Consider the following 64,182-nt stretch of genomic DNA (forward strand, 5'->3'; position numbering starts at 1 on the left):
GAGCCATCTGTGACAAAAGAGTAAACCAATATTTATTTTAATTTCTGCTCTTTCTGACACAGTTCGAATACTACTGTGACATCACAAAAGCCAGCTGGCTACTTAAAGAAAAAAAATTGACAAGCCCTTCAATATGTCCCAACCATACTTCCTGTTTCAATAGGAAATACATCAACACAGAAAAGAACACTCCTCTTGCTCAGCCATTTCATGGGGTCTTTAAACACCTAAGGATGCGTTTAACAGTCAGCCTTTAAACCTGGGGCTGTCAGGTTCAGTAACTTAAAGGACCTCTGCATTTGCAAAGATTATGCTATCTGCAATAATAATAAAAATGATCTTTAATTACATTAGCAGAATATTGCTTCATAGAAAATTATTTAGAATTCTTGTTTTTTGTCATTTTACAGAAGATGTACATAAACAAAGAGGAATTTTAATTATGGCTCCATTATGGCTCCATGTCAGTGATTGATTAAAGGGAATGCAATTAGCTTATCTGCTACTGTTTCAGTTTTCTCACCCAAGATGAACATTAGACATTAAAACATGCTGAAACCTCACTTCCTCCAATGGCCACCTTGAGATAGAAGCCCACAATGCCTCTCAAATCTAAGCACCTTTAGTGCCTGATGTCTTTACTGAATAGTGGTTTGCCCATGTCACAATGTCTTGAATTAAATGTAGGCCTACATTTGCTGAGCACAGACATACCAGACAATTTAATTTGACACTGCCTTTATAGAAGGGGTTAGGGATAATGAGTTGCTCTGTCCTTAGTGCATGTCCCACTGCTTCCAGATCAGCTCTTTTACTTGAGCCAAACAGATGAGGTCATCACTTTCTGCCCCCGTTGCCATGGAGAAATAATACTGGCTGCTAATGATATCCACCTTTAGACTCGTCTTATTTTTTTCTGTAGACTATTTGGTCCTATTTGCCATTTCCCCTGGCTCTAAACATTTACAGCATTTCCCTTATCTGGAGTCAGGTCATTATCTGAAGAAATCTTTTAGACAAATGATTATTGTTTTATACTGTGTGTGTGTGTGTATATATATATATATATATATATATATATATATATATATATATATATATATATATATATATATATATATATAAACATTTTTGATACTATAATTTTAATGAGTTTATTCTTCACATTCTCTACTTTTCTCATACCTTCACACAAGACATGTAAAATAAAGACTGGCTTTATTGATATGAATCACATTGCAAATACAACACAGATGCAAGCGTAACTAACAGTTTTAGATGACACCATCTATTTCTTCTAACTAAGACAAAAGACACATGAAGCTGTCTTGAAATACAGACAGAGAATACTACCTTATAAATAAATTATTCACATTGTTGTTTGACACATTTTTTTTCGTTTTTTTTGCTGACAACTTGTATATAATTTTGGATTCCTTTGCTTACCATCCCTACTATTTGTGATTCACTTTATTAACACAAATTTTAAAGATAACCCAACACAAAAGATACAGCAAAAATAAATAAAATAAACATGGCAGGAAGGATAGCAAACCCATCACTAATGTAATCTCTTTTTCACATACAAGATTCATACTGTATTACTGCAAAAAACATACAATCATGTGAGACTTTCTGCTAAAAATGCCCATGCAAATATTTGAGAATTTCAGAAACGACATAAAATCACAACAACAGACTGAAGTTCTTTAACAGATTACCTCCAACAGTCAGTGCCTTCTGTTCTTTAGTAGATGTTAAGTTGTCTTGATTGCTCTAAATACAAGTACATACAGTGGCCCCCCAAAAGTATTTAGACACTAAAAGGAATAGTTTACCCAAAAATTATAATCTATAAAATTATAAAGTATAATCTCTCATCATTTAGTCATCCTTATGCCATCTCAAACTCGCCAAGCACGGGGGAAGTGTAATCGAGCTTCAAATAATGATCGTGCCCAGGAGACTACAAATGTCAAGATTTAAGATAAAAAATTTAATTTAATTAAACTTAATTGATCAATTGTCACACATTTCTGCATATACATGGTGAAATTATTTCTTTTTCACATATCCCAGCTAAGCTGGGGTCAGAGTGCAGGGTCAGCCATGATGCAGCACCTGGAGCAGATAGGTTCAAGGGCCTTGCTCAAGGGCCCAACAGTGGTGTCTTGGTGGTGTTGGGGCTTGAACCCCTGACCTTCTGGTCAGTAACCCAGAGCCTTAACCACTGAGCCACCACTGCCCATTTATTCCATTTTGGTCTGTTTCCCACCCAAAACCAATTGCATTGCTTCAGAGCATGTGGATTAAACCATATAAATTGTATGGATTCCTCTATGCTGTCTTTATGTCCTTTTTGGAGCTTGAAAATGTTGGACCCCATTGACTTGTATTGGGTGGACATAAGCACTTCATATCTCCATCAATATATCTTCCTTTATGTTCTGCAGAAGATCAAAGGTCATATGAGTTTGAGATGGTATATGGTGAGTAAATGATGAGATAATGAAATTTTTTTAGAGGACTGCTCCATAACCACATGGAGTGTAGGGTGTTGGTGTACTTTTCTGCATATTGCAGCCCTCTTTAGCCAGTCGCGGTCCATTTGGTATAACGCGGCGGCCAGCTCAGATAATCGTCACCAGCTAATCGTCACCAGTTTTCCCACCCGGGATAAGTCCTGGTTCTCCCTATGGCCAGTCTGCCCCTGACCACAGGTGTACAGTTTATTACATTAAATAACTCTCTTTGGTAATGTTGCACAAGTTTTAAATAGGGGAAGTGTTCACATTTTGTTACTTCATTATAAACAATATATCTATTGTTGTAGAATTGGAAATCAAACAAGCTTCTGTTTCACTTATTTGTCAGAAAAGTGTGCTTGTGCTGCATTTATTTAGCAAATGGCCCTTGGTTTGATATATAAAAAAAGAAATCAACAACATTCATTACATTTTAAGAGAGGCTTAAATGTCTAAATACTTTTGAGGTCACTGTAACTGGGTAACTAAATAACATCTTTCTTGCGTCACACATTTTTACCCCTATTAACAGGGTGTTTTGAGTAATGTTCATACATAAAGCTGTACAAGTACTCGTTATAAGAAAAATTCCAACACAATCATCTAAAGAAAGCCTGAACTAAGCATTCTTAGTCTTAAAAAAAGAAGAAAAATACCTTTTGGCAGCTGTTTATTATGTTGCCTCTAACTATTACTTTTGATACATTTTGATGTCCTTTATTGAACAATCATCGGGCAATACTCTATTTTTCAATTATAAATTCCATCAGTGCTACTGTAGATCTCAAATGGATGAAGAATGTCACTGTGTGGATATTTAAAGCTCCTCAGAGCGAATGACGTGGAACAATGTGACATTGTACAGCACCTGGTGCCCATTATTCCATGCATAAAGAGCTCTGTCTCTGGGGTTATAATCCAGCATGGAGATATGGGAATACTTATTCTGCAAGGGAATGTCAATGTACTCGTAAGTAGAGGAGTTGGTATGGAAAGCATAGTAGACCTTTGTCCCTCCTGAGTAGCCATTGGTGACATAAAGTGTTCCACAGATCATAAAGGCCTCACCTGCGCTCCTCTTTGGGTGGTTGGTGGTATAGCTCTTGATGACCTGCAGAGTTGATGGATTGAGCTTGCTGATGACGATGTTCCCTGCGTTTTGATTGGTGGCGTACACAACCCAAAGCCCGCCTTCATCCACCATTAGATCAATGTCTGAGTGACCACCCCAGGAGTAGTGGTAGCGATTGTTGTAGCCAGCGTTATCCAGCTGATTTGACTTGCTGATGGTAGCCGTCTTAAAATCGAATTTGATGATGGTGTTGCTTTGGAACTTGTTGAAGTAGATTGAGCCATTGTAGACAACCTGTCCTGTGCCTGACCAGGGGTGAGGAAGCCGATGCGACGTGAAGTTGTCAGAATACATGAAGTCAGCCATGGACATGTATTCCCGGACAAAGCGGTTATTGTGGTAGCCATCCATGTACCAGACCTTTTGGTGTGAAAATGAATATGTATCAGTGCTTTCTTTATGGTTACAAAGACCAGGAACTATCTGAAAATTAGGACCCATTATAAAACTTACTTAAACTTGTCAATTTAGGTTGTCTACAAAATTGACAAGAGGTGCAACAAATAAATATAAAGGTGACCCACTTTATATTAGGTGGCTTTAACTACTATGTACTTAACCATTTGATACAATGTACTTATTATTGACATACATGTTATTGCATTATAATTACATTTAAATTACTTGCATTTAATTACATTTGTAGTTACACTGTTAACTTTACCCCTAACACAATCCTTACCCCAAAACCTAACTCTAACCTCTAATCCTAATCCTAACCCTAACCCAACCCAACCCTTACTCCTAAACCTACCCGTACCTCAACCTCAGTAGCAGCAAATGTGGGAATTTTGCAGAACAACATTTAGTTACACAGTAAATACATAGTCTTGTATGTATTTAATGTTAGTACATAGTAGTTAAGGCCACCATATATAAAGTGTGACCTATAAATGAAACAGCACTGTGTTTATTGCAAAGAGCATACCTGGCTAAAGTACTTTCCATTTTTTAAACTAAAGGGCATTAAATAAAAAATAAAAAGATTTAACCAGTTCGTATTCTCACGTACCGGCCCACTTCAAGCACTGGCAACAGGATGCTAGATTGAGCACAATATAATGCAACAGAACTTGGGGGTCTCAAGAAGCGATTTACTAAATTGAACTACTTTCCTGACACAGCGTTATAAAATGCATTGCTTATGCAGCAAGACACTGATAAGAGAGCAAGGCCAAAGACCTCCACCTTAGTCATCATCAGTGCATGGAACACATCTAAAATTCTAATTAAACAACAGAATGTAAATTTGTATCTTAAATTAAAAAAATATTTGAATTTCACAGTCTGAATGAATATTATTAATGAATATTAATTTTGTGACATGACATTCTCCCATTAGTTTGACCTGATATGCTGATGACCTGAAAAAAAAAAGGATACATTTACTTGAGAAGCAAAAATGTGGATAAAAAAAGACTGGATTTCAGAGAATATATCTTATAATAAATCTTAATAAGCATAATTTAGTGGCCTATGCTGCTGAAAAACTAAAAATGATTCAAACTTAATTTAAAGTTTATATTCTTCAAAGTTGTATAAAAGTTATAAATAAGTCTTATTATCTTATACAGTGTTGCTTCTCAAGTAAATGTATGTTGTTTTAAGGATATTTGTACTGGAACACATGATAAAAATACCAAAAATAATCAGTTTGAAGCAATCACTTGGCTTCTAGTTGGCCAATTTTTTGGCACTTTTAAAATGAAACCATTAACATAATATGATTAGTTCCCAGAATGTGGGGAAATATTCTCTATTATAATGGTTGTTCCGCCCTTGGCAAAGACCTCGCCTCTCTAGTCTTGGTGAAGCCTTGCTTTTAACAAAGTACTTAATTCACATTATATTATACATTATATAGACCTGAGTCATAGGGACTGTCAAATAAAAGTTGTTTCCTAACTTGCCTATAATAAGACATTCATACTTCAAACCCATTTCCTAAAACCCATTCCTTGGCATGCAAATTAGAAAGTCTTAGACCCTGTTTACACCTGTTATTAAGATGCTTGGGTGATTCGATCACAAGTGGTCAGATGAGACACACCACTGTTTACGTCTGGTTGTTTAAATACATCTCCTGTGACAACTTGTGATTGTATTTGTAGGGGAGGGACAAATACAATCATAATTTCCAGCTAAATGTTCCATTATTTTAGTGGATTACTGTATTAAACTGAGCTGCAGATGTTCATGCTTTCATGAGTGTCTATGCATGTTTATTTCAGACACACTGAAGAAGATCCATGAAGTTCTCACACTTGTGGATATATCTGCTTATTGAATTTTTCAGATCATATAGTTATTCCTTTTAAACTGCTTGAATCCTGCAAAGTTTAAACTCTTGTTTTAGTGCAGCAGTTGATTGGCAGGTGAGGGGTGATGCTTCGCTGCTGCCGGGAAGCATACAGGACAGATTAGCATTTACACATAAAATGTGATGCAGTTACATGCGTTTTTGACCACATATGTATGTGTTTTTTGTGATACGATCACAAAATGTTTTAGACCCCAATTAGACCTGACCACATGTAATCTGATCACCAAAAATGCATCTGAATACCAGGTGGAAACAGGGTCTTAATGTCTGATCCTGTAAAGTGTGTTCTCACTGCCGAGAGAGAGAGTTGAACTCAGACTATCAGAGGCTTCACGCAAGGGCAACTCTCTGACCCTGCATCAATCATTCAGAGCTCTGACAGAACTGCAGGCCAGAAGCCCTTCTGTTTCTGAGTTTTTCTACTGGATCGATCCATTTCCAAGGAGCTAAAAACTCCACAGCCTCACCTTCAGCCATTCCCTTTGAAGTTGTTGCATTAATATATGAGGGGATCATGGATTAGTTGTCAGGCAGCTTACTTGCTACTGACATCTAACAAAGATGGATGTGTTAGACAATGTTAGACAAATTGGAAGAAGACGGAAAAGCTTGTACAAAGACAGGAAACCAAAATAGTCTTTTAAGACTGTGTTTGCACAGAATACTAAAGTATGTGCGAAAAAGCTATGAAAATTACAGCAATGTACCAACATTTGTGTAAAATAGGGATTCATTCATCCCTTACTGGGAATGACTTTGCTGTCATGCTAATTAAGTTTGCAAGATTTACACGTATCATTTGCATCTTAAAGTGTGGTGGAAATTTATTCTTGGCCTGTTTTCAAGAAAATACACTGCGGGTACAAAAAGAGTGCTGATGAGATGAAGTGAAATACATTTTACCCCCAAAACCCCCACAGAATTGTGACTAAAGTCTAGGGCATGCAGTGATTAAAGCCATTTCTCTTACACTGAACAGTGCACTTGTCATTTATTTTAGTAGAATAAAAAATTATAAAATGAAACAGGAATTCATCTATGACAGTTAGGATTCTATGAACTCACCCTTGTATCACCATCAGGGGCAAGTGGGTCAGTCATCCAGGATCCATACCTTGATCCAGATGTTTTTACGGTTATGGAATCACTTATTCCAGTCAGCTTCCCACATGCTGGTAATAACAGTAAAAATTGCAGAAGGGTCATTACAATAGAACTTTAAGGTGTGTTTCTATGCTTTCCAACAAGTCAGCAATATGCTGTAAAACTTAAAGAGAGGTTCACACAAAATTGGCTCATGTAGAGAAATTCCAAACCTGTATGAATTTCTTTCTTGTGAAACACAGAAGGACATATTAGGCAGAATGTTAGCCACAGTTAAAATTCACTTTCATGGAAAAAAGAAGCAATGAAAGGGAATGGTAACTGAATCGTAATCTAACGTCTCCTTCTGTGTACCATAGAAAAAAGAAGGTCAACCAGGTTGAGAACAATATGTGGGAGAATAAAAGACAACATTTTCAATATGAACTATCATTTTAAAGCTAAATTGTGTAATCTCTGTGCCACTAGCATCACCAAACGTAAAAAAAAGATTGTTTTCAAACAGATTTTCAGATTACTCAGCCTGTCTTTCATTTGTCAAACATGGGTGTGTCATGGGTGCGTTTCCCGTCCCATAACATAACATAATGCTTAACCACCACATGGCGCATCATTGGAGAAATTAATAATGAAAAAAGTCTTGACAGAATGCAAGATAAGGAATAGAAGACATATAAGCCACAGCAAAGTCAAAAACAAGTAAAGAGTTGTAGTTACAACCACACTACTTTGAGATGCTGTTTGTGAATGTTCATAGGAACTGTGGTTTTGCTGAACTATGTTGGTAACAATGGAACTTGCAATTGTAGATCTTACTCACAATAGCGCCATATTTGATATTTGATGTGAATAAAAATGCTGTGAGGGATAGACTTACAGGCTCTGTATAAAGCTGAATAAAGCTCCTCGACCACAGCTAATTTTCCATAACATGTCTAATTCACATCCCATTTTTCAGGAGTTTTTGTCCACTGATATTTTTTTTCTTCTTTTTTTTCTTCAATGTGTCATCAGTGGAACAATTCAAAACACTAAACAACAGTACAATCCTTTGAAGAAACTTAAGTCTATCCCTCACAGCCTCGGTTTACTCTGCATATTAAGCTCAGATAGGAACAAGTATTTTAGCAACTAAATGACAAATTTAGTTTAATTTTTAGAATGTAAGTGTTCTACACTGATAAATGGCTGTATGGGGAGGTGTAGGTTTTTCTGTCATATTCTGGCATGTGTTAAGCACTTAGGCAGTTTGCAGGCATCAGTGAACCTCTCATTGTTTCTGTTTTGAAACAGAGTCAGACAAATGCACTGAAGCATAACTTGTGTGGACGTCTGCAGTGTTGAAGAATACGGATTCACAAGGATGTGCATCTCTCATACTTATTTCTTTCTGGTACAAATTTTTCTCTCTTTCTCTGTCGGATACTTGATTCAGCAACCCCCCTCTCTCTCACTCTATCTCTTCTGTCTTTTCTTTCTCCTGTTGTGCTGTTCTGACACCCTACTGAGGCAAAGCAACTGCCTTTTTTTTATGAAATGTCCATTTATAGTTACTCCTCTGTTTCCCATTGAATTCCCATTCAATTTCACAGACTGAAAATCTTGTTATTTTATATTGTCAGTTACTCTTATTTTTCACATTTCAAATTTCAGATGGTCAGTGAACTATATGGGATCTCTGAGCACTGAAATGTATGTTTTGGCATACAATTATTTTAACAGAGTAATACTGATTTACTCTACATTAAATTCACTAAAAAACTCTTTAACAGACAGCAGAATTGACCTCTTTATGATTACTCATAATCTGCTAATATTGGCCTGTGTAATTCCATAATCCCTCTTGGATTGAATGAGTTGTGATTTATTCACCCAGTTCTCTGTACTAGGTGTACTGCCGCAAACATAACCTATATTCAAGGCTATTCTATGGTACATGATGGTCAATAAATACCAGCACAGGTGGTCAATCTTTACAACAGACCTGATGGCCAAATATTAATTGAATAGACTGTGGCAGGCAATAGATTGTAATTATATTAGTGTATATATGATGACAGTATGATGTAGCAAAGAACCATTTCTAAGTTTGCAATGATATGCAATAGTACTGAATACAGCATGAACTCAAAGCCAGGATGTATAGTGTTAATGAAGTAGACTGTTGATGAAATTATCTTGAAATACATACAAACAACACTGAGTTTACAGCCCCATCTCGCTACTGTGTGACTGCTGCTTTACATAGCATACATAGGCCTATAGTATATACTGTATTTTCCTCAAATATATTTCTTATAAAATTCTGGCATTAAATATCACCAACCCATCTTTAAAGGAATGTCTGAGGTTTCATAAAAAAATAAAAATAAATAAAAACTCATATTGTCACTGTAACGCTTGAGTAACGAGGCAGACGAGGCGATGCGGATCCAAACGCAGTCTAAACTTTATTTAGTTAACAAACAGGTAAACACAAAGGAACAACCCACAATGGGGAAATCAAACATAAAAACTGTAAACTAAACACGATGTAAACAAACAGAGGACTCGGGAAGGAAACACACACCAGGCTAACATCAAACAACGATAGACAAGGACTGAACAAAGAAACAGGGTATAAATACATTAACATGGGAAAAAAGGGTCCAATGAACGAACAGAACTCAAACAAGATAACAAGGTGATTAACAGAAGCAAAAGGCAAACTAATGAGGGCAGGTGAAAACAATGACAGAAAACACGAACGCTAACAAGGGGACTATGGAGTTACATAAGGGACTAAAGTGAAAACTAAGAAATGCAAAAGTGACAAAAATGGCAAACAAAAGGGCAACAGTGAAACAAGACAGGGTATACATAACAGAGTCCCCCCTCAAAGGATCGGCGTCCAGACGATCCTAGAAGACAAAGACAAAAGACAAAAAACCCACAGAGAACAAAATGATGGCACCGGGGCAGACAGGCAGACCAGGGGGGGCACAAGAACAAGGAGGCAGTCCAAGGGGCACATGGGCAGACAGACAGACCAGGGGGGCACAATGGGCAGGCAGGAAGTCCGGGGGGCACAGAGGGCAAGACAGGCAGGTCATGGAGGTGCAAGGGGCAGACAGGAAGTCCAGGGGGTTGAAATGAGACAGTCCACGATGGCACAAATGGAGATGAGACAGTCCACGGGGCCCATTAGGCAGTCCCTGGGGGCACAAAGGGACAGGGTTAGGGGGCCAGGGAGGTATCGACCGGGCAGGGACAGGTTTCGATGGTCTGGGAGCTGGCCACAGGGCAAGGACAGGTTTGGGGGATCTGGGAGGAGGCCACTGGACAGGGACTGGGTCAGGAGGCCAGGGGGGAGACCTCAGGACGGGAACAGGGTCAGGAGGCCTGGGTGGAGGCCACAGGACAGGGACTGGGTCAGGGGGCCTGGGAAGAGGCCACGGGACTGGGACTGGGTCAGGAGGTCTGGGAAGAGGCCACAGGACAGGGACTGGGTCAGAGGGCCTGGGAAGAGGCCACAGGACGGGAACAGGGTCAGAAGCCCTGGGAGGAGGCCACAGGACAGGGACCGGGTCAGGAGGCCTGGGAGGAGGCCACAGGATAGAGGCCGGCTTTGGTGACCTGAGAGGTGGTCGTGGGCCAAGGGCCGGTTCAGGGGACCTGGGAGGTGACCACAGGACAGAGGCCGGTTTTGGTGGCCTAGGAGATGGAGTGGACACAGGGGAGGCCAGCGGAGCCGCGTGAGGCGGAGCCAAGGAGGACCTCTGAGGCGGAGCCGAGGGAAGTGATGGCTCAGAAGGCCCAGAAGGCGGAGCTGAGGGAGGCTCAGGAGGTGGAGCTGAAGGAGGCTCAGGAGGCGGAGCCGAGGGAGGCAGCGCCGTGGGAGGCTTTAGGTACGGAGACCAGGAAGGCTCTGGAGTCTCTGGGGGCAGAGACGTAGGAGGCTCTGAGGGTGGAGCCGTCGAAGGCTTGAGTGGCTCGAGAGGCGGAGCTGTAGGAGGCTTGGGAGGTGGAGCCGTAGGAGGCTCGGGAGGCTCTGAGGGTGGAGCCGTCGAAGGCTTGAGTGGCTCGAGAGGCGGAGCCATAGGAGGCTCTGGAAGCGGAGCCGTAGGAGGCCCCGGAGGCGGAGCCGCAGGAGGCTCGAGAGGCTCTGGGGGCGGAGCCGTAGGAGGCTCAAGAGGCTCTGGGGGCGGAGCCGTAGGAGACTCGGGGGGTGGAGCCCTGGAAGGCTTGAGAGGCGGAGCCCTGGGTGGCTCGAGAGGCCTGGAAGGCGGAGCCCTGGAAGGCTCGAGAGGTTCGAGAGGCGGAGCCCTGGGAGGCTCGAGAGGCTTGAGAGGCGGAGCCCCAGGAGGCTCGGGGGGAGGAGCTCTGGAAAGCTCGGGAGGCATGAGAGACGGAGCCCTGGTAGGCTCGAGAGCCTTGAGAGGCGGAGCCCTGGGAGGCTCAAGAGGCTTGAGGGGCGGAGCCCTGGTAGGCTCGAGAGGCTTGAGAGGTGGAGCTCTGGGAAGCTCGGAGGGCGGAGCTCTGGAAAGCTCGGGAGGCGGAGCTCTGGAAAGCTCAGGAAGCTCGGAAGGCGGGGCTCTGGAAAGCCCAGGAGGCGGAGCTCTGGAAAGCTCAGAAGGTGGAGCTCTGGAAAACTCGGAAGGCGGAGCTCTGGAAAGCTCGGGAAACTCGGAAGGCGGAGCTCTGGAAAGCTCGGGAAACTCGGAAGGCGGAGCTCTGGAAAGCTCGGGAAACTCGGAAGGCGGAGCTCTGGAAAGCTCGGGAGGAGGAGCCCTGGAAGACTCGAGAGACTTGATAGACTTGGGAGGCGGAGCCCTGGTAGGCTCGAGAGGCGGAGCCCTGGAAGGCTCGAGAGGTGGAGCCCTGGAAGGCTCGGGAGGCGCTGGCTCTAGGACGGGCATGACCACTGGCGCTGGCTCTTGGACGGTCCTGGCTACAGGCGCTGGCTCAGGGACGGTCGAGTCTACAGGCGCTGGCTCAGGGACAGTCGAGGCTACAGGCGCTGGCTCAGGGACAGTCGAGGCTACAGGCGCTGGCTCAGGGACATCTGAGGCTACAGGCGCTGGCACACTGACGTTTGAGGCTATCGGCACTGGCTCACTGACGTCTCAGGCTACAGGCTCTGGCTGGGTTACCGTGGTATGTGCCGGCTTGGGTTCGCCGGGCACTGAGGGCAGAGCCAAGGGGGTTTAGGGCATGGGGCTGCGGCAGGCGGAGGCTGGAGTGCAGAGACCTCTCCCTTTCTCCTCTTCCTCCGGCCTGATGCGACTGGCGAAGCTGGGATGCTGTTCCTGGTCAGCGTGGCTTCAGGCTCGCTGGCCGTGGTTGACGAGGGCTCAGGCTCGCTGACCGTGGTTGATGAGGGCTCAGGCTCACTGACGGTAGAGGCCGTAGGTGCTGGTTCGCTCACTGTGACATGCGTGACCGCTGGCTCGCTCACTGTGACATGCGTGGCCGCTGGCTCGCTGACCGGGGCAGGCGTGGGCTCTGGCTCGCAGACCGGGGCAGGCGTGGGCTCTGGCTCGCAGACCGGGGCAGGCGTGGGCCGGGAGGCGGAAGCCTGTCTTTTCCTCCTCCTCCGGGCGGACGAAGTGGACTGTGCAGGTTCAAGGGAAGCCACTGGCGTGGGGGGTTGCTCGCTGACAGGTGAGGCTGGTGTGACAGGGAGCGGTGAGCTGCACGCTAGTAGGGTCGTCTCCAGGTAGTCGCGGAGAGTGCAGCCGGGCGTTGCCTGTGGCACCCGCTGCACTCTCCGCGATTTAAGCTGTCCTTAAAAAAAACCACCAATGCGGAGTCCGGGAAGTCCGTAAAGGTCACCAGGAGGAGAAAGTGGAGAGCGTGGTCTACCAAAGGCTGGTCTTCTTGCCGCAAGTTGAGCAGCCGGCATTTGGCCCGTATAGCTGCTGGATCCATGTGTGGTCTATCGTTCTGTAACGCTTGAGTAACGAGGCAGACGAGGAGATGCGGATCCAAACGCAGTCTAAACTTTATTTAGTTAGCAAACAGGTAAACACAAAGGAACAACCCACAATGGGGAAATCAAACATAAAAACTGTAAACTAAACACGATGTAAACAAACAGAGGACTCGGGAAGGAAACACACACCAGGCTAACATCAAACAACGATAGACAAGGACTGAACAAAGAAAGGTATAAATACATTAACATGGGAAAAAAGGGGCCAATGAACGAACAGAACTCAAACAAGATAACAAGGTGATTAACAGAAGCAAAAGGCAAACTAATGAGGGCAGGTGAAAACAATGACAGAAAACACGAACGCTAACAAGGGGACTATGGAGTTACATAAGGGACTAAAGTGAAAACTAAGAAATGCAAAAGTGACAAAAATGGCAAACAAAAGGGCAACAGTGAAACAAGACAGGGTATACATAACAGAGTCCCCCCTCAAAGGATCGGCTTCCAGATGATCCTAGAAGACAAAGACAAAAGACAAAAAACCCACAGAGAAAAAAATGATGGCACCGGGGGCAGACCAGGGGGGGCACAAGAACAAGGAGGCAGTCCAAGGGGCACATGGGCAGACAGACAGACCAGGGGGGCACAATGGGCAGGCAGGAAGTCCGGGGGGCACAGAGGGCAAGACAGGCAGGTCATGGAGGTGCAAGGGGCAGACAGGAAGTCCAGGGGGTTGAAATGAGACAGTCCACGATGGCACAAATGGAGATGAGACAGTCCACGGGGCCCATTAGGCAGTCCCTGGGGGCACAAAGGGACAGGGTTAGGGGGCCAGGGAGGTATCGACCGGGCAGGGACAGGTTTCGATGGTCTGGGAGCTGGCCACCGGGCAAGGGTAGGTGCAGGAGGCCTGGGAGCTGGCCACAGGACAAGGACAGGTTTGGGGGACCTGGGAGGAGGCCACTGGACAGGGACTGGGTCAGGAGGCCAGGGGGGAGGCCTCAGGACGGGAACAGAGTCAGGAGGCCTGGGTGGAGGCCACAGGACAGGGACTGGGTCAGGGGGCCTGGGAAGAGGCCACGGGACTGGGACTGGGTCAGGAGGTCTGGGAAGAGGCCACAGGACAGGGACTGGGTCAGAAGGCCTGGGAAGAGGCCACAGGACGGGAACAGGGTCAGAAGCCCTGGGAGGAGGCCATAGGATAGAGGCCGGCTTTGGTGGCCTGGGAGGTGGTCGTGGGCCAAGGGCCGGTTCAGGGGACCTGGGAGGTGACCACAGGACAGAGGCCGGTTTTGGTGGCCTAGGAGATGGAGTGGCCACAGGGGAGGCCAGCGGAGCCACGTGAGGCGGAGCCAAGGAGGACCTCTGAGGCAGAGCCGAGGGAGGTGATGGCTCAGAAGGCCCAGAAGGCGGAGCTGAGGGAGGCTCAGGAGGTGGAGCTGAAGGAGGCTCAGGAGGCGGAGCCGAGGGAGGCGGCGCCGTGAGAGGCTTTAGGTACGGAGACCAGGAAGGCTCTGGAGTCTCTAGGGGCAGAGACGTAGGAGGCTCTGAGGGTGGAGCCGTCGAAGGCTTGAGTGGCTCGAGAGGCGGAGCCGTAGGAGGCTTGGGAGGCGGAGCCGTAGGAGGCTCGGGAGGCTCTGAGGGCGGAGTCATCGAAGGCTTGAGTGGCTCGAGAGGCGGAGCCGTAGGAGGCTCGGGAGGCTCTGAGGGCGGAGCCGTCGAAGGCTTGAGTGGCTCGAGAGGTGGAGCCATAGGAGGCTCTGGAAGCGGAGCCGTAGGAGGCCCCGGAGGCGGAGCCGCAGGAGGCTCGAGAGGCGGAGCCGCAGGAGGCCCCGGAGGCGGAGCCGCAGGAGGCTCGAGAGGCTCTGGGGGCGGAGCCGTAGGAGGCTCGGGGGGTGGAGCCCTGGAAGGCTCGAGAGGCGGAGCCCTGGGTGGCTCGAGAGGCCTGGAAGGCGGAGCCCTGGAAGGCTCGAGAGGTTCGAGAGGCGGAGCCCTGGGAGGCTCGAGAGGCTTGAGAGGCGGAGCCCCAGGAGGCTCGGGAGGAGGAGCTCTGGAAAGCTCGGGAGGCATGAGAGACGGAGCCCTGGTAGGCTCGAGAGGCTTGAGAGGCGGAGCCCTGGAAGGCTCGAGAGGCTTGAGAGGCGGAGCTCTGGGAAGCTCGGAGGGCGGAGCTCTGGAAAGCTCGGGAGGCTTGAGAGACGGAGCCCTGGAAGACTCGAGAGACTTGAGAGGTGGAGCCCTGGGAGGCTCGAGAGGCTTGAGGGGCGGAGCCCTGGTAGGCTCGAGAGGCTTGAAAGGTGGAGCTCTGGGAAGCTCGGAGGGCGGAGCTCAGGAAAGCTCGGGAGGCGGAGCTCTGGAAAGCTCAGGAAGCTCGGAAGGCGGGGCTCTGGAAAGCCCAGGAGGCGGAGCTCTGGAAAGCTCAGAAGGTGGAGCTCTGGGAAACTCGGAAGGCGGAGCTCTGGAAAGCTCGGGAAACTCGGAAGGCGGAGCTCTGGAAAGCTCGGGAAACTCGGAAGGCGGAGCTCTGGAAAGCTCGGGAAACTCGGAAGGCGGAGCCCTGGAAGACTCGAGAGACTTGATAGACTTGGGAGGTGGAGCCCTGGTAGGCTGGAGAGGCGGAGCCCTGGAAGGCTCGGGAGGCGCTGGCTCTAGGACGGGCATGACCACTGGCGCTGGCTCTTGGACAGTCCTGGCTACAGGCGCTGGCTCAGGGACGGTCGAGGCTACAGGCGCTGGCTCAGGGACGGTCGAGGCTACAGGCGCTGGCTCAGGGACGGTCGAGGCTACAGGCGCTGGCTCAGGGACGGTCGAGGCTACAGGCGCTGGCTCAGGGACGGTCGAGGCTACAGGCGCTGGCTCAGGGACATCTGAGGCTACATGCACTGGCACACTATACGTTTGAGGCTATCGGCACTGGCTCACTGACGTCTGAGGCTACAGGCTCTGGCTGGGTTACCGTGGTATGTGCCGGCTTGGGTTCGCCGGGCGCTGAGGGCAGAGCCAAGGGGGGTTTAGGGCATGGGGCTGCGGCAGGCGGAGTCTGGAGTGCAGAGACCTCTCCCTTTCTCCTCTTCCTCCGGCCTGATGCGACTGGCGAAGCTGGGATGCTGTTCCTGGTCAGCGTGGCTTCAGGCTCGCAGACCGGGGCAGGCGTGGGCTCTGGCTCGCAGACCGGGGCAGGCGTGGGCTCTGGCTCGCAGACCGGGGCAGGCGTGGGCCGGGAGGCGGAAGCCTGTCTTTTCCTCCTCCTCCGGGCGGACGAAGTGGACTGTGCAGGTTCAAGGGAAGCCACTGGCGTGGGGGGTTGCTCGCTGACAGGTGAGGCTGGTGTGACAGGGAGCGGTGAGCTGCACGCTAGTAGGGTCGTCTCCAGGTAGTCGCGGAGAGTGCAGCCGGGCGTTGCCTGTGGCACCCGCTGCACTCTCCGCGATTTAAGCTGTCCTTAAAAAAACCCACCAATGCGGAGTCCGGGAAGTCCGTAAAGGTCGCCAGGAGGAGAAAGTGGAGAGCGTGGTCTACCAAAGGCTGGTCTTCTTGCCGCAAGTTGAGCAGCCGGCATTTGGCCCGTATAGTTGCTGGATCCATGTGTGGTCTATCGTTCTGTAATGCTTGAGTAACGAGGCAGACGAGGAGATGCGGATCCAAACGCAGTCTAAACTTTATTTAGTTAACAAACAGGTAAACACAAAGGAACAACCCACAATGGGGAAATCAAACATAAAAACTGTAAACTAAACACGATGTAAACAAACAGCGGACTCGGGAAGGAAACACACACCAGGCTAACATCAAACAACGATAGACAAGGACTGAACAAAGAAACAGGGTATAAATACATAAACATGGGAAAAAAGGGGCCAATGAACGAACAGAACTCAAACAAGATAACAAGGTGATTAACAGAAGCAAAAGGCAAACTAATGAGGGCAGGTGAAAACAATGACAGAAAACACGAACGCTAACAAGGGGACTATGGAGTTACATAAGGGACTAAAGTGAAAACTAAGAAATGCAAAAGTGACAAAAATGGCAAACAAAAGGGCAACAGTGAAACAAGACAGGGTATACATAACAGTCACCTTCCTAAAAAGTCATTTTTTCAGGTTTTTCAGAAATGTTACCAGAGTTGGCCAGCACCATGAGGAGATGATTTAGGCAAAAAAAATATTTTTGGTCAAAAATGACTTAGGACATTATTTTAGGAAGGTGATGATATTGAGCCACTTACAAAAGAAGTAAACCTCCCTGTACACTTAGAGTGTTTAAAAGCTAAAATGTGAAGCTTATAGTTTTGTTAAAGCACTTGCATACAGAAGCTTCTTCCTTTAAAATGGGTGTTATTTAAGCTGTAAATTAAAATTAATAATTTGTATTTTATCCTATGTATGTCTATTATGAGACATTTGCAGAGTTAATTGGCTTTACATGGTCAGGAGTTGAAACATTGGAAAAAACCTATGGAAATACAAGGTTAGCAAGTAATTTTTTCTCCTTCTTTCTTCTGTTAACACATACAATGTTTACGTCTTGTGGCTATCCTATAAAAACAGTATGTATTTTAATGGTCTTGTGTTGCTCTAATTACTCTAATTTACAGTAAATGCCTTGTAACCATGAAAACCAAAAAAAACCTGAGTGACCAGTTGTTATTAATTTCTGTAGTAATCAATAAATCAACAAAAGCACAATTGTACAATATATTGTAACATATTGTAATTTACCTTATAAGATTCAATTCACTTTAGTAAATTCATTAGGTATCATGAAATAACAATGAACAGTGATTAATTACAGCATCTATTAATCTTGGTTAATTAAGATTAATAAATGCTGTTAAAATTTTGTTCATTGTTAGTTAATGCTAACAGTATTAAATTGCAGAGGTGGGTATAACGTGCTACATTTACTCCGTTACATTTACTTGAGTACATTTTTGAAAAATAAAAATGTTAGAGTAGGTTTACAATGGTGGCATTCCTGTTGTTACATTACAGGGTTTAATTTTAGTTCATGTGTAATTTATTGAGAGACTATTGAATGGGACTTTTACGAGAGGGGATGTTCATACAGCTGAGTGCGCTGCTGACACAGACTGTCATTCAAGTAATCAATGCTGCAGCATCAATCTCTTCAAAGTGAAACACTTTCTTCACTTTGCACAGTGAAAAAATATATAATTTTGTCATGCAATGTCTTCATTTAAAGGTATCATGAATTGGATTTTTATTTTATTTTATAATGTTACTTGAGGTCCACTTATAATGTTAGCGTGATTTTTTTTTCCATTAAAACTTTTTCCATTGAAATATTTGGTCATTTTCTATCCAGTTTTTGTGCCTCTGATTCAATTGCTCCATTTTTTTGGAGTGTGTGTTCTTGAAGACTTCAGTGTAAACGTCCCCGCCATTTGTTTTGAAAAATTCGGATGGTTAAAAAAATGACAGAGGCATTCATCCATACATGTTTGAGCCAGAGTCTGATCCTGAATTAACCCCTCCACAAACACCTTTTTGTCTTACCGACACGATCCGGGACTTCATTAAAAATAAACATAAGCCACTCTTTCTTAATGTTGGGATCCTTTCAAAGCAAATGCAAGAAATCTACTTTCCCACAACCTGGCACTGCACAATGTCTTGACATCTTTGTGGCCATCGTGACACCTCCTGTTGCTCCAAAACAAATCTCACCACTCTACTCTAACAAGACCGGTGGGCAGGCCTAAGCAGTGTCGACGATAAGGTAGGCATTGATCTGTTTATGCAGAGGCTGGCCTGTGCTGATGTAATACCACACTATGATGCATTAGTGAGGAGGAAGTAGAGAACAAGACATTTTGGCACATTGGTTTCAATAAAGCCTTTTTTTGGACTAATGAAGACGTTTTTGGATCTGAAATTTGCAGTAGGTTTTTATAATGATATGAACTCTTATACGTCATGGTAAGTATTTATAAGTTATTTTCCAATTCATGACCTCTTTAACACCAAGACAAGCTGATATTTCAAGATTAAAATCTCAGCTTCATTTTAAGGCAGCACGCAGAGTTAAGTTTTGGCTCTAATGCTAACACTGGCTTTTCTGTGAAATGTGATGGCCATTTTCACGGTGATTCTGTAACTGGGCTCTTATGACATCAGTTTTTAAGTGTACATTTTTAAATCAGTGCAGCAATATATCAGTGGGTTTTGTCCCACATCCTGCATGTCATGAGAAGTTTTTGTGCATTTACTGCAAGTGCACAGCGAGGGGCGCAAGGTGATTGTTTGGCAATCTCTTTTAATTGGATAATTTCTTACTCTTACTCAAGTAATTATTTTTTTAAATAAATGTACTTTTACTTGAGTACAGTTTTTGGCTACTCTACCAACCTCTGTTAAATTGTAACAAATACATCCTTATTGTAAAGTGTTCCCTCAGCGAATTCTGTCTATAGAACTTAGGTATTGAATCTGGAACATTCTTTAAGTTTTCTTGAGTGTCTGCTATCATTTGCATATTGGAATGCCAATGGATGCATAATGGGTTTGATTTTGTATAATAAATTTGAGTAACATTTATACTGATAAGTGCTTACCCCAACACTTCTCTTAATTTATCAATAACTCTTATTTCTTATAAGTAGGCATGCTAAATACTATTATTAGTACTTCTTGTTTTTGATTAAGTCATTTGTATCCTCATAGCTTCCAACTAAATTCATGATTACAACACATGTATGCACCTTGTAAAAAAACTAATAAATGGAAGTAAATGTCAGTGTCTATTAAGCATGGTCAGCATTCAGAGAATAGCTGGCCCAGGCTCCCATCAAAGCAATGCCTATTAACTAAATTGAAGCCCAGCTTTTATACTAGTAAATGTATGTCTAGCAAATTATTGTGGGACTTTTTCCCTTATGTGGTAGCATTACCAGATGCTAGTGCAGCATTAGAAATTCATGCAGCCAGGGGATTACTGTACAGGGAGCAACAATCTTTCAATAAAATCCTGTGATCATATTTAGATGGCCCTCTTTATCTCTGTATGCAGCTTTTTGCTCAGTTGAAAACTTCAGACTGCAGCTCTTTTTGGTATTTATTGTAATGCACCATAACCCAGCATGCTGTCCTCTTTTAATCAATCAAAGTAAGACTGCATTTGTATTATGCATGAGAACTGAATTTTATTACTCCAAAAAGAATATGGTGCTGCTGACCTATAGTATATTCCAGTGTTCTAATACAAACCAAAAAAGATTTCTGTGAGAATTTTAATTTTGCTTTAAAAAAAAATAAAATGTATTTCTTTATTATCTTTACAGAGGTTTTATCTAATAATTATATTAGACAACTGTTATATTATATTTGATCATCTAATTTACCTGTAAAGCCACTATGAATACGTGCCATACGTGACCTGAGTATTTGTTAGAGGAGAGGACAGCTCAGAAAGTTTTCTTTAGACACGTTTGTGTCTAACACCCACTTCAGAATAAGACAAGAATCTGCTGCTAAAGTATCATATTTGCAATGCTAAGATAAAATATTTCAAAGGAGAAAAATAAGGAAAGAGAATTTTATATATTGTGATTTTTAAATTCAGTGTGCTAATGCCCCATGCTGTAAAACTGCACAACAACATTACAGTGTTTTGCACAATCATAATTCATAGAGTAAGGACTAATGACTCTGATGCTATAAAGGAAATATCCTTGAGTCTATTTTTCAGTATATATTGAAACTATATTTTTGTTTTTGCTTTTTGGTAGCAAAACGGTGGTGTGTGTGTGTGTGTGTGTGTGTGTGTGTGTGTGTGTGTGTGTGTGTGTGTGTGTGTGTGTGTGTGTGTGTGTGTGTGTGTGTCTGTGTGTGTTTAGACACTTTAAGATGTTGTTAATTTTCATGACTTTTTTTGCATTATTTAATTTCCTATTATATGGTAAATACAAAAGAAAAAGAAAAGGCTTTTGTCTTTAAATATAAGAAACACAAATATGTTTTTCTGTTTGCTTTTCTGGGTTGTTTATGTTCAGATCATGATTGAAAAGTAACTAAATAAAACTAAATAATCTTCATAATTAACTTTGTGTACTTGCTTGCGTACTAAAATATGCATTTTAAAACAGTATTCTTCTGTCTAGTTAAAAAAAAGAAAAAAAGAAGGTTGTTTGTGTTTGTGCTCAAACTCGTCCTACCTAATTTTTGCATGCATGCACGAAGCCTCTCCTCAAGATTTGACACCCTGTTGTGAAGCTCCTCGTAGTCAAACGCCCCGATCTCCTCCTGCAGTTCACTTAGCACTGATGTCAGATTCTTGACCTCCTCTTTAAACTGCATTACCAATTTTGCATCGGCCTTGTATTCCTCCAACACTGGTATCATTGGTCTAAGTTCCTCCATTTTTGCTTTTATGGCCTGAAAGGTTAAAATAGGCTTGGTTCAGTAGGCATGCGTGCAACGATTCTGTCCAAACACCTGTCTTGCCCTACACTTCCTCTCTGGCTACACTGTCATGAGTGTGACTAGCAAATAGATGTATAGTTCAAAATAACATAAATATCATAAACAAGTTCTCAGTACACCAGCAAAAATGTGAAAAACTCTCTTTATTTGTCACCGTTGAAAATGCAATGTGTTACATGCTTCACATACAACAATAGTTTCCCCCTTTTCAAAATATCCAAATATGCATTAACAAATCTGAATTAGGAAAGACATGGAGATGGTATTACTGTAGGTTTAATATAAGCAAATCTACTCATGGAAGACTGCTATAGTGGCATGCACAATAAGACGGCAAACAGAATTCAAAGGGGCTTTGTAAACTGAATGGTGCAAATACTCAGTTGACCAGTTCAGGATTATAATGGGATTGAACTTGTTCTTCAGTCTCTGCAGTTTTGATTTAAGTCATAAAGTTAGCCCTGTAAGCAAGAAAATGAAATATTGTTGAATAGCTAACTCGCTAACCTTTCTAATACATACATAAATTCAGAAATTCTGAACTATCCAACAATTACTTTTAAAATTTGTTAAATTCAAGCACACACATGATTACTATTATTTGCCTTTATGTAAATAATCATGATGGTATTTACCTTAGAATGTTTAAAGCTTTATAAGGTTATATTACTTATGTAAAAAAAAAATTGTAAAAAGAATAAACATAACATATTTAACAATACTAGCAAATTATGAGCTCATGACATATTGCTTCGGGACAATAAAGAGCAAAATCACCCTAGTGCAAATAAAGAAAAATTCATTTTTTTCAGTCCTTTGATTCCATTTATGAAACTCAAACCTTATGTATTCCTGCATCAACTGAAATGCCATGTTTGTTTAAGCTCTGTGAAGACCTGAACTTCTGAAAATGAACAGCACCTTGTGGACTGCAGATTATATGATGATGTGTAAATGATGACTTTTTTTTTTGCTTCATACAATAAATGTTAAAAGGGCAGAGCTATAAAATGTTTTTTAATATTTATCTTAGTTGGCCAATGAACAACATGTGCCACCAACATGATCCCAGAACAGCTACTTGGCCTCTTTGCTTGATACCTCTTACTTGTTTAAAATTAGCACTTATATTGCTTCAACAGCTCTGAACACAATGCAATGTTTTGCTTTAAAGAATTTGAAGGGCATGCCTTAGGAGCTAAAAGATTTTGCCCAACTGATCTAAAAAAAATATCTATTCACTCTGAGAGATGAATACACACTACAAATTGCAATGTGCAACAAAATCACTGCTCCGCTGTTTAAAAAAATAGCAACGGCCTCATTAGCATGCAGATGCAATTGACGTACTTGGCCAGCTAACAATACCTATGATTGAAAAGTAGCTATGCTCAAATTAATCATATTTTGTAATTCAGTACTTGTTGGGAAAATGCTTGTGGCATCAAGTCAGCTTGCAAATGTACATGCATACTAAATGTAGCAAATGACTTGCTTTTTTTCTCTCTACATTATACAATTATTGATTAGATAATTTAGTGTTAAATAGCATTAACAATAGTTGATCTAGATAGACAAGGCTTAGTGCAAACATTTTGTAATAAATATTGAATTCTGTCACAAATGAAGTAAGACTGATGACAGTGATACCCAGAGAATTGCTGTACCTTGTATTGCTTGGCGATATTCTGTTTGTGGCTTTCCTCCACCTGTTTGAACTTGGATTCCAGGCCTCTCAACTGCACCTCCATTCTTTGCACATACTGCAGGTCTTTTTGTGTCCTCTGGTCGAGATTTTGGATTGACTGGGTCATATTCTGGACCTGGCAGAGAGATAAACAGCATAAGAACAAGCTCTTGCTACCTGCAAGAAAAAAACCCTGCTGAAAACAAACAAACAAACAAACAAACCAACAAAAAACATCATTAGCCAGCCGATGGTGGTTTACTAGTCTTAGCTGGTTTAAGTTGGTTAAGAGTTTAAGTTCGTCTTACAGCCAGGTCGCACTGGTCCTCAGCAGATGCCCCAAACCTCTTCAAAACCAACAAAAGAAGCCAGCCTAATCACCATGGACTGGCTGGGAGACCATCTGACCACTTAAAGGGATAGTTCACCCAAAAATGAAAATTCTTACATCATTCACTTACCCTCATGCCATCAAAGATGTTTATGACTGTCTTTCTTCTGCTGAACACAAACGAAGATTTTTAGAAGAATATCTCAACTCTGTAGGTCCAAACAATGCAAGTGAATGGGTACCAAAATTTTTAAGCAGCACAAAGCACATAACGGCAGCATAAAAGAAATCCATAAGGCTCCAGTGGTTAAATATTTATCTTCAGAAGCGATATGATAGGTGTAGGTAAGAAACAGATACATTTTTTTTTACTATTAATTCTCCTCCCTGCCTGGTAGGTGGCGATATGCACAACGAATGCCAAAAGAAGAAGAATGTGGATACATGAATGTGGTAGTGGAGTTTGATAGTAAAAAACTACTTAAATGTTGATCTGTTTCTCACCCACACCTATCATATTGCTTCTGAAGACATGGAGTTAACCACTGGAGTCATATGGGTCGTTTTATGCTGCCTTTATTTGCTTTTGGAGCTTCACAATTTTGATACCCATTAACTTGCATTTTGAAGACCTACAGAGCTGCAATATTCTTCTAAAATGTTTCATTTGTGAATTTTCATTTTGGGTGAATTATTCCTTTAAGGTTGGTTTAAGCTATTTTTACAGCAGGTTAAAAGGCTTTAACTGGGTGACAACCTTGTTGAAAGGATCTGAGTGATTCAGTGGCGTATTTATTCTCTCAGTAAGTCTTTGCTTGGATATGTGTGTGTGTATTTTTTCCACAATGTTGAGGTTACTTTTTCCAGAAGCTGTCTCAGTTGTTTGGTCCTGGCATCCCGCGAGCACATGGTCTGCTGAGGAGCAACAACAGTGCACACACACCTGCCCTCGCTGTCTTGCGCTGAGCTGTACACCTGCCATGACTCCTCGGGGTTAGCTGGCAGCACCTGGGCAAGAGACAAAACAAAGAGAAAAAAAGGTCAATGAGTGAGGACAGCAAAGAGATGTGGTTCAAGGGAAAGCAGCTTTGTAACAATTTGATCCTTTCAGACTTCATGATGTCAGTCTGTCTTTGAAACGTTTAACTCCTTGAACAGTATATATTCGCTATATTACTTCCTCTTTCTCTGACACTCTGTTTCTCTCATTATATTTCGTCCTGTTCATATGGGAGCAGAGCTGTGTATTAGTGGTCAATATATGGATATGGTTTTTTCGAAGGATTCTTATAGTTGGTTCTTTGTTGTGAAATGGTCTTTTCTCAAAGGGGATTTTATGACCCAGTGGCTTTACATAAAAGAGCCATCTGGAAGAGTGAGTGTTTCCGTATGTCTTATCCTAATCCTGAATAATCTAATGAATAATCCATATTCATAACCAGTAGCGACAAAAGCACTTTTTATTAAATCGAAGGAATGCCGTTGCAAATCTGCTGCCATTGTAAAGATGAATTCAGATTAAAATAAAAATCTAATCTTGTATTATGTGAGGACAGCATTTATTAGAATACCAAAATAGTAAAAGCATTTTTTAAACACATACAAGAGATTCATCTCCGTCTCTCTCTCTCTCTCTCTCTCTCTCTCTCTCTCTCTCTCTCTCACACACACACACACACACACACAGTTGATTTGATTATCTTACATAAAAGGATTTATTTCATTGTATAGGTGACAGATAGAAACAACCCAACCCTACAAATACAATCTGGTCAAAAATCTTCTCACTGAGATACATTTTTACCCGATTACTGCACCTTTTGCATATGAGAAGAGATTTTTGTCCATTTGAAGAGCTGCATAATATGGAAAATCAATTAACATTAATCACATACTGTCGGGTCAGGAAACTCCTACCACCTAGTTTCTGGTTTGACTCAGCTCCTAGTGTCCTCCCAGAAATGTTAAACTAATGAAAATGAAATGTGATTTTGTCTGTGCGTGGGCAAGTTCATTATCAAAGGTGACTTTTGTTTTTGTATTGTCTTTATTTATCCCTTTTTGTCTGGCTGCACCACATGCAAATACTGGTAAATAACAGAGGTGTAGGCCCATTTGAAGTCATGCAATCCCAATTAATAACTGAGCTCTGTGACTACGATTTTACATTTCTATTAATATTAACTTTATAAATCACAAAGGATGAAAAATTACTGTAACACATCTGAAGCTTCCTTAAACCAAAAAGTACTGTGGTGGTAATATGGTACAGTGAAGGTATCAGATGGTAATACCGGTACTGAATAATTACTTATAGTATTTACATGGTACTACAGGGAACTTAAAAGAATATCATGATAGTAAAATCAATAAAAACAAAACAAATATACAAATAAAAAAATAAATAAACATGCTATGCAATGGTACATGGCCATATAGAATAAAAGAACACACATAAATAAAACGGCTATTTTATATAGGTTACTGTTTTGTGTGCATTGCTTGACAAGAATCGTAATCAATCAATTATATTTTGTTCCATTATACAATAATTAAATTCAAAGGACACTATGGTTCTACCATGTATGTAATATGGTGCTTGTTGGTACTATTTATTAAGTGTTACTTTTACCATTTCCATTCCATACTGAAATTAATCATTTAATTCCCAATTATATCATATAAACTATTTAAATACCATACTTTCTTTATAATTATTAGACTAAATAATACAAATATTTTGCAGCGCATATTGTCTAAACAGATCTTGAGAACATGAATAAGGAGAATATTGAAACTCACGCCAGTGATCCGGTCAGGCACACCCGGAGGTGCCACGCTTAATTTGGTGCTATTCAGACCAACAAGAGAGGGCAACGTTTGCGACATCCAGTTGGTGATCATCGCCATCGTGCTGAGCACTACTCCAATTTTCAGTAAAGGCACCGACATCTCTGCTGTTCTTTCTCCCAGTAACCTTCATTCTACACATTCCAGTGGAGAACTGTGGTGCTGCTCACCTGCGCTGCTGACAGAGGTGATGTGCTTCTCTAAAGCACCCATTGGAAATGAATTCATCTCGGGCATTTCTACGCGCACTATCCTAGTGAACTTTACAATTACGGGCGCTCTCTTGGTTTATGAGAACAGTGTAACTCTGCAGTCTTCTCTGTCCACTCGAATAATGACGGCAATTCAGAAGACCATCTCATCTCATTGGTTCTGTGCCTCCGCCCACCCATCACACTGGTGAAATATTCATAAATATCACAAACCTCCTCCCGACGCTTGACGCACGAACATTCAAAATTACTAAACGCATGCCAAAAAGGTTTCTTTACAGTTTCACAGTGCCCACACAGGCAGCATAAATTATAAAAAGACGAAATATGGTAATAAAATCAGATATTACACTTTGCTCTCAAATGGCTGTAAATGTTATAAGTGCCTCATTTTGACTTTCAAGTAATATACAATTACGAGTAGCCTATCTGATGTAATATTGCAGTAATACAGCAACCTGTATAGCATATAGTACATTATTAATGGGCTAATAAATGGTTCGTATTTTGTTTATGCTCTCTGAGCATTACACGAAGCTTTAAAATATGAACAGATGTCAGATTGAAGAGAAACGTCACTTATACTCAAAGCTTTATGTCTGTGAGTGTTGAAGTCTCTGGACAAGATGAGTAGGGGAGCATTTTCTATTATTATTAATATTATTAGGATATCTGACCAATGATACGGTTTCTCACATCATGTCGTGGCGAGAGTTGACCAATAGATGGCAGTGCAGGTTTCACATTTTTCCATTATTGTTTCTGACAGACGTTCCATCAGATTTATGAGAGTAACTTAAACACAGAGCGTGCATGGACCACCACCATTACACCAGACCATTTTTTTTTATCACAAGTGGTGATAGTAATAGACAGAGTGGTTTTGGCATAGAACTGGTGAGCAGAAGGTTACTGGTTCAATCCCCACATCCACCACCATTGTATCCTTGAGCAAGGCACTTCACTCCAGGTTGCTCTGGGGGGATTAAGTGCACTGTAAGCGTCTGCCAAATGCATAAATGTAAATCACAAATCTTGCGTTTATAGACAAATACACATATAGAAATATGGTTGCTTTGCTAATAAATTGCTGCCATAATACTCATCTAGCCAACTCAGATTTTAAAAATTGTTTTGATCCTTGTTAAAGTATGTCATTGTCTTGCATACATATGCATATAATTAATCTTTATTTTGAGCCCTTTTTTTATATTTTGGTTAGCAACATTTCTTGTCACCTGGACTACTAAATGAAGTGCAACAAGAGAAGTTTCTCTCCTGAGCAGGTCTGTATTTATGCTTTAGAGATTTTGAGCAGAGTTTATGTCTACATTAAAAAGTCACTTCTGGAAAATCTGCAAAGAATTTAATGTTCAAGTAATTACTGATAATCAATATGCTTATATTAATGCTTCACTTCTGAATTAATGAGCATGTTGTGCTATGAAGTGTTATCAACTCACTGGTTAGGTTGTATAGTGTAGTGTATTTTATGCATTATGTATAATGTAGTTATAATTCTTTAAACGCTGGATTTGTTCACTATTGCATTATTTGTGTACTATTGCATTTTTATAATATGACATTCAGGACCACATTTTTCTATGAATATTGATCTGGGATTCTACAAATCATTTCACACTGCACTGGAATCATAGTAAATCAAAGTTCTCTTAGAAACTAGCACCACATACTCACAATGTTGCTTTATTAATAGCATACTTGTATAAAGGTATTCTAAAAATACTAAAACAGCTTTATAAAAGACAAATGAAGATAAGCAGTAGGCTACTTGCACCAATTTGATTTGAAATAATAACCCATTGAAGAATACAGAACCAGGGGTGTAAAGTAATTAAGTAAAAATACTTAAGTATTATTTTTGGGGATTTGTACTTTGCTCGAGTGCTATTTAAACTGAATACTTTTCCAAATAAAAAAATTTTACTTTTTACTCCTTACAATTTTTTTTTTTTTTTTGCATGACAAGTACTGGTTAAATTTTTTTAACTCGCCTTTTCACTGCATCTGACAAATGACAGATGACAGACCAGATGTCAGCATTTCAAATGGAGTGTCGCACGGCGGCTGTGTGGAGTTCCGGCCATCTGCAGAGGTGGAATTTTGGATCTGATTTGAGATTCGAATATGTTGAAATATTTGTGCGACTAGACTGTATGTGACCGTCTGACTGAATGTGATGTATTCATTCAAAACTAAGAGCACGAAGTGTGAAACACTGATGGTTTTTGTCCTAAACTTTATTCTACATGCATGATACTTCTACAGATTGGACGGTTACAAAGTCAAAAATTATCATTCACTTGCAAATATATATATTTCTACACTTGTCATCATATTTAAATTTAAATATCTATGATTTTCTATACTCCTTATTTGCTGAATTATTATTGTTGTTGTTGTTGTTGTTATTGTTGTAGGGAACTATTAATTATAACAACTATATAACCCAAAGCTAACCGATAGTGTCATAAACACAAATGTGAGATGGAAAACACAATTTATTAAGCAACCACGTAATTTTTGTGGTGCTTCTATGACACGTTTGGCTCATGTATCGACTCACGTGCTCTTCAGGACTTATACCCCGGTACTTTGTACCGCATATTCAACACCATCAGTTGAGCAACTGCACAATTTGATCACACATAAACAAGCTTGAAAATGTAGTTGGTTATGTAATGCAAACATAAAGGTGTTTGTATGTCATACTATAGCATTGTGTGAGGAACAAAGCAAAAAGTGTATATGAACTGATAATCTGCCATTTTACTTGTGATTTGAGTGAAAGAGGATAAAAGTAATTGTTGTTTTAGCGCATCAAGTGTTCATTCCACAAGGAAATTGCTGTGTTACGTAAAACAGGCCACATATAAATAATTTAGCAAAAAATGTTTTATTGTAACATGATTCTATGAACAGGTTGCAAATGCCACTGGGGGGAAATATGACATCAGAGAGAGTACTATGGCGACTTAACAAACCAACCAAATTTAACATCCTCTCTCACAATCTCCTCTCTTGATTTCATTCTAGCTAGGAAAAGTATTACTATTACTTTTTGAATACTTAAGCACGATTTATTGTGAACACATTTTTACTTTCACTCAAGTATGTTTTTGGCTAGATACTTGGACTTTTAATTGAGTAAAATTTTCACTCAGTATTCATTCTTTCACTTAAGTATTATTTCTGAGTACTTATTACACCCCTGTTCAGAACACAGGAAAGTAGTTATTTGCCAAATTAATGCTCTGTTATTAAGACAAAAGACCTGGTCTCTCGGAGGCAGTTTATTGTTATCATTTGATAAGACTCCACATAATCTGCTATTAGTTTGTTTAACTTATTAAAAGGCTTCTCTATAGTGTAAAGGGACAGAGAAAAAAGGCAGGTTGCTGAAGAGATCACTTCAATGTTGAGTGTGAAGAAAGCAATTCACTGGCTATTTTTGTCTTCAAAGTGGGACTGTAGAGTGTCAGACACAATCACAGCATGTGGATAATGAGAATTTTCTGCACACTCCTAGGAGGTGTTTAATATTGAATGGTTACAACCAAGTAGTTTGGCACAAAATTATAAAATAATAATACGTATCGCTCTCACAAATCCATTTAGTTTAGACTTTAATTCAATGCATTTCTGTCTTCAAATTTTAAATCTGAAAACTATTACTACTACTACTACTACTACATAATAATAATAATAATAATAATAATAATAATAGGCCTAATAATAGCAATCATGCATCATGTTAAAGCATGCAGGCTATAATCTGAATAAATAAATACATAAATACATAGCCTACAACAAAATGATACAGCTCTCTAACCATATGGCTGGTTAAAAGGTCTAGATACGAGAACCCCGCTGCGACTTCTGAATTCGGCTAAGTCGTATTATTATATCCCGATTTCTCCTGCTTAACAGATTAATCTATCCATTTGTAATAATAAACGGAAACGGCTTATTCTGTGCATATCTGGTTAATTAAACGGATAAGTGCGCTAAAAATGGCGTTTATAAACCTACTTGGGTGAGTTCAGTGCCCATCAGTACAAGGAGGGTAAGACTTAGGAGCTTGCTTGCAGGCTGCATCTTCTGCCGCTGAATGCACCTGATCCAAGGATATCACATGCAGATCTGTTTTCTGTGCAGTTGTCCGTCTCTCTGTTTAGAAGCTCCTCTTGAGTATATATTTTATAATTCAGCAAAAAATAATAATGGAGCAAATGGCATGTGGTTTGCAGAGCCGTCTCTTTGCATATGTATTGCATCCCAGTTTCTCGACGCTCCCTCAATCACTTCCTCGCTGCCATTGAGGACCACAGATCCGACCGCGAATGTAGGGATGAGCACGAAAGCGGAGGAAATATTACTTCATCGCTAGACAAACTTGGCTGGTTAATACAGGAGAGTAGGTGTGGGCAGGAAATTTGAGAAACTGTGCCAAGCAATGGTGCTCAACCGGATGTGACTCGGTTTGGCGTGGGACATTTAAAAATGTCTGGGCGGGCAGCGATGCTTTGAATGGAATGAACAGCGTGAAAGACTTGGAACTGGTGGGTGAGCGCACATAATATGTTATAGCAGTTGGACATGAGCAGTCGGTCCGAGTGTGAAACGGCACAGTTCACAGTAAAAATGTCAGGGCTTAACTAAAGGACAAAAGGAGTGGTGAGGTTGCCATGGCAACTGCGTCCTCATTTTTAGAAGATCATAAATTAGAAAAGGTTGAAAGGTGAGGGAAATTTTGTTTTTGCGTAGTAGGGTATTGTTTTGGTATTACATCTTGATATGTAAGACATTTATTTATATTTATGTTTAAATTGTAGCTTTTTGCATTAAATTTTACACACTGAATATACTGTAAATGTTGCACTGGAAAAAAGTTAACCTTAACAATGTGCTTTATGTGTTAACATCTAAATTAAATGGTTTGATTAATGTAACAAATGATTTGACATGTGTGAATCAACCTGTCTGTATTTGAGGGTAAACAAATATTTATGGGTTATGTCAGTAGAAATAGCTCCTTAAGGTAACAATTGCAGGTTGCTTCTTTTTACTTTATGTACAAAGTAGTTATTTCGAAACAAAATGAGTGGGGGAAATCTTGATGTTAAAGCTTTAACAGCGTCATTTATTCAATACAAACAACCTTAAATGCATGCCATCGTTAAGGTTTATTAATTGTCTTGTTTACTGACAGTAATTGACTCATCTGAAAGAGCAACTGGCTAAATGTCATCACCACAGTGGCCATAAGACTGACTGACTTAAGCATAAAATATTGAGTAAACTACTTGCATTACAGGTTGAATACACACCTGTTACAGTAGTAGAACAAAAAATAAATGTGCAAGCAGTTTGAAATGTAAGATGTGCATTTCAGATTTACATATGGCAGTAATACTGAATTTCTTTAAATTAACTGCTATTTTATTTTACTGAAAGATACAAACATGTATAAAAAGAGATGGATGGATGGATGGATTGATCCTATTCAGTTATGGACATACATTTTACCACCGATCCTATTCTGGTAACGCTCAGCCTTCCCAATCATTTTCCAATTTTTGGTTACTGGTAACCGATTGTTTTTTAACACTGGCCACTACAGACAGTGTTGAAAATTACTAACATGGTGAAAATCAACCACCAACTTTTTTGTCTTGCTAACACTGAAACTCATAGGTAGTATGACCTAGGGCATGTGTTATAAAAATGGTAGTGGTGAATAGGACAAAACTCCCTGAGGTACCCCAGTACTGCTCACTACTGTGTACAAACTCTTGCCTGTCAGCATGATAGAGCCTGTGATCTCTTGGGGAGTTCACCTGCATCAACCTGAACTTGTTTGCATGGGTAAAATGGGGATAAAGGCATTGGAGAATTTGAAGAACATGATTCTATTTGTGGAGCCAGCCAAAAAAAATAAATAAATAAATGAAAGTGATGAAAAGATGAAAGTAGTTTCTTGTAAATTTTAATATAGAATTATAATAATAAGTTTATCCAAAATTATCATATAAGATAAATGTGACGCATAATCGTATTTCAGTGAATATCCAGTGAATTTGTTTTCTATTGCAAATATTTGCACCAGACTTAAAAATGAATGCATAAATAGGACTCCATGCTTAAAATGAAGCCCTTGTGAGGTTTGAGACAAGCTCGGGGAGATGTCCCACTTTTCTCTCTCTCTCTCTCTCTCTCTCTCTCTCTCTCTCTCTCTCTCTCTCTCTCTCTCTCTTCTTTTGATTTGGAGATCAGTGAAACTACACAAAGCATTTTTCTTTTTCTTTTTCATTGCATCTGCTTTAAACAATGGCATAATCTTCTGACTTTTTAAAAGAGATGTTTGTAAGAGTATAAAACCATATGTTAACAAATACAGATGCCTTCAAATGTGTCTGAGTGAAAGGGAAGGCAGAATAATGGTGCAAAATGAATGCTGCGTGTTACGTTATGTTGCACTTGGAAATTAATCATTGCACAGTAGAACACAAAGGAACGCTCATTATTTTTCAGATTAGACATTGATTGATGCTTCTACAGGAGAGAGATTCAACATCAGGCACTTTAATTTGCAGTCTTTCAGTCCACCATGTTTTCTCACATATCAATTTCCTGTATCTTTTTACCCTGCCATGTTTATGACATCCCGGGTAATAAGTACAACATTCCATATTTGAAGATTTTTCATTGGATGCATTGTTACTTGTCACTTTGAAGACCCCTTTTACATTAACTCGTTAACGACAGACCAATTCAACAACCTGTGATCACGTATCTTCAAGTAAAAAATTATGATATGGTACAGTAGGAGGGGGACCTTCATAAGTCTTTCAATTAATTATATATATTGCAAATAACAGTTCTTATTCCATACCAGTAATAGTCAGACAATTGGTATCTTAAGAGATGCTGTTAAAAAATATAAGTGTAAATTTAAATCATGCTGTGACAAGCATCAAACGCACTTCTTATTATCTCACTTATCTTAATCAACAGCATTCAGTCCTGGGCCTTACCAGTGCTTTGTGGTACCAATAGTGCAAGATTAAAACTCTATTTTATAGTCTCATTAGAGGAAGAGCCCTCTCTGAAACCATTTCAATATAAGGACCAAACAAGCTTTGATGTGAGATCTAAAGCACAAAGGGCAGGAGTATAATATCTCTGATGGCAGTTGTGATGGTAGGTTTTGGTAATTATAGAAATGCACATTTCATTCTTATGTTCAGTTGTAAAGGCAAAAATGGTTGTGATAGCTAGGTGATGCATCAGGTAACATATTTAAGCCTGTCTCCAAGTAAACATCCAGAGAGTTAAGGCTCAGTGTTAACAGCCAAGCAAGAAAATGTGATGTCTGCAGAGTAAAGAGAAGTTCTCTGACTCGATTTGAGCTGCCAAGTTCTAAGGTATCTTTGTTTCCATTGTACACCGTACAAAAAAACATCCTTGTATCAACAACACCAGACAAAGACTAGCAACTTGTAGTACTGCGACAGTAAGCTGGTCTCAAATTTTTTTTGGCAGTATACAGGCAATCTCGTTTCTCAAATGCTGTCTTATAAATGTGTTTTTAATGACACCTTGTTTGTATCATCCTGTCAGACAGACATTCACAAAGTGTGATGTACACTCCAGATCTTTTGAAAGCTGTTGAAGTCACAGAACTCATCTTTTTTACTTGCATATTACTAAGAAAACAAAAGTAAAACAATTATATTATTTCTATAAACCTAAACATACAGTTAGCTAACATCTCATTGTGTGTTGCACAGAAAAAAAATAAAGTCATATGGGTTTTGAACAATATGTGGGTGGAAAAAGGATGACAGATTTGTCATTGTTGAGTGAAACATCACTATAAGACAAGATCAGAGAACTACTTCCATCCCTCCACTAAAATAAGTTCCTTTTCTTATATTTTTATTCGTATTAGTAAAAAAGGCTCTAAAACTTTGAGTGGTGGTGGTGTAGTGGCTAAAGCACAGGTCTGTTAATCAGCAAGGTTGCTGGTTTGAACCCCATGGCCACCACCATTGTGTCCTTGAGCAAGGCACTTAACTCCAGGTTGCTCCAGCTGGATTGTCCCTGTAATAATTGCACTGTAAGTCGCTTTGGATAAAAGCGTCTGCCAAATGCATAAATGTAAAACAATATTTAAAAAGACCTTTGCCTCCATTATGCTGCTCCAAAGGTCAAAAATAAACAACAGTATGCTGAGATTTTTGCTTGCTGGAAATAACAAGAAGTGAACTTGTTATATTAAAGAATGACTAATCAGCCTCTGAAATATTTATAAGGTCCTTCAATGGTGACTCCACATTCACAGTATCTCCACTTTTAATTGCAAATCTAAATTAGTAATTGAAACCTCCCTTAACTGAACACGTACACACGGTTCCAAAAGCACAGTGACTTGAGTCATAGACTGTCATGTTTCTTGCCAAGAAGAGAAGGATGGCGGTCCAGATCTGACTGTGGGGACCATCTGCCTCTCTCTGGTTCCTTTACTTACCCACAGTGCACTGCTGTTGAGGAGATATAGGCACTGGCAATCAGCTAAAGAGCAGATTATTAACACTTCTTCCAAAGGATGAGGTGTCTGTTAGGGTGAGAGCATGACTTTTATTATTAAACAATGCTTCAATTATTTCATAGTACCACAAGTCACTATTTGATGCATCCTATCAGCCTGATCAAAAACATCCTGGTAATTTTATGCATTCTCGGCTGCATTCTTAAGGATTGGTATTGATCGGCAAGGCACATTGAGAAACAGCTACATACTTCTATGGCATTATTTTTACATACTCTTTGTTGTCCTGTGCAAACTGTTTTGTACAGCTCACAAAACTCTTGCCTTTATTAGGTCTGAAGGATGTATTGAAGGAAATTTTCAGTCTTTTGGACTGTTTGTCACACAAAGCTATTATATGTATTCGAAATACTTTTAATATAGTCCACAAGTCACAATGACCACTATAATGATACTTTGAAGATTTAATTTAATTTTATTAAAAATGTTTTTTTTTTTGGAGCTTGACAGCCCCAGTCCCCATTCACTTTCATTAAATAGAAAAAATAGTGGCCAGGACATTCTGGTTCTCGTTGTAGTTTAGCACACAACACTTCTACAATCAAGAATTCCTCGGTCCCTTTTAGTGCATGCCCAGGTAAGTGCATTCGGGTGTCCGCGTATCTGAAGACTTCATGAAGGGAGAAGAAAGAACGACAACACACAGTTGCTTCTATTCAATCTACTCAAAGTTTATTACAGCAAGCATAATATTTATACCTTTCATAGAACAAAGATCAATCAACAGCCAATAGTATAGTGATAGCAAGACAGCCAAGGACAATAAATGTTGACCGGAATAGTACGGGAACGGTAATCATATGAGGTCAAGCAGTCCTAGATATTTGTTATGTCCGACGGAGAAATTTAGCTCAAGGAAAGGAGTATGTGCTCGTTGGAGGATAAGACAAGAGAAACTAACAGCATCTATGAAGGTCATGGACACTTTGTGCATGTGGTGTGATTCTGTGATTCGCACACATACATACAGAGTTAGATGTCAAACTAAAGACAGCATGTACAATTTATATTTCTCACAATGACTGTGGTGACATTACTGCAAAATTATATTATGTGGTTCATTACACGTATCGCTGCAGTTTTGAGATTTAAATTTTTTTCTCCTAAACAGGTGAATTTTGGTTAATGCTCGATCGAGTTTTAAATCAACAAAACTACCCATACACTAAACCTTTTACCTAAACCTAACCAACGCAATTGCTGAAGCAACCACATAATTTTGTTGTACTTCAATGACTCACGTGCCAACTTGAATTATTTTCTAGACTCATACCCCCTTCCTTTGCATTGCAAGTGCAAAGCTCTATCAGGTGAACCTCCGTGCAACTTCATTGTAATTTAATAAGCTTGTAAATTATAACAGGAAAAGGTTGGCAGGGAGGAGGCGGGAACCGGCTGAACAGTCAACAGAAACTTTAATGGACAACATAAACCAACATAAAACTTAGTACAAAAAAGTACACATACACAACGCGGCCACAGGCATCTCTCTCTCTCTTGAACCGGCACCTCCGACTGTCCCTTATCTCACTCTCCCACTGATCAGGTGATTCAGTGCCGGCCGTGCTCCCTCACGGCCCAGCCACACCCTCCTCCTCGCCCCCCAATTCATGCTGGTCTTACTAACTAAGAAGCATTTGGACCCAAAATATATACACCATAACTAGATAACTAGATAATTCTGAAAATGACTCTATGACCTGTGATCAATTTTATAACTGAGAAATTAATTATTATAGCTGATGTACCTTTTAAAATATGTGTAGTGATATTTAATCACTTATAACTGACAAATCAATAAGTATAATCATTAATCTTGGATTATTCATCTCATTCTACTGAGAATAATAATTATTCAAGGCTTAACCTGATAATATACCCTGAAAATCAGGTTTCTCATAACGTGTAATGTTTTATCCATGTTGTAAAACCAATAAATTAACCAGTATGATATATAATCAGGGATTATTTTCATGTTTTGTTACCTACACGTATAATATTCATGAAAGAATGTCATATTTAGTATGTAAATGATTGCATGTTAATGTAGAGAATGTTTATGACAATGAATGTCATGTCTCTTGCACCATTTTTAAGATATAAAGTGATTTATGTTTATGATTAAACATGCACTATTTTGAGTGGGAGTTGAAAGAATCCTCTACACAAAGATTTGTAAAAGAACTTTGAAAAGGACAAACCAATTGACTACATGACTCTGAAAAGCCACTTCTTATTGGCTCAGGACACGTTTGAGGTGCGGCCAATTTCAGTTCTAAACTTTCTTACCAAGAAAGAACTCTCTTAGCTCTTCTCTCTTGCAATGCTCTCTTGGAACTGTCATTTGATCTCCTCTCTTCGGCTCTCTTGCTTCTCCCTAATCCTCTGTGCCATGTAGAGTCCAAGGGAAACTCTGGAAACAAAAAGCCCACCTCATCAACCATCCAGACAATAGCTATCAGCAATCATAACAAAGTCCAAGACATCGACGGAACGAACTTTCTTCAAAGGCCAAAGAACCAATCAACACAAGGAAACACAATGCATGGAAATGCAATGACACAAGTACATCTCAAGACTTTTGCTCAAAGTGCTGGTATATTAGTTAAAAACTTTGGGTAATACAATTGCAAATTGATTTAGACTCATCGAAGGATAAATGGTTCTTAAGGCATTGTCAACAGACTCCATAAAGTTTCACATTCTGTCACTTTAATCACCAACCTGTTTCATGTTTTATTTGTTAGATTAGTTTATGTTTAGAATAGCAACAAAGTTTGTAGGTATTCAAAGATAATTTGACTGGTATATTTTGATAAATAATCTCATCCCTGTTTTTAAAAGATTTTGCTTCAAAGCTATACTTAAATATGTGTGATATTATTTTCAATAAGCCATGAGAATAATATTACTCCAATAAGTGAATTAATCATAATTCCCTTATTAAAGCTAATTCCTTACAATAAAAAATGGGAGCGAATACAACAAGATATTGTATTATGATTTTAATGGAGGAGAATAATATTTAGACAAATAATCTAATTATTTGTAATTTATCTTGCTTATAATGTTGTCGATTGCAACTAATCCCATTAATAAATTTCCTTACATAATGATATAGAATAAGGACAGTTTAAATTCTTAGCTCATGCACACTGTTCCTACATATAATGGTGGGGGTACGCAGGCACTTTAACCCGTGTACATTTATACAACCAAATTTGCTATAGGAGAAACATAAAGAGAGGGAGAGAGGGGAGAGATGTATAGCCTTTTAAAAAATTGCCGTTTACTTGTGATTTGTGTGAAAGTGATTAATCCTTGTTGTTTTAATGCCTTTAGTGTTCATTTAACCAGGAATCTGACACAATAAATACAATGAGGGTTGGAAGTTAAGGGTTTGGAATAACAAAAGGGGGAGTAAGTGATGATTGAATTCTATTTTTTGGGTGAACTATTCCTCAACGGATGCACATTGAGGTGCACTGTAGCGTAACTTTTAAACTGGGTAACTTTTAAACTGTGTCTGTTTATGCAACCAAATTACTGTTGCTGGAGACTTTCAATTTAAACTGGTCAGGTGATTGATGTATTGTGTTTAATCTCAGGTAATGACTGATGTTGTCTTCAGTACTGTTGGGTGTGGACAAGCCTGTCAGGTTTTTATCTAAGAAACTTCTCACTGGAACACACTAAGCCTTGAAGCTGTGAAACAAGCTATGATACTATATATCAGCCTTATCGACCCATGGTAACATAGATCAAAGAGAGGTTAAGATGTAAACAAACCTGCATTCATTAAATTACATTTAGCTTTAATTTGACATCAGAGACTTGTGTAGATATGATCATAAAACACTCTGTAAGTATGTAATAATCTTCCAGATCTATCTTATAGACTCAGTAAGCCCCAAAGCCTAGAAGAACTTGATGAAATAACAGAAAATATAAATACAGTCTTCTCTAGCACTCTTGATAGTGTCGCCTCCCTTCGATTAAAGAAAATTAAAGAAAAAAGTCCTGCACCATGGTACAATGCTCACACTCATTCTCTCAAGAAAGCAGCATGGAAAATGAAGCACAAGAGGAAGAATACAAAATTAGAGGTATTTTGCAGTGCATGGAAGGATAGACAGGCACTAAAAGCTGCCAGGTCAGCATATTTTAGCAAACTCTTTGAAACTAGCCACAACAATCCTAGTTGTTTATTCAGTACTGTGGCTAATTTGGTTTGGAATAAAGCCTCAACTGAACGAGATATTCCATCACAGCACAAGAGAAATGTCTTTCTTACATTACTTTCTTTACTGATAAAATTTAAATAATCAGAAATAAAATTGGAATTATACAATCATCTGTCACAGTACTTCAGAAAACAGGGTCTCATAATTTTCCACACATGCAACTTCAATCCTCCGCTGTCATAGGTCAAGAAGAGTTAACAAAACATATTGAAACATCAAAAGCCACAACGTGTATGTTAGATCCAATACCAACTAAGCTCTTAAAAGAGAAATTCCCTATAATCTCAGAACCACTTCTTAATATTATTAACTCTTCGCTATCCTTAGGATATGTCCCAAGAAACTTTAAAATTCTAGTTATCAAACAGCTTATTAAGAAGCTACAACTTGATCCTGAAGGACTGGCTAATTATAGACCAATTTCAAATCTCCTGTTTATGTCGAAAATACTAAAAAAGGTGGTATCCTCCCAACTGTGTTCAATTCTTCAGAGAAATAGTATATATGAACAATTTCAGTCAGGATTTAGGCCCCATCACAGTACAGAGACTGCACTAATTAGAGTTAAATATTACTTGCTCTTATCATCTGATTTCACTTCTAGTGCTTTTATATCTTAGTGCTGCATTTGACACGATAGATCACGACATTCTCTTGAATATGCTAGAGAATTATGTTGGCATTTGTGGACTTGAATTAGTATAGTTTAGGTCCCATTTAGCAGACCACTACCACTTTGTCTATGTAAATGAGGAATTGTCAAACCAAACAAAAGTGAAGTATGGAGTGTCAATGGGATCAGTTTTAGGGCCTCTTCTTTTCTCCTTGTATATGCTTTCCCTTGGAGATATTATCAGAAATTGTGGAATAAGTTTCCACTGTATGCTGTTGATACTTAACTTTATATTTCTTCAAAACCTAATGATATTTCACAATTCTCCAAATTAGCAGAGTGTATCAATGAAATAAAAGATTGGATGGCCTGAAGTTTTCTTCTACTCAGTTCCAACGAAACAGAGGTACCAATTATTGGACCAAAAACCTCTAAAAACAAGTCAATAAAATATAATTTGTCTCTCTATGAATGTATTTTTACATAATTTTCAATAGTGAACAACTTAGGTGTTATATCTGATACCAATCTTTCATTTGAAAATTAAATTTTCAAATTCTTCCATCTAATAAATATTACTAAATTACGACACATGCTCTCTGTTGCTGATGACGAAAAACTAATTGATGCGTTTATGTCCTCAAGACTAGATTATTGTAATGTTTTACTGGGAGAATGTCCAGCAAGATCAATAAATAAACTTCAATTGATTAAAAATGCAGCAGCCAGAGTGCTGACTAGAACCAAGAAATATGATCATATTAGCCCCATTTTATCGTCGTTACATTGGCTACCTGTTCAATTTCGTATTAATTAAAAAATTCTGTTAACTACGTACAAAGCTTTGAATGGTCTAGCTCCGCAGTACTTAAGTGACCTTCTGTCATGCTATATTCCATCATGTTCATTATGATTGCAAAAATCTGGCCTGTTAATAGTTCCTAGAATATCAAAATCCACAAAAGGAGGTTGATCCATTTCATGTTTAGCTCCTAAACTATGGAATAGTCTCCCAAACACTTTTTGAGATATAGACACACTCACTTGGTTTAAGTCTAAACTAAATTGACACATTTCCTGTTAATGCATTATTTTTAGTAAAGCTGCATTGAAATGATGTGTGTTGTGAAAGGCGCTATACAAATAAAAATGACAACAAGAGTCAAAGAGCCAGAGCTTTGTGTAAAATTGGCCAAGCTTTCACACCAACTAATGAATTTGAGGGTACCCTAGTACCTACCATTTCTCAATATGTAGGTAACAATGCATGACATCATGTAATTAAACCGTAATTACAATGTAATGATTATTTATGCATGTATTACAAAAAAGGCATTGATACAACAGAACAGATAAATATACCTATCTTGTGTTTAAAGCTTTTCAAATTTTTATAAATACAAAGAAAGAATTTCGTTTAATTGCTGTTGTTGATTACGCATGTATTAATTGACAGTAAATCTTTATATAAAAGGGATATTACAGCTTAAAGCTGAAATGTGTAATTTTTTTAAAATCTTATTCCTGATCAATATGCAAAGATAATTAAGAAGGCTATTGATAGATAGGTTCCTCTGAAAAGTATAAATACTATGGTGGTAACAACAGTGGTAACTTTTCTATTTTGCTTTTTCTCGTATTTTCACATTTGTTTGAGCAATGGTGTGAGTTTGGGGTGGGACTGTCTTTTTTCTGGCCAATGGAATACTGCTGGCTTGTTATTTATTTTTGTAATTTCGTTTGGTGTCGCTGATTTGCCTTCCAGTGAAAATCAAAACATTTCAACATGATCACACATGAAATTGTGACATTATTTCTTAATTTTTCCACTTAAAATAGACCCAATGGGTCAAATTACAAACAAGCAGAATCACATAGCGAATTATCATGCCCCAAAAATCACCTGTGTATTGCCTTTGACATCACATTCCTTTTGATATCTGAAAAGCGAGATACTACATTTGCAAAGAAGTGAATGAATTTAGCAGAAAAAAAAAACAGTTAACCTCCTGTTGCCATTTTGCTGTGAGATCAGTCAGAGATTTCAGAAAGACAATGTACACTAAGCATTTTTACAAATCTCTGTTTTTCTTTCTGCCTCTATTTCATTCACCCATTGTCTGGATCATTTTTTCAGGAAAAGGCCAAGAATTTCTGCTGACATGCTCTGCATTGCTCTCAGAGGCTTGGTAAGCGCCAAGTTAAAGCCTGATCATTAATGTACATTTCTGGTTCAACACACTCTATTTCATTATGGATTGAGCTGTCATTGTTCCTAGTGTTAATGCATTCCACTCATGTATAATGAATTACAGCTGTGTCTTGAGCCAGAACCAACTCCCAGCTACATTACATCAAAAGCAAATTGAAGAGGAGAGGGACTGCACCTTCATGCATATTATGAGTGTCACCTGCATGGCCAGGGATAAATCCATCACACATGAGGGTCTACTGAGCTGCCACAATCATGACATCACAAACCTTTGACTTAGTATATCTTATTCATGCAGTCACAAAAGGAACTGATGAGCATATATTTGAGTTTGATTTGAGTTTCAGCAAAGGGATATGGCGTGGTAGAGTTCTCACCACTACCGTCCACCCCAATGGAGCAGCCAGGGCATCTGCAGCCACCGACCGTGAGGGGACCACAGCCAGGGGCGGAGGAGTCCCCTACCAGCCGCTGAAATGCTGCGGGGTCTGAGACCACCGACCGCGAGTGGGTAGGGGCTCGCTGCCGACCGCCTGCAGCTGGAGAACCGCTGCCATGGGCGTGGTAGACCCCTTCTGTTCCCCGAGAACGTGGCAGGGTGATCCGTCCGCCAGGGGCTGGAGGACTGCTTCCGATCCACCCGGAGAGGCGTGGCTGTCATCCGTTAGAGGGTGGAGGAGTGGCCGAGGAACAAGCTGCGGCGTATCGAAGAACTGGTGAGTAAGTGTTTTTTTTTTTCACCTCTCTCTCCTCTCTCTCTCTCTCTCTCACTGCTGCTCCGCGTTGGCCTTTTCCCTCTCGTTTAAATTTTACAATGTTTTTTGGGGGGGGTACTACACTGTTGCAGGAAGTACCCAGCCCCCCCCCCCCATTTTTATTATTTATGTTTCCCTCCCCTTGTCCCCTCCCTCATCCAGGTAGACGGGGATGATCTGCCGGCAGATGGGGCGAAAGGCACGCCCCTCCCCAGGGAAAGACGGGGGGGGTACGTCATGCCGGGGGCTCCCCAGCCTGAGAGAACGAGGGAGGCATGTGGCAGGGCGGAGGGCAGGGCCAGGTCGTGATTCTACACACCTGGTCCCTTATCAGGCTAATCAAGCCTCCGAGAGGGATAAAGGCCGACTGTGGAGGATGGTGCGGGAGAGAGAGATCGTTAACGGACATGTCCGTCATATGTGTGTGTGTGTGTTTGTCTTTTGTTTAAGTTATTCATTAAAATATTGTTTACATCGCCAGCCCGGTTCTCTCCTCCTCCTTTCCATTGAACTCTTTTACAGCCGGGTCTGCCTGCAGTAGTTCCTGGTCCAGCAGATCTTCCTTCTGTTTGTTCATGCCCTAATCAGCCACATTTTCCTCTGCTATGGACCTAAGCTCATCAGCAGTCAGCTGCCTCCTCCTTTTGATTGTGTTGAGCAGGGAGCCATAGTCTTTATCCATCTCTATAACAGAAAATGTACAACAATTGGTAGCAAGCAGAATTCTTCACAAATCTGTACACTGAATAGTCCAACCAGAATGTCCAACTGCAGACAGCCCTCTCACACTTTCCTTCTGAACAGGAAGCTACACAACCAAAAATGATGTCTGTGTGATGGATGGGTAAGGCTATCTGCGAAATTATATAAAGATATCTACCATTGTTTTTATTATATGGGGAAATCAACAAGCTAGATAACTTATCTAACTAGCAGGCCAGTTTCCAGGCAGGTCTGAACAGTGTTTGAGCTCTTCCTCATATTACTTCAGGCAGATTTTTCACAAGGGACAATATTGTCCAAAAAAGTAACTGATATTTAGCTAATAATGTATAGTATTGCTAGCTAATGTTTATTTAGCAAGTTTCACAGACATTTTCACAAAAATAGAGGCTAGCTGCCTGTCCGAATATGCTGAAGGTCATGTAATTTTTTTCGAGATATAACTAGCATTACTCCTACAAATAAATGCTTCATAACTAAAACGTTTTGACTTTCAATAGACAATATTGAAAACACTTTAAATAACTTGTCTTACCTCGAAATATCAACTCAGTTTTCAATTTGAAGTTGTAAATCCAACACTTGAGGTAATCTCCCGGGGAATCCTCTCTGACTCCTCTCAGGGAAATAGAAGATGATGACACATTTATAATTCAAAGTAACCCCTTAACCAATCATATGTGCTTTTAGCTTATATTGTCATGAGTATCTGGCAGTTTTTATAAATAAAATCGGTGATTGATGGCGAAGATATTGAGACGGGAACCATGGGAATAATTGTTCCCAAATTTGAATGCTCCAGCTGGTAAGGGTTAACAAGCAAGACTGACTAGCTAGTACTAATGTCCACTGCTAGTGATAATGCTATTTTATCCTTGCCAGAGCTCTTTTATTCCTTAATGTTAACTGAAGGCAAATCTGGATGATATTTCATTTTAGCTTGCTAGCTAGTGATCTAGCTAAAGATTGCTAGTGAACTCACTAATGACAGTTAGACTAACTTGCTAGGTGGTGGCTGACTAGTTTTGATGTCCTCACTGTTGACACACATAGCATTGGCTGGTGAGAAGCATCATAGCTAGCTTTATATTTTAATGGAAATTAAACAACAGTTTGCAGCAATTATTATTATTATTATATTTTATTTATATGTTATGTTTTTTGCAACAAGTAGAATCAACCATCACATCCTCATCCATCTTACTCCATATTTCCTTACAGGAATGCAGAAAATTTGATCACCCCATCTGCAGCTTGCATGCATGAAAGTTGTGGCTGGGGGGGTACATAGATATCTAGTATCCATACTGTAGATATCTTATGAGCAGTTGTTCCTATAGAGCATTATAAACAGCGCATCTGCCTTTTGTCAACACATGAAAGTAAATTGACAGATACGGTCTGCAAGAGTCTTGGTTCTTTTCCAGTCAACTTTCAGATTATCTGATTTTCCATAAAAACTGGACAATATTTTTGATGAAATAAAAATTCCTGACTCCGTGACCTCACTTATCTCTTCCTTTTTTGTAGCAAACTGCAAAACAAGTATTCAACAAATTAAATATCATGGCAAACATATTGAAAATTAGCACCCACTCAGTAATTCAGTTCATTATGATGAGCTGTTTATACACTAAAGAAGCTTATACGCGGTCTAAGTCTTTCACTCACATCAGACAGCTCTCCTTGTTGACCATTCCATAATGGCGCAGTGGTGGACATATCCAAACCAGAAATTCATGCTGGTTTTAGCTGGTTGTTTCATCAGAAACTCTGTCTAAGGTCTAATGATTTAGCTATAGGTTTCTTTATACAAAGAAGAATCAATCCCCATATTGAGTCATGTCTGAATAAAATCTGTTTATGTATCTATTTTATTCTTATCTGAAAAATGCTTTGAGGCATAATCTACAGGTAAGGATGTTTTCATTTCCATAGATGAGGACACCTTTTTAAAAAAACACTTACCTTTTTGATCTGAGACACAGAGACATACCAGAACAATATCCGCACCACGATAAAAGACAACCCAGTCAGTAGATATTATTGAAAGAGGCCATGTTTTATAATAAAACATCTCAGAACACCAAGACACCATAGAAAAAAAAATAGTTGAGCCTACATCAATTGCAAGAAATGTATAAATTACACCACAGCCTATTATCAGTTATGTAACATGTAAGACTATGATTTTTTCACACACACCATATAGTATAGATATCCTGGAGGGAGGGAAGCTCACCTCCGATGATGTGTCTGGCAGTTCGTTCTTTTGCATGGCTTTACGGTTGAGGGTGGTGCTGTTGCCATACCAGGCAGTGATGCAGCCAGTCAGGATGCTCTCTAAAGTGCTGGTGTAGAATCGTGTGAGGATGTGGTGGTTCATTCCAAACTTCCTTAGCTGTCTCAGGAAGAAGAGGTGCTGGTGAGCCTTCTTCACAATGGCATCTATGTGGACGGACCATGTGAGTTCCTCAGTGATGTGGACACAGAGGAACTTGAAGCTGCTGACTCTCCACCAGTGCTCAAATTATGGTGATGGGGCTGTGTTTTCTGTCTTTTCTCCTGACGTCCACCACAAGCTCCTTGGTCTTACTGACGTTGAGGGAGTAGTTGCGATCCTGACACCAGCGTGTCAGAGTGTGCATCTCCTCTCTGTTGACTGTTTCATCATTGTCAGTGATCAGACCTACCACCATCAAATCATCAGCAAACTTAATGATGGCATTGGAGCTATGTGTTGCCACACAGTCATATGTGTACAGGGAATACAGGAGTGGGCTGAGAACACGGCCCAGTGGGGCTCCAGTGTTGAGGGTCAGTGATGAGGAGATGTTACAGCCCATTCTAACCACCTGGCATCTACTTGAATATCCAGCTGCACAACGAGCTGTTTAAGCCCAGAGCCCGGAGTTTCACATCAAGCTTGGAGGGCACTATGGTGTTGAATGGTGAGCTGTAGGCTACAAATGGTATCCTTCCAGCTGAGGATAAGGTGAGGGCGGTCATTGATTTTATGACTCCGCGTAATGCAGGTTAAGCAGGTTAGACAGTTCTTGGGCCTAACAAGTTATTACTGGTGGATCATTCACAATTATGCTCGCCACGCTGAACCTCTTTTTGCTTTGACTAGGTCAAAAGTGCCTTTTTTGTGGACGGTGTCAGGATGCCATGGACTTTTTAAAGGGTAAACTGATGTCGGCGCCCATATTGAGATTCCCAGACTTTGAAATTCCGTTCTACATCCACTTGGATGCGTGTGACGTGGTTCTGGGTGCTGCTTTAATACAGAGGGATGAGGATGGTAAAGACGTTGCCATGGCCTATGCTAGTCATGCCTTACATAAGTCTGAAGGCCCTTATTCCACGCCTGAATCACAACAGTCTGAGTTGGTTAATGTCACGGTCCAACCCCACGGGTCAGTTGGCTAGATGGTCGTTACACCTCCAAGATTTAGATTAAGGCTTGTCAAACAGTGTTCCTGACAGCTTGTCTAGGAATCCCCTGCCCTACAGTGGTCAGCCAGTTGATATTCTTAGAGATCATGCAGTTCTAGGAAGTGTGGACTTGTGTGCCTTGCCGACCATGCTGTTCAAAGACAGGGATCAATTGAGAGCCTTGCAATGGGAAGATCCAGACATTGTGAAGTTGTTAGGGTCAATAGAGAAAGATGAGGGTGAACATTTGGGGGAAGATCCTCTGTTTGTTGTGCTGGAGGGTCTGTTGTATTACAAGGACCCGAAAATCGGGTGCACTCTTCATCCTATGAGACAGTTTAAGCTTTACGCTCCAAAGTCGGTGAGACAATCTTTGCTTGAGTATTTTCATGATCATCCAACAGCTGGGCATTTAGGGGAGACTAAAACAACAATGAGGCTTAGACAGAGGTTTTACTGGCAAAAAATTGTTGACAGATATAAAGAAGTACGTCAGTACCTGTGCTGTTTGTCAATTTACCAACCTTCACAGAGAAAGCGAAGTGGTTTCATGGTTCCCGTCCATCCACAGCATCCATGGGAATATACGGGTGTGGATTTCATTGGTCATTTGCCACGGACACCCAGTGGTAATGCGTATTCTTGTATTTGTAGACTACTCATAGTGGATAGAAATTTGTGCGGTACGAGAAGCTACAGCTTCGGTTGCAGCTGGTAATCTACTCTCTGAGGTTTTTGCTCAACACGGCACTCCAAAATATATGATTTCTGATTGTGGGTCTGTGTTCGTGAGCGATCTGTTAAACACACAGTGTCTGAGTTGGGGTCTGAACATAGGCTCACGACAGCCTATCAGCCACAGACAAACACCACTGAGCGTGTAAATCGGACGTTGAAGACGGCAATTAGGGCATATGTGGGTACCAAACATACCTCTTGGTATCATTATTTGTCTCAAATTTGTTTTGCTTTGACGACTGTAGATTTTCCTTCAGCAGTTGGTTCTGTCTGTGTGGAGGATGTGAGACTGAGTAAAAGTGCTGATGGTACTGAGCTTCTTGACTTGACTGAATGTGAAGTCCGGAGGTTATACCGGAATTGGTAACCGGTATAACCTCAGACCAAGACTTGCACCTACAATTACTTCAGGGTGGGCTGAGACTAAGTGGACAAATGAGGTTCAAACTGACCATTTGGACCTGACGTGAATGTTTTTGTTTATTTTGAATCTGGTATATCAGGTTAATAAATAACATTTTCTGTATTTGTTCACCTGTCACCTGTCAATGTTTTTTTCTAAATTTCTGTAAGAGTAATGTTTTTTTTTTTTTAAAAAATCATTTTGTTCATGAGAAAGTGTGCTAAAATTGTGTTTTTTCCTGTATTTGTGAATTGCTTATTATTTTTGTGACACTAATTATTATTTTTTGTGTCCATGCCATTAATAATGGGTAGACTGATTACTGTCATGTATGTAGGTGATAATTGTTTTTCCATGAAACTTTGTGATTTCTGATTGCTTACAACTTTCATGTATGAGGTTGTTTATTTTCTATTATGTCACAAGGTTATTGGCTGAGGACAGCCACTATTTTTTCAGGGGGGCCTCTGTAATGGTCACTTAAAGGGTTTACGGTAATTATGGGGAGTGATACAGCTGCACAGAGAGAGCGCAGACAGAGAGAGCGTAAGAGAAGGGTGTGTAAAATGGAGGATGTGAGGAGATAGTTGCTCTCCACTTGTATTTCTTTTTGTTTTCCTTTTATTTTGTGTGACTGAGTTGGTTGTTATATGCTTTCCCACTTGCCTTCATGTTTGTGGAGGAGGTAGCACTCTTTTTTTGGACATTTTATTAAATACAGGTTGAAATGCTAACACCTGTTTGTCTCATGTGTCTCCTTCTCACATGAGTTATATCTATTTTCCCTCATTGAGACACCTCTAACATCCAGCCTCTGTTACAACGCATTTAGTTCCCCACACGGCTGACCGGCGTGATAACCACGCGATGTGTGAAACAGCGTCATGCCCATCTCGTTACTCGAGTCTGAAGCCAGTGCTGAAGTGGTCTAAATTGCATCAACATGAGCTGTGTGACCGCCGCCGAGGATGCCATATCACCCAGCAGCCTCTGAAATTGTTTAATTGGAACCGCTGTCCTCCACCTGAATGACTTCAGGTAGTTCAGCACTGACTGCGCACACTCGCTTGTGAGGAGCGTTATAATCGAGACTGAGTCTATCCAACAGCAAATGGTTTTTTAGAGGTGAACTGGAACAGCAATGGATTCAGCTCACTGACACACAACCGCTCGCCTCCAAAGAAATAATCTGAGTGGTTGTGAGCCAGCTCATTTTATATCCATATATCCGGGGGAGTGGCATGCAAATTCCACTTGCCAATTCTAATTGGCCTTTTCTCAAAGATTAGAGGTGTTTGGGGCTCTCAAGAGAGACTCCTAGTGTCACTACATCAACACAATGTCAAGTGAGTGACAGAAGGGGAACAGCATTCTCACATATGTGTTCCTTTTTTCTATTATGCAATGGCATCATCAGTGGTGCAGTTGTTGCAGTTAGCAAATTGCGGTGAGTCCACTGAGGCAGGCAGCACAGAGCAAATGTAATCTCTGATTAGCCTCTCAAAGCATTTGCTGATGATGTGGTCAGAGCAACAGGATGCCAGTCCTTTAAAGTTTAATTCCATCTGGACCCACGGCTTTACGGATATTCACCAGTCGGAAGGATCGGGTTACATCCGTTACAGAGACAGAGAGTGAACTAACCTCTGTAGCTTCGGCCACGAGAGCTGTTGTTTCCCTCAAAACAAGCATAAAAAGTATTAATCTCAGCCGGGAGAGAGAGACAGTGGTGTTCATGGTGGAGTTTTTATTCCTTTTGAGGTCTGTGATGATATTAATTCCACATGCATCTAGAGTCGGTGGTGTTGAACTGTCCTTCAATCTTGTCCCTGTAGTGGCATTTGGCTGCTCTAGTAGTTTTGTGGAGGGCATAACTGGCTTGTTTATGCTCCTCCACATTCCCGGAATTAAAAGCAAAGGTCCGCACATTAAGAGCCACACGAGACAGACTGGAAATTCTCCCAGGCCACGTGATCAAAACAGTCCTGTAGCATAGAATCTGACCAGTTTGACCAGCACTGGATCGTTCTGAGGGTGGGTGCTTCTGTTTCAGTTTCTGCCTGTAATTGGACAGAAGGAGAATGGAAGAGTGTTCCGATTTGCTAAATGGCGAGCGGGGAAGGGATTTGTAGCCATCCCGGAAGGGAGAGTAGCAGTGGTCCAAATCCCGGTCCCCTGGTGTGTTGCAACTTATTTGTTGGAAGAATTTCTGTGCGGTTGACTTGAAGTTGGCTTTGTTAAATTCCCCGGTCACAATGAACGTGGCCTCAGGGTGTGCGGTTTCCTGCTTACTTATACTCTCATACAGTTCCTTGAGTGCCTGGTCTGCGTCAGCTTGTGGGGGGATGTACACAGCTGTGATAATGACCGCTGTGAATTCCCTCAGTGGCCAGAATGGTTGACACAGAAGCATGAGAAATTCCAGATCAGGAGAGCAGAAAGACTTGATAGAATGTATGCTCCTCTGATCAGAACCAGGATTTGTTGGTCATAAAAAATGACCTTTTACCAGAGAGGTCTTTCACTCTGTACGCTCATACACTGAGAACCCCACGGATCTGGATTCTCCACAGACATCCAAGTTTCTGTAAGGCAGCTCACAGAGCTTTCTGTCCAGAGACTTAACATTTGCCAGTAGAATGCTGAGTAGCGGGGGTCGATTTGCACGTCTTAGTCTGATGAGAACGCTGGCTCTCCTTCCCCTTTTCCGGCTACATTTCCACGGCCAGGCAGCCCAAACAAAGGGCTCCGCTGTCATTTTTGAAAACAGCAGGTTGGCATTGAGGAATTTAAAGTCCTGTTTTTTGTGTGCTATTGAAGAACCAATGTCCAAAAGTTTTTGTCTATCATAGACAATAAGGCAGACAACATCCAAGATGAAAAACACAAGAATTGTAGGCTAAACAAACTGCAATATTGGGTCGGAGCAGCAGCCATACTCTTCGCCATCTTGAAGCATGTAAGAGGTGAAGTGAATTATGTGATCCGCCAGTGGGGGCTTTTGTCAGCCAGGCAGCTTCTCGCTATCGCCCGTGTGCTAATAATTACCATACTGTCACTGTGTAATAATTGTGATTACGCTTGCCATAGGTTTCCGACCCCTGAATCCTTTTAAGCAACTTCTTAACATCCCTGCAGAAATAAGCAGTCTGCTCCCCAGCCCACACAATCCCCGACCCTGTGATATTGGTACAGCCCACAGCGCAACTTACAAGATTTAAAATTGGTGATAAGTCATATATTCAAATAATTCTTTCTTAAGTCACAATTAGGAAAAAGTACAATTGAAGAAAAGGAGATTAAAAAGTCAGTTATTCATTTGTAAAGTAACCATAACAAAAAAGTCTGTTTTTGTATTTGGATTGGTATGGTCTGAAAAATAAACTATAAAGCATTACACTGATCACTTTTTTAGATCCCCAAACCCAACTCCATTCCTAAACCTAACCAATTATCAACAATATAAAACACATAACACACAGGCAAACATGGTCAATAATTTTACATTACACTTTTAAATGGATATTTTTGAGCAACTAACCCCACCTCACCCCTACCAACACCTAAACCAAACCAATGACACTTCTATGTGTTTATTTTATTTTATTTTTTCCTTTCCATGGTCGCCTTTGGCTTGCTTATGGGGCTCTAAATACAAATATTATTTACATTTTAAGGCACAATCTACAATCACATTTTTAATCAAATGTTTTACACTGTAATGTCTTATCAAATGTAAGACATTGCAGCTATATTATTATAGCATAATTTCTTGTAAAGCTCTTTGAAACAACGTCTGTTGTGAAAAGCGCAAAATAAATAAAAATGACTTGACTTAAATTTCATCTCACGTGTCAGTTTACGTGTTAGGCTAGACTCAAGTCTCGTTATTTCGGGTCCAAAGTCTAACACTTTTAGATGAGCTACTGCACAATATAATCATGTTGGAAAAAGAATATAAATGTTGGTGGGTCTGTCACATAAGTGTTAAAATGTATTGTTTTTCAAATGATGCGTATGTGTTACGAAGTCATAACATGTAATGGGAATACGTATTTAAAAATACGAAATATAAGTAACTGTATTCCACTACACTTACAACTGAAATCATTGGTATGTAGAATACAGTTACATTCCTATAGTATTTTGATTACTGAAGAGATTACTTTGCATTTTATTGTAGGGTATCCAGGTCAGGTTTGGGGAATGTACAATTAATTTCAATGATCGTAATCAATGATTAATCATACGGGTTGACCCAGATACCAATACATACAAAAACGCCCCAAAAAGGGCTTATATAGTCCAGGAGTCTGCTTCAAATATATATAGATAATTAAACACAACAAATTATAATTAATTAGGAATATACATTATATGCAGACAGGCTATATTAATTTAATTAAACCTTCAATGGAATTGACCCGTAGGCTACCGCAATCAGTCAGTTCGTCCCGCGAACCGCTTTGCTAAATATTCCTGATCAATTCCCTTGAAGGTTTATTCTTAGTTATAAGCTAATTCATCAAAAGCACGTTAACTTACTTTGATAATATCAGCTCGTAGCTTAAAATCGCACATTAAAGAGGCTTTGTTTTATGACCAACAAACACAGACAATCAAGCATATAATTGGATTTAATACAAGGAACTAGAATATATCACTACACTTGACAAACAGACACTTAACATGTAACATAAAATAAACATAAAATAAACAGAGTAGAAGCAGTAAGGAAAATAAAGAGATTATTATAAGGATAGCCAACTTATTACAACAATTAACCCTTAAGAGCCAGCAAATGGAATTACACACTTTAACGCGTTTGGATTTCAGATGAAATAATACTTGCAAAATGGACCTTAGTGTGGCTGAGCAAGACTGCGTGTATGTCGTGTCCTCGTGGCGTTCTTGAGAAGGAGGATTTCGGTTTGGTGTTTCCAGAGCGTGGAGTTGAAACTCACTTGAAGAGAGAGTTGAAGGGTTGTTCCGAGAAGTTGCAATGTTCAGCAGAAGAGAAGAGAGAGGGGTGCCGTGGGGAGTCCAAGGGGAAGGGAGGAGAGATGAAGTACGTTGGGAGCAGCCAAGAAGAAGGGAAGAGTAAGAGAGCGAAGGGCCAGTGTGGATGCAATTTATAACCTTAGAAAACGTGTCCCAGCTCTCATTGGCTCGACCAATAAGAAGGGTGGAAGTTCCAGGCGGGAATTTGGTTTATTGCTCTTTGCTCTAAGGGTGCTCCTTGGTGTGCACCCTGGAGGGGTGGTAGCCACTGAAGAAACTAGGAAGTATTCTTGTAATTCTAATATGTTGTTGTTATCGACATATCATGTACACAGTCATTTCGATCTTCAAAATACCAAGTTATAGAGACCAAACGTGCCACACATATGATTTCGGTTAACCATAGTATGCAAAGTCTGAAACATTAACCCATTAGAGTTTGCAAGAAAACATAGACCAAACAACATAAAGGGAAATCATGAGATGGAACATTAGATACATGTCAATACATTTATCACAGGGATATATATATAGAATATATAGGATTAAAAGGGTTCATTTCTCCTTCTCAGTAAGAATTAAGTGAGAATCAGCAATCTCTGCACATTCCTTTGGAGGTCGTAAAAGTCTCCCTTATTTTTGGCATGAGATGGTCCCTTTGTCCCGTCAAGGCTCATTTGCATGACCGGGTCCGGCTTTGGCTTGAATAACTCAAAAGATGGTAAAACATAGCAGAATACAATTCTAAGGTAATCTTATATTTATATTCAGCTACGACAAGTCGTAAGGTTTAATTTGATACCAAGAAATGTGTATTTAGTACACTTAAAAGTGGATATACACTCTTAGGCTATTAAATATACGGCCTCAGAGTTTTACTACACAACTAAACAAATTTACACTAGTTTTGATCTATCATCAGAAATACACAACGTACAGGGATTACACATATTTCCTTAAGAATAAACATTTCTAGGTTTTAACTGAAAGACACACACACACACACATTTTTACGTTCAAAGTCTCACATGGCTTTTCTCACATGGTAAAGCACGCGGTGTGAGGCGAGTCACATGGAAAAAGGGGGGGGGCTTGTCAATAGCTGGAGTGTCTCTTTGTCAATAGCACATTGTGCTCATGGAGACTAGTTGGCGCTATTTCCGTGATTAGGAGTTTTAACAGTGGGTTCTTTGTTATTCAGAATCTGATGGGTTAATGATTATCCTTCATACGCTACATTATTGTCATTTTTTTCATTTAATATTTTGTCCTTTCAGATGGAAAACATTAATACATATAAATGATGCGATCCCAAGTGCATTTGAACAGCGGTGAAACAATTTCTTATGATGTGTTACATTCATACGAGCAGACAGAGAAGTAGGTTTGAAGTAAGTTCAGAGCAGAAGAAATAGAAATAAACCTTGTGTAAATTGTCAGCTTTACGCTAAGCTAAAATGCTATTTCTAGCCATTTTCCATGTACATTACCAGGCACCATTATATCTTTTATCAAGAAAATTCACGTTGGATCATATTGAATTTTTTTCTAGTAAGACCTTTCGATATTAGGGCAAAAATCATATTCTTGATAACAATTTTTTTATTGTTTTCCTGTAAAAATATCTAAAAATCCTTAAAACAAGATCAATTTGTTTGATCTTGTTTTAGAAACAACAGTGCATAAGATATTCAGGTTTTTTAGATAATGTATTTTTAACATGTGTGTTTTGTTTTATTGTACTGGCAGTGTTTTTATAGTAAAAACAAGTGAAAAAATCGACCAGTGCTGAAGAAGTAATCCAAAGTATTTAGAAAACATTACTGACCTTGAGTAATCCAATGGAACATGTTACAAATTACATTTTATAGCAGGTATTTTGTATTCTGTAATGTATACATATTAAAAGTAACCCTCCCTACCCTGCATAGCATTGTGTGAGTTATAGAGCAAAAATAAGTGTTTCTAAAGTCATAATCAGCCCTTGTACTTAGAGTTAATTTCACCAGGAAACTGCAGTGAAATGTACAATGCGGCACGTAAAACTCAGTTTACAAAAAATGTGTTATATAAGACTAGGCTGCATTATTCCATAAACCTAATAAACCAGTTTCAAAATGGAAAAAGGAATCAAAACGGTAATTTTACAGCATTAAACATGGAGGAATTAACAGAAATTAATAGCACAATTATATCAGATATCAAGACAAATAGATTGTGTATCATGTCCAGACCGGTGCTCTGTCTTAAAGGGAAAGGCATGTACAATGTTATTTATATGATAACATAATTTTATAATAAAATGAAAATTATTTAATGAACTTCATGTTGCTCCAAACTAATAGTACTCTTTTCTTCTGTGGAATACTAAAGGAGATGTTAGCCTCAGTCACCATTCACATTCATTGCATCTTTTTTTCATACAAAGTGAATGGTGACAGAGTCATTTTCCTCAGCATCTCCTTTTGTGTTCCATGGAAGAAAGAAAATCGAATGGGCTTGGATCAACATGAGGGTGAGTAAATGATAACAGAAAATTCAACTTTGGGTGAACTGTCTCTTTAACAGACAAATTTGTGTTTCAGTTTTCCCATGTTTCCCTGAGTATATTGAGCATCTCTAAATGTGGCCCCACACATCTCCGTAATCACTTTCACACCTGACACCCCCCCCCTCCCCTACTTCCCGCCGTTGTCATAGAAACATGATCCAAGTGATCTTTCTGCATCATCTTGAGCATTGCTCTCTTTTCTCTGAGCCAAAGTGAGATCTAATCAACAGTATGTGTGTGAACAACAATTTATGCTGTTTAACAATTCACCATGGAGGCTGCACAAATGTTATGTTTAAATTTTCAAAAGATTTTTTTTTCTAAAATACTTGAAAAGTATTTGCTAAAACTCTTCCTAAATACTTGAAAGGCAAGGCAGTTCACTATTCATTATCATGGTTATCAAATATCAAGTGTTTCAAACCCCAGTGTGGACCATTTTGTGTATGGTATGCTATATACTGTATGGTGCAGTTTGACCATTTTCGGTATTATTCAAGCATTTATTTGATTGTAGTTTCTGTAAACAAAAATAAAACAACCACTTTTTGTTTGTGTTGCATCTTAAAATGTCATGTCAAAACTGCCCTTGTAAAGTTGAGGCAGGCTGAAGACAGGAACAGATGATGACATGTGAACTCAAGTGCAGTATTTATTAACAACGTGAAATCCAAAACATGAAATATGACGTGAGATCTGACTATGACAAGAATCAAAACGATAACTGACAAAGGCAAACATGACGGTTTAAATACACAGACAAGGGTTACATGATAACATGACAACCAATCACAAGACTGAACAAATAACAAGATAACAAGATTAATGACCATTAACCAATGAAAAGACAAGACTAATGAACATGATAACAAGACAATGACTAAAAACTAGTGTTGGGTTCGAGTCTACCTTAGTCGAGACAAGTCAAATATAAATCTTTAAACAATCGAGTCTGAGTCCAAAACAGTGGCGGCGCCAGGGCGGGTCTTGGGGGGGTCTCAAGACCCTCCCAAAAAAGATTTAAAAATGTTTCTCTTCAAACTACGCAGAACAATAATAATTAATAATTTATTCAACATGTAAAAAAATATAAACATAAGAATCACTGCGACGCCCCATGAACGTCACTGCGCCTTACATCATTGCATTCAAGGCGCTGCCGCGAGCCCGCAAGAGCTGCTACGCTACAGCTATAGCAAGTTGAAGCTAAAAATGGACTGCTTTGTCATACCTAAAAAAAAATTGAGAGCAGACGGAAATAGCAATAGGAGTGAAAATATACCCGTTGCAGTGGAGGGCGAGCCCTGCTTGATCCTAGAAACAGAGGACACCGAGGAATTGGAGGATGAGGACGTGTGACCGGATCAACTCGCAGCCCCCGAGGCGGAGGAGACAGGTGAGCAGATGGAAAGAAATGGCGCCTCATCAAGCGCTAGAGCGGGCACGGATGGTGGGAATCCTGACGGCGGAGTGGATTTAACGGGGGATTTAAGCCATGGCCCAGCCGAGAAACCAAGACAGCCTCAACTAAAATCATACCCGCGTCGTTCTTTTGGATCGCAGGGGCAGCTAGCATCCAGGGGTTTTAGTTGCTCGTGGTTCAAACAGTACCAGTGGCTTGAATATTCCATGTCAAAAGACGCAGCTTTTTGTTTTGCCTGTCGTAATGTTTTTCACAGTGTGCATGGATCTGGTGGTCACTCAGAAAAGTGCTTCACCCAGGAATGGTTTAAAAACTGGAGAAAAGGAGGAGAGAAACTGGCGCAACATAACGCCAGCGCTTCTCACAAAGTGGAAATGGAAGGGCGGTGTGAGTTTAAGGAGAGAGAGAAAAACGGATCGAGGATTTTGACGCACCTCCATGACGATGGACATAAGAAAATTGTTAAAGAAAACAGAATCTACATGCGAGCAGTTGTTGAGTCACTGCACTTTACAGCTTGTCAAACCATTAGTCAGAGAGGCCACCGAGAGAATGAACAGTCCACCAACAGAGGTAATTTCCTTGAAATGTTACATCTGCTGGGGAAGTTTGATAGCACTGTATCCAAAAATTTATCTAGTGGGCCAGGTAATGCAAAATATGTCCATCATGACATTCAGAACGAGTTAATTGATATAATGGCCTGCATTTTGAGAGAACAGGTTAGTAACGAAGTTAAACTAGGAGAGCACTTTAATTTAATGGTGGATGAAACAAAAGATGTGAGCAAAAAAGAGCAGATATCTATTGTTCTGCGCTACATACACAATGATGACATTCATGAAGAGTTTCTTGATATTGTTCCAGCTGATGGTTTGGATGCAGAGTCTTTACTTGTGACAGTGAAAGGGGCATTGGCTAAATTCAATATAGACAAAAATGCATGCGTTGGACAATGTTACAACGGGGCATCTGCAATGTCTGGCTGCAACAACGGTGTTCAGGAAAAATTTCGCAGAGAAGTCCCACATGCAGTGTACATCCACTGCCATGCACACAGATTAAACCTGGTTTTAGTTGACTGTGTCCATAATGTAAAACCAGTTGCTGACTGCTTTACCACAGTTCAGCTACTTTACAACTTTTTTTCTGGTTCAGTAACTCACAAAGTGTTCATGGAGAAACAAACAGAACTTGAGCCCACTAAAAGAGCTGTGGAATTAAAACGTCTGTCAGATACCAGATGGGCATGTCAGTACTATAGTCTTTGGGCAATAAAGCAAACCCTCCCTAGCATCTTAGCCGTACTGGAGGAAGTCAGCAATCAAACAAATAGCCATAGAGCTATTGAGGCTGGATCACTAAATGGCTTGATTGATGCACAGTTTGTTTTGCAAATCTACATGCTGGAGAACATATTTGGGCTCACAAAAACTTTATCTGACCAACTACAGGCCACAGATTTAGATTTGGCATCCGCCATTGATCTGGTCTTTGCACTGGTTGACACACTCAAAGAAGAATGCAATGGTGAAACTTGGACCCATCTGTGGCAGGGCGCAAGTGACATGTGTGAGAGTGTGGGCATTGATATGCAGCGCCAACAAAAATAATACAGCCCTCCCACCTGCAGCAGTTTAATGTCAGCAATAGCCACACAAGGAAAAATATACTGCAAACACCAGAAGACTACAAAATCCACAGTTTTTTCCCAGTACTTGACCATTTAATCAGTGAATTGAATAGGCGCTTCTCTGCTGACAGTTGCCACGTTATGAAAGGAGTTGCAGCTATTAATCTCAAACACAAGACCTTCCTGCACCAATATGCCCTTCAACCCATGGCTAGGCACTATGGCATATTAGAAGACAACCTTTCAGCAGAACTACATCAACTGAAATGCCTCATTGACAGAAAAAAACAAAATGGGGTCTCTCTCAACAGCGCCCATGACTTGCTGATTCTATTGAGGCCATACAAGGAGGCTTTCATGGATTTATACAAACTTGTGTGCATCTCCACGACACTGCCTGTATCAACAGCTGCTTGTGAGAGGAGCTTTTCCTGCTTACGGCGTTTAAAAACCTACCTCAGAAACAAAAGTGGAGATGTCCGAACCAGCAATCTTGCTGTGCTGGCAGTCAGCTCAAGAAGAACAAAAGAGATGGATGTAGATCAGCGTTTCTCAACGGGGGCGTTTGGACAGTGTTGGGGGGCGGTGTGAACGAGGCAGCAGAGAGGGGGGCGCTCAGGCACAAATGGGGGGCGTTACTCAGAGGTACTCAACAGGCGGCCTGCGCAAAAATCTTTTCAGCTCTTCTCCTTAGCCTATGTCTTCGTCTTGCTCGGATTACTTCTGCCACTTCACCAGGAGGATATGCCAGGAGAGCCGCTTCCTAAGTTACACATGCTTTTAATAGGCGGAGAATTTTCAGCGCAAAATAGAGGCTTCACGGCTTTTCTGTACATACATGAATACATAATTAGGCGCAGTTTACGCTTCCCCTCCCATCTATTTATGTGACACTCCCACTTTCCCCTTGTCCATCCCATGAATGCATATGCATGACACGAAAGCGCATTTTGCCATTTTCAATTGTGACAGGCAATCTGCGCTTTCATCTCGGTGCGTCCCGTTCAGTACATACCTCGCCATGGTTTTATGCGCACTTTGCGAAACAAATACGCCTGAAGTGGGCGCAAAAGCGTTAGTACATCTGGCCCTGAGAATTTTAATTGTAATGTGATGATCGGGTGCGGATATCTAATCGGAGAAAATCATTGGTGATGGTGAGTTTGTTTTTAACAGCTGATTCGGGTGGCGTTAGAGCTGATCCGCGCATCTCTACTCTGCAATGTGTAATTGGCCGATGGGAATAATAAAGTCATAATAATATAAATATTGATTTTATATTATTTTTCTTTTTGCAGCTATTCACCTAGTATATTAATATTAACTTACGTTCTCTCCCTCGTGTCCCACAAAATCAGGTCTGCTGACCTGCAACAGAGCAATAGCCAGGTGGTCACCCTACGTTACTCACTGTTATTCATCACAACGTTTAAGCCTCTGACAACTCATACAATGTTCATTTGAATGTAAAATAAAATTATGTCTGTGCAAATTAATGAATTCATATTTAAATGTTGCTAATAACCCACTCGCCTAGTTACCGGCAAATGATCTCCATAGCAACGCCTAAAAACAAATGCCGCAGCTGTCAGAGTGGTAGAAATGACCGTTTGTAGGCTATTCAAATTTGAAGCCTAGTATATATTGCCTAATTGAGTGCGCGAACGACCGCTGCTTTTTCATTGGCCATTTAGGTTAGTTACGTTATTGTTCACGTGATTGGTTCATCTTAAAAAAAATTTTGTGTGAGCCTGAATTTGTTTGAATTTCTAAATACATTTGAAATACCTTTCAAACAATCCATGTGTTTTTGCATTTTTTTCCAAACACAATATTACTCAACTTGAGGCTTTTACATGTAGTTTATACAATAAGAAACTTCTGTTTCAGTTTTTTTTTTTTTACCAAAAACTCAAGCTTCAGGTATCAGTGTTGCAATTGTTTGGCTGTAATAGTATTTCTGAAGTGTTTTTGTTTTTTTTTGGGGGGGCGTTAAGAGGATCATGAAGAGGTCAGGGGGCGTTTGTTCAAAAAAGGTTGAGAACCACTGATGTAGATGTTGTTATTGATGCAGCCAATCATAACAACAGGCGAATTGTTCTCTTTTAAGTGGTGAGTACACTCCTTACATAATATTTTAAAAGGTTTAAATTGTACTGTATTTAATGTGCTATAAACACAATTGTTGCAGGAAATCACACCTGTGGAGAATGGAGAGAAGACAGGAGGAGACTGGAGAGTTAAGAGGAGCAGAGAAGAAGACAGGAGGAAACTGGAGAGTTAAGAGGAGCAGAGAAGAAGACAGGAGGAGACTGGACAAAAGAGCTGTCAATATTGGTGAGTGAAGTGAGACTCTTGCTATTGTATTGCTGTATTTAGCATAAATACTAACCTATTCATGTGTACTATAAACTCATATGTTGCAGTAAATCACACCTGTGGAGACTGAAGAGAGGAGAGAAGATGCCAGGAGGAGACTGGACAAAAGAGGAGCAAAGAAGATGCCAGGGGGAAACTGGACAGAAGTAGGGCAATCAAAAGGTGGTGAGAGTATGAGAATAAATACTATTTTGTAAATATGTTTTCTGTCATGGGTGTGGCTATGGCAATTAAAGTTTGAGCATATTGTTTGCAAACTGCAATTGATTAATTAAATAAAAAGTAGTTGATATGCTGTGTTGTTTTTGTTAAGTAGCACTAATATGCAGTTATTAGCCGTGTCCACTGTATTTTTTGTTGGATTTCATGAGCCCCCCCCTTGAAATGACCAGGACCCCCTATTGCCCCCCAATCAAAATTGTCTGGAGCCGCCACTGGTCCAAAAGGGGCCAAGTCGGACTCAAAACAGAGTCCATAACAGGCCGAGTCAGAGTCGAGTATGAGTCAGAATGATTCTGTTCATGAATCTGAATTAAAATTGTAACCATAAACTAAACATCAATATTTCATGCTTATTTTAACCTTCACAACTAAGAAAAACAATTTGTCAATGTAAATGCAACAAAAACACCTCTGTTGCGTTTCACATTCACATTTTATGATTAGTATCCTGCTGAACAAATTTCAAATTGTTTCAGTATGAAAGCATATGCTTTAGGTGTATGAAGAGAAAACTGTCCTTCAACACACTTCTTATTGTATACTGTTGACATTTTAATTATTTGTTGTTTTTTCCCCTCCACTCAAACATTGACTAAAGAAAGTGAAAGCTGTGTATATCATTACAACCAGAGTTATTATTATTTCATATTTTAATTTAGTATTTTTTTTCTACTTTATTTTTCATATGTTCATTTCATTTAGTTTAGTTCCTTATCTGTCACTCACTCGACGTTGTGTCGATGTAGTGACACTAGGGGTCACTCTTGAGAGCCAGAGACACCTCTGATGGTATTTGCATGCCACTCCCCCGGACATACGTGTATAAAGGAGGGAACGTGCATACCGCTCATTAATTTGTTCTCTTCTGAAACAAGCGATCGATGGTTCAGCGAGCTGAATTTCCCCTGGCTTTCATTCTCACCACTGCTGGATCCTTACGGCGCATTAAAATGGCTTCCTCCCCTCTCTGCACGGATGCACTGCATAGAACACCACTGGGCACTTCAGCAGATCAACTAGAGTATATTCTAAAAGAGTATTTTCCTTCTAAAAGAGTATATTCTAAAAGAGCGGCACACATCGGTCTTTTTAAAGATGCCCTTCCGGTTGTGTGTTATTTCTGGATGCGGTCGATATCTCTCACCATCAGACAGCCACGATTGCTGAATTTTGTTCCTGGGCACTGCACACGCAGACACATGCGTGGAGATGACCATGGCAATTGTTTTCGTCATGAAGCACACCACTCCAGCGGCTCCCTGCATAACTACCTACGGGTATGAGCACTGGGGGCGATTCGGGGAACACAATGGGACAACCTCTGCCGGGTAAATCCCCACAGACCTCCCAATCCTCAGCACGTTCAATTGCTCTGATTAGGTGCTTGGATGAGTGCACAGGCTCGTCCCAGGGCGAGTTCGACATCTTGTTCGGAGCCCCAGAAGATGATGAGCTCTCAAGCGCAGCGTCGGAGAGCGGGCTCGTCCAGTCAGACGCAGAAACCTCCGCTGGGCTTCCCCCATCGGGCGTGGTCGCCCAGTCACAAGCGGACGCTGAAATAATGGACATGCTTTCCCAGGCTTACAGACACGCCCTGCCCCAGTGCCATTCTTCCCAAAGGTACATGAGGAGCTGACAAGGTCATGGGAGGCACCTTTCACTGCCCTGCCCCGATCTTTTGGCTCCCCTGCTCTCAATACCCTTGATGGCGGGGTGGCCATGGGTTATTCGGCAAGGCACAAAGCTTCCGTCCAGGCCCTGTAGGCTTAAGTTGTCCCTTATGGCAAGGGCCTATGGTGCCACTGAGCAAGCCGTCTCTGCCCTGCATGCCATGGCTCCCCTGAAAGTACACCAAGCCTAGGCGCTGAAAGAGCTGCACAAAGGTAGTTCTGCCCGGGATTGATGCAGGAGCTGCACTCTGCGACCGCCCTCGCCCTCAGGGTGATGGTCACAGTGCGGTCTCTCGGGCGGAAGATGTCCACTTTGCTGGTCCAGGAGCACCACCTATGGCTTAACCTGGTTGAGATGCGAGAGGTCGAAAAGACACGCTTCCTGAACTCTCCCATCTACCAGGCCGGCCTATTCGGTGACACCGTCGGAGACTTTGCCCAGCAGTTTTCGGCGGTGAAGCAGCAGACTGAGGCCATCCAACATATCCTGCCTCGGCGCGGCTCAAGATCTCGCATCCCATCTGCACATCGCCATGGGCGCCTCAATGTGGCAGCTGCCCCTGCGGCCCCGCCCAGGCATCGAGCCCCCCACAGGAAGCAGAGCTAAAGGTTACAAGTTTCTCTGGAACTCTGACTCTGACAAAGCCTTTTGGAATCTCAAGCACCACTTCACCTCAGCTCCAATTCTTGTCCTCCCCTAGCTCGAGAAGCCTTTTGTGGTTGAGGTTGATGCCTCGGATATGGGAGTAGGAGTGGTTCTCTCTCAGAGGGGAGCTGATAACAAGTTACAACCATGTGCTTTCCCGTCACACCACCTGACACCCACTGAGATAAACTACGACATCAGAGACAGGGAGCTGTTAGTGGTCAAGTATACCCTGGAAGAATGGAGACACTGGCTCAAGGGGGCTCAATATCCGTTTCTTATCCTGACTGATCACAAGAACTTGGAATACATCCAGCAGGCAAGACGACACAATCCTTGCCAAGCACGATGGTCTTTTTACAGTTTACCCT

General features: G+C 40.7%; 1 protein-coding gene across 2 annotated transcripts; it reads right to left on the reverse strand.

Annotated features, from left to right (window-relative positions):
• Nucleotides 1-1,218: 1,218 nt before the first annotated feature.
• On the reverse strand, nucleotides 1,219-30,970 carry LOC127634935 (noelin-like). 2 transcript variants are annotated; one of them, XM_052114711.1, is made up of 6 exons: nucleotides 30,579-30,970; nucleotides 24,322-24,471; nucleotides 23,113-23,268; nucleotides 21,178-21,397; nucleotides 7,046-7,152; nucleotides 1,219-4,017 (listed from the first exon to the last, which is right to left on the reverse strand). In XM_052114711.1, exons 1-6 carry the CDS (start codon nucleotides 30,642-30,644, stop codon nucleotides 3,343-3,345), a joined length of 1,374 nt encoding a protein of 457 aa, XP_051970671.1. In that variant the 5' UTR covers nucleotides 30,645-30,970; the 3' UTR covers nucleotides 1,219-3,342. The 2 variants fall into 2 exon arrangements, with proteins under 2 accessions (XP_051970671.1, XP_051970663.1); XM_052114703.1 differs by lacking the exon at nucleotides 30,579-30,970 and adding an exon at nucleotides 26,266-26,627.
• Nucleotides 30,971-64,182: the final 33,212 nt, after the last annotated feature.

Source organism: Xyrauchen texanus, chromosome 4 (genome assembly GCF_025860055.1).
Source record: "Xyrauchen texanus isolate HMW12.3.18 chromosome 4, RBS_HiC_50CHRs, whole genome shotgun sequence".
NCBI lineage: Eukaryota > Metazoa > Chordata > Actinopteri > Cypriniformes > Catostomidae > Xyrauchen > Xyrauchen texanus.

Coding starts and splice junctions, on each gene's coding strand:
- LOC127634935 (XM_052114703.1), bottom strand. CDS start 26,415: ATGTCGGTGCCTTTACTGAAAATTGGAGTAGTGCTCAGCACGATGGCG. Junction 24,472..26,265: donor TGCCTGACCGGATCACTGGC/GTGAGTTTCAAT, acceptor TCTCTTGCCCAG/GTGCTGCCAGCTAACCCCGA. Junction 21,398..23,112: donor ATATCGCCAAGCAATACAAG/GTACAGCAATTC, acceptor TTAACCTTTCAG/GCCATAAAAGCAAAAATGGA.